The sequence below is a fragment of the Salmo salar genome, chromosome 16 (assembly GCF_965601325.2).
Source record: "Salmo salar chromosome 16, fSalSal1, whole genome shotgun sequence".
NCBI lineage: Eukaryota > Metazoa > Chordata > Actinopteri > Salmoniformes > Salmonidae > Salmo > Salmo salar.
In genome coordinates this window covers 12,765,965-12,838,053 of record NC_138306.1, presented here as the reverse complement: position 1 = coordinate 12,838,053, position 72,089 = coordinate 12,765,965, and the positions used below count along the sequence as shown (strand labels likewise).

The following is a 72,089-nucleotide window of genomic DNA, read 5'->3' as shown; positions in this document are numbered from 1 at the left end:
GAGCGAGTGACGTTTGAAACACTATTAGCGCGCACCCCGCTAACTAGCTAGCCATTTCACATCAGTTACACCAGCCTAATCTTGAAGAATTGCGAAGAGCTGCTGGCAAAACGCACGAAGGTGCTGTTTGAATGAATCCTTACGAGCCTGCGGCTGCCTACCATCGCTCAGTCATACTGCTCTATCAAATATCAAATCATAGACTTAATTATAACATAATAACACACAGAAATACGAGCCTTTAGTCATTAATATGGTCGAATCCGGAAACTATCATTTCGAAAACGAAACCTTTATTATTTCAGTGAAATACGGAACCGTTCCGTATTTTATCTAACAAGTGGCATCCCTAAGTCTAAATATTCCTGTTACATTGCACAACCTTCAATGTTATGTCATAATTATGTAAAATTCTGGCAAATTAATTACGGCCTTTGTTAGGAATAAATGGACTTCACACAGTCCGCAATGAGCCAGGCGGCCCAAACTGCTGTATATACCCTGACTGCTTGCACGGAACGCTAGAGAAGTGACACAAATTCATGTTAGCAGGCAATATTAACTAAATATGCAGGTTTAAAAATATATACTTGTGTATTGATTTTAAAGAAAGGCATTGATGTTTATGGTTAGGTACATTGGTGCAACGACAGTGCTTTTTTCGCAAATGCACTTGTTAAATCATCACCCGTTTGTCGAAGTAGGCTATGATTCAATGAGAAATTAACAGGCACCGCATTGATTATTTGCAACGCAGGACACGCTAGATAAACTAGTAATATCATCGACCATGTGTAGTTAACTAGTGATTATGTTAAGATTGATCGTTTTTTATGAGGTAAGTTTAATGCTAGCTAGCAACTTACCTTGGCTTCTTGCTGCCCTCGCGTAACAGGTAGTCAGCCTGCCATGCAGGCTCCTTGTGGAGTGCAATGTAAGGCAGGTGGTTAGAGCGTTGCAAAAATGAATCCCCGAATCCCCCCTGAACAAGGCAGTTAACCCCCGTTCCTAGGCCGTCATTGAAAATAAGAATGTGATCTTAAGCTGATTTGCCTAGTTAAATAAAGGTGTAAAAAAAACATCTGCAAATCGGTGGCCAAAAATACCGATTACCGATTGTTATGAAAACGTGCAATCGGCCCTAATTAATCGGCCATTCCGATGAATCGGTCGACCTCTAGTCTGGACCTCAGGCCCAAGCTCTTCATATACTCACAAAGATAAGATGTCGAAATGGTAATGTCAGAATACTGTACACCAAAAAGACTGTTCAAAGATTGCTTCAGATTGCTTTGATTTTTGACTTGGGGAAAGGGGAATACCGATTTGCACCTTTTAGCAGAGAATCACAACTTCTAACACTTTAACACTACACTTATAGCAACTCTTTCTTTGTTGTGAGAAGTTGTAGCTTTTTTTGTCAGCTCGTGAAATTCATTTGGATTTCAGAGAATCCACATGGACATATGGGGCAGCCATTGGTGAACAGATTATTAGGAGTGCAGACAGGTGATGAAAGCCCACTCCGGAGTGATTCTAATTACAGTGCTAGCGAGGCGTGGACTGCATTTGTTACCAGCTAATTAAGATTCCCTTCAGTGAATGTGCTCGTCCTCAGTGTTTTGACAGAGGTTGTTGGACTCCTAATCTTTTATTGCATGCATGTCTTGTGTAAGTGTCTTTTCAAACACAGCCTATCACCTCCGCAGGAAAAAAAACATGATATGTCGTATTGATTTGTGGGGGAATTTTCACTTGAGCTCATCTCTCTTTGCTGTCATTTGACCAGAGGTTCTGTAAGCATCCACAATGATATGATTATAGCCAATTGCCTGCGTCTCTTCTCCAGTGAAGTAAATAAAAGGAATATTGACAGAGGGCTAAAATGCCACAACAGCATCATCACCCGGCCAGGTACGGGGTTATTTTCTCCCCCTCCTTCGCCACTCCCATCCCGGGAGTGTGTGCTACTGCACTCATACAGTAGCACACATTAGGATCAAGAGGCCGTAAGTCAGAGGCCACTGATTGAGCCCGTCTCCCAAAGAAAGGCTCGCCGACAGCAGAATCAATCCAGTGTTGTGTATTGATTTGGCAATATCACAGCTGCTTTCTAATGAAAGGGTAGAGAGAGCGAAGGGCAGAGAAAGCGAGAGATAGAGAGGGGAGAGAAGAGCTGAGTTGTACCAAGGCTGGAATTACCTTTCGATTCGCAGAGGTCCACTGTGTTGGGACTCTCATTTTGCCTGGGCACCTTTTCACCTGATCAATACAGCATCAGCCCAAAGCCCAGTAATTATCTCCATTCTCTCTCTCTCTCTCTCTCTCTCTCTCTCTCTCTCTCTCTCTCTCTCTCTCTCTCTCTCTCTCTCTCTCTCTCTCTCTCTCTCTCTCTCTCTCTCTCTCTCTCTCTCTCTCTCTCTCTCTCTGTCTCTCTCTCTCTCTCTATAGACACAGACAAACATCCAGTGCCCGCCAGCGCCAGGGGATAGGAAGGTCATGCAAAATCAACCGCCCAAGCTGAAGGTGATGGGCGAAGAAAGGATTCCCTGGCTGCCAGGCCCGGCTGCAGTACTTAGCTGCAATTTTAATTACTGTAATTTTCCCTAGAAGTCGGAGAGGGAGCTGATGAAGTGAGGCACTCTCCTCCCCGCTGTTCCTGATGAGGCTCGATAGGCATTCAAATTACGCGTTGACTCCGCCATTTGATTTCCCTCCGTGTTTAGTGCTAATAACCTGTAGAGTAGAGCCCACTTTTCCTTCCCCCCCCCCACACCTCTCAGTCCCTGGTGTCAGTGTGGTAATTACACTGTGTGAAATCTCTACCGCAATCACAGCTGTCTGGACCTCACAGAGCAAGCCAGGTCAGCCGGGCCAACGCTAAGTCGAGAAGCTGGCCCAGGCCGGGCCATCCATGACAGGAAACCAAATGTCTGTTGTAGGCCTATTCACTTTTTACATTTTTAATTCAGATTGCATAACAGTAGCATGATTTCATAACTGATTTTGTTTTACCTATAAGCTATACACAAAATGGAATAGGGAGAAGAGATTTATAGGACTCATAAGACATTTTCTGTGTCTATTGTGACAGGATTTTATACAGCAAAACACAGACCAATTGTTTGAGTTCTAAAGAGTCTGAATCCATCTATTTATGACTTTGTATCCCATATAATGAATAATTTCAGAAACACCATTATTGGTCCAACTCATCCCAAACCATCTCAATTGGGTTAAGGTTGGGTAATTATGGAGGCCAGGTGATCTGATGCAGCACGCCATCACTCTCCTTGGTCAAATTGCCCTTACACAGCCTGGAGGTGTGTTGGGTCATTGTCCTGTTGAAAACCAATGATAGTCCTACTAAGCGCAAACCAGATGGGATGGTGTATTGCTGCAGAATGCTGTGGTAGTCATGCTTGTTAAGTGTGCCTTAAATTCTAAATAAATCACAGACAGTGTCATCAGCAAAGCAGCCCCACACCATCACATCTCCTCCTCCATGCTTCACGGAGGAAACCACACATGCGGAGATCATCTGTTCACCTACTCTGCTTCTTACAAAGACACGATGGTTGGAACCAAAGACCAACTCATCAGACCAAAGGACAGATTTCCAAAGGTCTAATGTCCATTGTTCGTGTTTCTTGGCCTTAGTAAGTCTCTTCTTATTATTGGTGTCCTTTAGTAGTGGTTTCTTAGCAGCAATTCGAACATGAAGGCCTGATTCACGCAGTCTCCTCTGAACAGTTGATATTGAGATGTGTCTGTTACTAGAAACATTTATTTGGGCTGCAATTTCTGAGGCTGGTAACTCTAATGAACTTATCCTCTGCAGCAGAGGTAACTCTGGGTCTTTCTTTCTTGTGGCGGTCCTCATGAGAACCAGTTTCATCATAGAGCTTGATGGTTTTTGCGATTGCACTTGAAGAAACTTCAAATTCTTGACATTTTCTGTGTTTACTGACCTTCATGTCTTAAAGTAATGATGGACTGTCATTTCTCTTTGCTTATTTGAACTGTTCTTGCCATAATATGGACTTGGCCTTTTACCAAATAGGGCTATCTTCTGTATACCACCCCTACCTTGTCACAACACAACTGATTGTCTCAAACACATTAAGAAGGAAATACATTCCATAAATTAACTTTTAACAAGGCACACCTGTTAATTGAAATGCATTCCAGGTGACTACCTCATGAAGCTAGTTGAGATAATTCCAAGAGTGTGCAAAGATGTCATCAAGGCAAAGGGTGGCTGCTTTGAAAAATCGCAAATATAAAATATATTTTGATTTGTTTAACACTTTTTTGGTTACTACATGATTCCATATGTGTTATTTCACAGTTTTGATGTCTTTACTATTATTCTACAATGTAGAAAATAGTTAAAATAAAGAAAAACCCTGAAGGAGTAGGTGTGTTCAAACTTTTGACTCGTACTGTATATATATATATATATATATATATATATATATATATATATATATATATATATATATATATATATATATATATATATACAGTGCCTTCGGAAAGTATTCAGACCCCTTGACTTTTTCCACATTTTGTTACGTTACAACCTTATTCTACAAACAATATCCCATAATGACAAAGTAAAAACAGGTCTTTAGATTTTTTTGCAAATGTATAAAATTAAATAACTGACATATCACATTTACATAAGTATTCAGACCCTTTACTCAGTACTTTGTTGAATCACCTTTGGCAGCAATTATAGCCTCAACAATTCTTGGGTATGTTGCTACAAGCTTCGCACACCTGTATTTGGGGAGTTTCTCCCATTCCTCTCAAGCTCTGTCAGGTTGGATGGGGAGCGTCACTGCACGGCTATTTTCAGGTCTTTCCAGAGATGTTAGATCAGGTTCAAGTCTGGGCTCTGGCTGGGCTACTCAAGGACATTCAGAGAACCGAAGTCCCGAAGCCACTCCTGCGTTGTCTTGGCTGTGTGCTTTGGGTCGTTGTCCTGTTGGAAGGTAAACCTTCGCCCCAGTCTGAGGTCCTGAGTGCTTTGGTGTCATGGTTCCACCTGTCACATCCTGACCATAGAAAGCTGTTATTTTCTATGGTAGAGTAGGTCAGGGCGTGACAGGTGGGTTTTCTAGTTTAGTTTTTCTATGTTGTTATGTTCTAGTTTTGTATTTCTATGTTGGGTTTTGTTTGGGATGATCTCCAATTAGAGGCAGCTGGTCATCATCTCTAATTGGAGATCATAATTAAGTAGGTGTTTTTCCCACATGGGTTTGTGGGAGATTGTTTTTGAGTTAGTGTATGTTTCACCGCTGCGTCACGGTTTGTTGTTTTTTGTTCTTTAGTTTATGTGTATGTATTGCATAGTTTCACAGTGAAAATAAAATATGGAATGACACACACGCTGCACTTTGGTCCGCTCCTTCCTACGACAACCGTGACACCACCTGTCACTAGAGGCCAGCAGAGACCGTCCTAGAGACATGAATGACACTCAGGTGTGTCCTCATTATGAATTTCCTGTTAAAATAGGTGTGTTTTCTGGTTTCCTTTGCAGAAGCTTGAATTTACAGTGTGCGTTTGTTTCTTGAGTGAGTTTTCGAGACTTGGTGTTTGTTGTTTTTTCCAGTGTACTGTGATCCTGCGGCTACTGTTTATCAGTAAAGTATTTATGTTTATCCTTAACCACTGATTCCTCGTCTGGTCTCTTCTCTGCACCTGGGTCCAACCTCACCACGTCACATTTGAAGCAGGTTTTCATCAAGGATCTCTCTGTACTTTGCTCCATTCATCTTTCCCTCGATCCTGACTAGTCTCCCAGTCCCTGCTGCTGAAAAACATCCCCACAGCATAATGCTGCCACTACCATGGTTCACCGTAGGGATGGTGCCAGGTTTCCTCCAGACGTGACGCTTGGCATTCAGGCCAAAGAGTTCATTCTTGGTTTCATCAGACCAGTGAATCTTTTGGCAAACTCCAAGCGGGCTGTCATGTGCCTTTTACTGAAGAGTGGCTTCCATCTGGCCACTCCACATAAAGGCCTGATTGGTGGAGTGCTGCAGAGTTGGTTGTCCTTTTGGAAGGGTTTCCCATCTCCACAGAGGAACTCTGGAGCTCTGTCAGAGTGACCATCGGGTTCTTTGTCACCTCCCTGACCAAGGCCCTCCCCCCCCAATTACTCAATTTGGCCAGGTAGCCAACTCTTGGAAGAATCTTGGTGGTTCCAATCTTCTTCTATTTAACAATGATAAAGGCCACTGTGTTCTTGGCGACCTTCAGTGCAGCAGACATTTTTTGGTATGCTTCCCCAGATCTGTGCCCCGACATAATCCTGTCTCGGAGTTCTGCGGACAATTACTTCGACCTCATGGCTTGGTTTTTGCTCTGACATGCACTATCAACTGTGGGACCTTACATAGACAGGTGTGTGCCTTTCCAAATTATGTCCAATCAATTGTATTTATCACAGGTGGACTCCAATCAAGTTGTAGAAACCTCTCAAGGATGATCCATGGAAACAGGTTGCACCTGAGCTCAATTTCGAGTCTCATAGCAAAGGGTCTGAATAATTATGTAAATAAGGTATTTCTGTTTCTAAAAACCTGTTTTCACTTTGTTATTATGGGGTATTGTGTGTCGATTGATGAGGAACATTTGTAATTTAACACGTTTTAGAATAAGGTTGTAACGTAACAAATTGTGGAAAAAGTCAAGGGGTCTGAATACTTTCCAAATGCACTGTATATATCAATTTTTTTATTTCTCAGAAAACTTGGGGGACCAAATAAAATTGCCTGTAGGCTGCTAGTTGGGGAACCCTGCTGTACAGTAATACAATAGCACACACACAGAACCAGTTTTTGCACTCAGTCAGAGTTGGGCATTGATTCTCCTCTCCTCTTCTTCTCTGCTTGCTCTGAAATTGGAATGTTATGCATCAGTGCCCACCACACTAGTCTCCCACTGCTCTTTGGTGTTTTATGGAGTCATAGGAACAAGTGTGTAACCTGTTAAACAGAGGGTGTGACTTCACTGTTTGAGTGAGAAGTTAAGGCTAAGAGATTGTGGAGTGCCTCTCGCTGCCATAAGAGAGCTTTGTTTTGCCTGAAAGAACAAAGAGATAGCTGACTGCATCTACTGTGGTTTCTTCTCATTGTGCTGTGGGTGAGACGGTGACCTACGAGCAGCCGCTTTACCTTTCAAGAACAACATTTACTTACAGTACAGTGCAATAGTTTTCAAACTACTAGCATACAGAGCACATTGAGTCATTTGTTATACTATAGTGCTTCAGGGAGTGGGAAAAAGTTCTGCAATTTCACTCTCTCGCCTCTCTCTCTCTTTTGCTCTCTCCCTCTGTTAGAGTGGGGATTGTGTAAGCGGGTATGTCTTGTCCTCTGAATACTGTGTGTCGGTCTGAGGGCAGCCTTTCACTGAGCATTCTCTGATTCTTACCTCCCACAACAATGGGCCTGCAATGAGTTATTGACTTGTGTGTGTGTATCACCCTCTTCATGAAACAACACAACGCCGACTGTCTCCAACTTCAATAGCTGGATGAATAATTGATTTCACTGCGATGACCGAGATGAGAGAAGTAGCAAATAGAGGAGTGCCAGAGAGAACAACAGAGGAAGAGAAAGGGCCCTTGTGAACGTGACAAACCTCAGTCACTTCTTCTTTCTGTCCATGGGTTGAAGGGTTGTTTTACTACTGAATTGCTGTTGTTATTAAATGTAATTACTACGGTATTGTGGCAGTTTAGTTATATCTTCATCCTTATCTTCTTGGTTTTCTTTACATTACAGCTGAACTGGGCTCTGACACAGCACAAGGAGAAAGTTACCAAGAAGGAGAATCTCAGTCTTACGGTGAAACAGCTGCACGGTACCCAAAAAAAAAGGTGGGTTTAGCAAACACCACACCGAGTTTTGTTGACTCATCTACCCCCATTGTGTGAGAGCATTAGGTCCTGAAATATTCTGTTTTGTCTGTGTTCTGTTGTGTTGTGGGTGAAGTGAAGCAGGGGATGGGCCATTGAGAGGAGAGGCCCTGTTGGTCCTAGACGGCCTGGGACCTCAAAGCAGCCCTGGTCATTAGCACTGGACTTCTATATGCCTCACTGACTCCATACACACAGTAATAACAACACTCCACCACAGCCCTGCGGAACGGGATGGGCAGACCTGTAGCTTCTCATTACATAATAAAGCCACATCGAGGATAGTTCACCCACATTACAAATTTATTGAATGTACTGTATCATTGTTTGGATACCAAGGGATTGGACACAGAGTTCAATATAAACTAAAATATAAAAATGTAATTAAATGTTGTCACATACGCCGAATACAACAGGTATAGACTTTACCGGGAAATGCTTACTTATTAGCCCTTTCCCTACAATGCAGAGTTAAAAAGTTAGCAACATTTGCTAAAAAAATAAAAAAGGAAATAGTAACACAATAAAATGACATTAACAAGACTATATACAAGGAGTACCAGTACAGAGTCAATGTGCAGGGGTACAAGGTAATTGAGGTAATATATACATGTATGTTGGGGTAAAAGTAACTAGGCTCAGGTACATAATAAACAGAGTAGCAGCAACATATCTGAAGAGTGTGGAAGTATGTCTATGTATGAGTAGGTGTGTCGTCAATATGCGTGTGTGTGTGTTTTGCATGTGTGAGCTAATGTTGTGTGTGGGCCATACCAAGCGGTGATGCAGCCAGTCAAGGTACAGCTGTAGAACGTTTATTCAATACAGAAATATGTATATGAATGGAATAACTGACCAGGAAAACATTATTTCAATACAACATGATTGAAATGTTAAAGTATAGCTACTTGGCTGGAATCATTCATATGAGAGTAGAATGTGTTAGTGCTCCAGCCTACAGTAGCAGCCAATGTGTGGTGTTCAATGTAGTGTAGGCCTACATTCCATGAGACTTTTGAAAAAAAACATGCAGGGCTTGACATTAACCTGTTTATCCACTTGTCCTTCAGACAAGGAGGTGACTGAAAATGTTGTGGTGTTTGATGTAAGAAACCACTTTACAAAATAAAATGCATTATTATTCCCATACCATTATTAATCAGACAAATTTTGCTACCCTCTGCCTATTGGCTACTTAGCTTAGTCAAGCGTGTCTCAAAATACAACACCATCCCTTTAAGACAAAAAAAGCTCTTTACCTTTCTTTTCAAAGATGTCTAGAAATGTACACGCTTTGTGCTCTTGTAGGAAGCAATCACCCCTATTGCTGACTACAAATGATCTATAACTGGGCTAATAACTCACTAACTAGCAAAGGAAATGAACAAAATGTGCACACCGTGGCTACATGCAGCTCCTGCTTTGATCTCAAAACAAGCGCATCTACTCATGACCACAGCTGTAAACACAGTCTAGTTCAAAGTAAATGGCACGGATCTATATATGGCAATGGTTTATTTGCATATAGGCCTACTGCAGCGCTGATTGGTTTTGTAGGACTACTGCAGCTCTAATTTGTTATGGCACACCGGTCTCTGTAGAGTACGGGCTGAGTCATGCACAATAAAATCATCTGTTGCATTGAAAGTTCTAATATTGTGTTGATTCGATCACAATTGCCACAGTAAAGGGAAACGTTGATAGTGTTAACTAACAGGGAAAACTCTAGAAAGCAGTGGTGGAAAGAGTACACAATTTTCATATTTGTAAAGTTCCATTAATAGAAAATGACTCAAGTAAAATTGAAAGTTACCCAGTAAAATACTACTTGAGTAAATGTCAAAAGTATTTGGTTTTAAATATACCTAAGTATAAAAAGTAAATAAAATTGCTAAAATATACTTAAGTATAAATTATCTAAAATTCCATATATTAAGAAAACCAGATAGCCAGGGGCACACAACACAAATTTACAAATGAAGCATATGTATTTAGTGAGTCCGCCAGATCAGATGCAGTAGAGATGACCAGGAATTTTCTCTCGAGTGTGTGAATTGGACCAGTTTCCTGTCCTGCTAAGTACTCAAAACATTACGAGTACTTTTGGGTGGAAAATGTATGGAGTAAAAAGTACATTATTTTCTTTAGGAATGTAGTGGAGTAAAAGTAAAAGTTGCCCAAAATCAATATCAATAGCAAAGTAAAGTAAAGATACCCCAAAAAACATTATTTCTCCTCCACCAAACTTTACAGTTGGCACTATGCATTCTGGGACGGTAGCGTTCTCCTGGCATACGCCAAACCCAGATTTGTCCGTTGGACTGTCAGATGGTGAAGCGGGATTCATTACTTCAGACAACGCATTTCCACTGCTCCAGATTCTAATGGCGGTGAGCTTTACACCACCCCAGCCAAAGCTTGGCATTGCGCATGGTGATCTTAGGCTTGTGTGCGTCTGCTCGACCATGGAAACCCATTTCATGAAGCTCCTGACGAGCAGTTCTTGTGTTGACATTGCTTCCAGAGGCACCTTGGAACTCGGTAGTGTGTTGCAACTGAGGCGATTTTTAAGCACTATGCACTTCAGCACATGGCGGTCCCGTTCTGTGAGCTTTTGTGGCCTACCACTTTGCAGCTGAGCCGTTGTTGCTCCTAGACTTTTATGCACCTGCCAGCAACGGGTGTGGCTGAAATAGCCAAATCCACTCTTTTGAAGGGGTGTCCACATACTTTTGTATACATATAGTGTATGATGCTTATGTGAATACATTACAGTCTGCGTTTAACATCGCTGTAGGGATTTTCTTTTGCTCTTGGCATTGCGCATGGTGATCTTAGGCTTGTGTGCGTCTGCTCGGCCATGGAAACCCATTTCATGAAGCTCCTGACGAGCAGTTCTTGTGTTGACATTGCTTCCAGAGGCACCTTGGAACTCGGTAGTGTGTTGCAACTGAGGCGATTTTTAAGCACTATACACTTCAGCACATGGCGGTTCCGTTCTGTGAGCTTGTGTGCCTAGCACTTTGCGGCTGAGCCGTTGTTGCTCCTAGACTTTTCCACTTCACAATATCAGCATTTACAGTTGACTGGGGCAGCTCTAGCAGGGCCAAAATTTGACTAACTGACTTGTTGGAAAGGTGGCATCCTATGACGGTGCCACGTTGAAAGTCACTGAGCTCTTCAGTAAGGCCATTCTACTGCCAATGTTTGTCTATGGAGATTGCATGGCTGTGTGCTCGATTTTATGCACCTGCCAGCAACGGGTGTGGCTGAAATAGCCAAATCCACTCTTTTGAAGGGGTGTCCACATACTTTTGTATATATATAGTGTATGATGCTTATGTGAATACATTACAGTCTGCGTTTCACATCGCTGTATGGATTTTGACTGACAGCTGTTCTGAACTTGAGCACCCCTGAACAGAATGAGCCTATGTTTGTCTATTGTGAAGAAAACTTTTCCGAGGCACACGCACCTGAATGCCCTCAGGAGTCATGACTCCTTTCTATGCGCACCAAAATGATGATCTGTTTCCCTGAATTGCATTGTGAAAGCCTAACACTGTAATGTCGTGTTTTATAACTTAGCTAGTCATGTTAGCAATAGAACAGGCTTTCAATCGATTCCCACCTGAACCAGATTGAGATTTATAATGGACTGTGTTTGGATTACGTGAACAACAGTAATTGTATGATGGCGGGGATGCAGGGTTGTGTTCCAAACAAAACAACTACAAGTGTGCTTGCTTTAGTTCCTCAACGGCACAGCTAGAAGAGCTAAATAAAATTACTTTATAGTTGAAGACTTCTCTGAGTCATAAAAGTGCATTCGGTTACTTAGGAACTGTGCACACATTGGAGAGGTGTGTGGCCACTTGTAAGTCCTCTTACTCTAACCCTTGTAGCGTTGCACCTACCCCACATTTCCCAGGAATATTATTTGAATGTTACTGAATGTATCCAGAGTGTTTTCAGATTTTGTTATCAACAAATGCGGTGAAAAGTACAGTAGATTTCAAATGCACATACAATCAACAGTGTGGTGTTCGGAGTTAGTCTCAAATGTTGTCACATACACGTGTTTAGCAGATGTTATTGTGGGTGTAGCGAAATATTTCTGTTTCCAGCTCCAACAGTGCAGTGATAGTACTCACTCCCACAGTCGGACACAATCGGTCTCTTCCCTAAGGGACCTCCAAAGGGACTGTCCAGGTATCTGGATCTTAGGGAGGAGATAGAGAAGTATCTGTCTGGGTGGGTCTGGTCCGTCTACATATTACTTTTTTCTATGCATAATGAATTTTCCTCCATAGAGTTGTGCTATTATCTGTCTGCTTTGTGTCTGTGTCTGGATCTGTGTAAAGCGGGGATAGGAGTGTAGTGTTGTGAGTCAGAGAGTTGCCAGTTGGCTTCAAAGAGGCATTGTTGGTTATCAATGATTACCATCTTTGAGCCTTTGTCTGCTGGTTTTATGGTTATGTATTTGTGTTTGTGGAATTTGGCTATGGCTTGTCTTCTTGTGTGATGTTCTGTGGTGAGGTTATGGTAGAGGTATGAAAGTCTAATCATTTGTGTGTTGGTCTTCCAATAGGTGCTGATATAGTCTACAGTTTTGGTTCCCATCTAGATGGGACAATGAAAGGTGGGGTCAGGTAGTCAGATGTATAGTCAAAAGAGTCTAGCAGTTTGAGAGTTCTATGGTATCTGTGGATGTTTCTTTGGCGGTCCCCATAGTGCAGCAGCGTGGGGATGAAAGTGAGCCCACTTTCCATCTGCTCAGTCTTAGGGTGTGATAGGTGAAAAGTGGATGAGAGACTGAGGATGTTTGTGTCTTGGTGGAGAGGCTATGGTGTAATCATACCCTCCCCCACTAGTTTAACTGTTCTACCCAATGTTTCAGGTTCTTTGCAGCCGTGGGCTGGTGTCCAGTGTATGTTGTCTTTTTCTGTGTGGAATTCTGAGCGATGGATTTGTAGTAGGGGGTTGTGGTGTGTGGCGATGTGTGAATGAATGTGTTTGAGCATGGCTTGTTGTTTCTCTGACAGGTAGGGTGAGTAGTTAATGATGGGGAAGTAGATGGTTGCATCGGGGTACATGGCTGTAGCTTTACTGTGGAGTGATTGCAGTTGTCCTATGGTTGTTTGTCTCTGTGTTTGGTCTTTGTTGTTGAGACCCAGAGACAGCACCATAACCCTGAGGCGGGTTCAACAAGGCTTCTGTTTGCGGCGAACATGTTGCCAGAGTAACAATTTTCAGTTGAAAGATTTGAATGAACATCAAATAGCTCCTTTTTGTAAGGATTACGGTGGCTTTTTAGCAGCAATATTCAAACTGAAAATGACTTAGCTATTTCTACTAAATATAGTAGAAATTCTACATGGCCACTTGATTATTTTTAATTGCAGTTTAGAACCGAAACAGACACTTACGTTCACTGCACACTACCTTCTCAGACTGTTTGCTTACACTAGAGAATAGTCGCGGCTAATACAAAACAAATGGAATATGTTAGCCAACGTTAGCCAACGTTCGCAAACTATCTCCCTTGTTAAATTCACCTCTGGTGTTGGGGTTTGTGGTAGATTTGGCCAAGACCCCAGTATGTAGTGGAACTGGGGAGGTATTCGGCTCAAGTTTGAGGCACCAAATGATGACAATTGTTTTGTGAGACCTTATTTGCCAATCATTACTTTTTTTATGTGTCATGTCGTGTCTGGTGGGCTGGTACAAGACTAGAGGGAAGACTGGGGATGTTGGGGTGGAGTGTCTGGGTGAAGGTAAGGGGTAGAGTCTCACAGTGGGCACTGGGAGAACCCTGTTTTTTGGTGTGTGTAGAGGTTAGTATTGGGGAGGGTTCAGAAGGGAAACTGTCGGGATTGGTTTTCACTTTGTTTTGTCACATCGTCACAACTTTCTCCACCTTAACCCCTTTATCCATAGTAACCACCTCAAAGTGGTATTGGGGTGTATTGGGTTGGGTCTCTGTGTTGGTAGTGGTGTGAAGTACTTAAGTAAAAATACTTTAAAGTACTACTTAAGTCGTTTTTGGGGGGTATCTGTACTTTACTGTATTATTTATATTTTTGACTACTTTTATTTTACTACATTCCTAAAGAAAATTATGTAGTTTTTACTCCATGCATTCTCCCTGACACCAAAAATTGGATTTTTGAAAATGGTCCAATTCACACACTTATCAAGAGAACATCCTTGGACATCCCTGTTGCCTCTGATCTGGCCGACTCACTAAACACACATGCTCTGTTTGTAAATTATCTGGAAAAGAGGAATACCTATTGTTAGGTTCTTATTTTTCAGAGTAAATAAGGGAGGAGATAGTTTAATTCTTCCCAAAGGTGCTGTACAGCTGTAATTCAGACGGCAAAACATTTCTCACCATCACAGTTATATACATCCCACTTAGACACTCCTCCTTCTTACATTTACATTTACGTCATTTAGCAGATGCTCTTATCCAGAGCGACTTAGAAATTGGTGCATTCACCTCATGATATCCAGTGGAACAACCACTTTACAATAGTACATCTATATCTTTTTTTTGGGGGGGGGGGGGGGTTAGAAGGATTACTTAGTCCTATCCCAGGTAGTTATTCCTTAAAGCGGTGGGATTTCAGGTGTCTCCGGAAGGAGGTGATTGACTCCGCTGTCCTGGCGTCGTGAGGGAGCTTGTTCCACCATTGGGGTGCCAGAGCAGCGAACAGTTTTGACTGGGCTGAGCGGGAACTGTGCTTCCGCAGAGGTAGGGAGGCGAGCAGGCCAGAGGTGGATGAACGCAGTATCCTTCTTTGGGTGTAGGGACTGATCAGAGCCTGAAGGTACGGAGATGCCATTCCCCTCACAGCTCCGTAGGCAAGCACCATGGTCTTGTAGCAGATGCGAGCTTCAACTGGAAGCCAGTGGAGTGTGCGGAGGAGCGGGGTGACGTGAGAGAACTTGGGAAGGTTGAACACCAGACGGGCTGCGGCATTCTGGATGAGTTGTAGGGGTTTAATGGCACAGGCAGGGAGCCCCGCCAACAGCGAGTTGCAGTAGTCCAGACGGTAGATGACAAGTGCCTGGATTAGGACATGCACCGCTTCCTGTGTGAGGCAGGGTCGTAGTCTGCGAATGTTGTAGAGCATGAACCTACAGGATCGGGTCACCGCCTTGATGTTAGCGGAGAACGGCAGGGTGTTGTCCAGGGTCACGCCAAGGCTCTTAGCACTCTGAGAGGAGGACACAATGGAGTTGTCAACCGTGATGGCGAGATCATGGAACGGGCAGTCCTTCCCCGGGAGGAAGAGCAGCTCCGTCTTGCCGAGGTTCAGCTTGAGGTGGTGATCCGTCATCCACACTGATATGTCTGCCAGACATGCAGATATGCGATTCGCCACCTGGTTATCAGAAGGGGGAAAGGAAAAGATGAATTGTGTGTCGTCTGCGTAGCAATGATAGGAGAGACCATGTGAGGATATGACAGAGCCAAGTGACTTGGTGTATAGCGAGAATAGGAGAGGGCCTAGAACTGAGCCCTGGGCGACACCAGTGGTGAGAGCACGCGGTGCGGAGACGGATTCTCGCCACGCCACCTGGTAGGAGCGACCTGTCAGGTAGGACGCAATCCAAGAGTGAGCCGCGCTGGAGATGCCCAACTCGGAGTGGGTGGAGAGGAGGATCTGATGGTTCACAGTATCAAAGGCAGCAGATAGGTCTAGAAGGATGAGAGCAGAGGAGAGAGAGTTAGCTTTAGCAGTGCGGAGAGCCTCCGTGACTTAGAGAAGAGCAGTCTCAGTTGAATGACCAGTCTTGAAACCTGACTGATTTGGATCAAGAAGGTCATTCTGAGAGAGATAGCAAGAGAGCTGGCCAAGGACGGCACGCTCAAGAGTTTTGGAGAGAAAAGAAAGAAGGGATACTAGTCTGTAGTTGTTGACATCAGAGGGATCGAGTGTAGGTTTTTTGAGAAGGGGTGCAACTCTCGCTCTTTTGAAGACGGAAGGGACGTAGCCAGCGGTCAAGGATGAGTTGATGAGCGAGGTGAGGTAGGGGAGAAGGTCTCCGGAAATGGTCTGGAGAAGAGAGGAGTCAAAGGTAGACGTAGGGAGGTTAAAGTCACCCAGAATTGTGAGGGGTGAGCCATCCTCAGGAAAGGAACTTATCAAGGCGTCAAGCTCATTGATGAACTCTCCAAGGGAACCTGGAGGGTGATAAATTATAAGGATGTTAAGCTTGAATGGGCTAGTGACTGTGACAGCATGGAATTCAAAGGAGGAGATAGACAGATGGGTCAGGGGAGAAAGAGAGAATGTCCACTTGGGAGAGATGAGGATTCCAGTGCCACCACCCCGCTGACCAGATGCTCTCGGGGTATGCGAGAACACGTGGTCAGATGAGGAGAGAGCAGTAGGAGTAGCAGTGTTTTCTGTGGTAATCCATGTTTCCGACAGCGCCAAGAAGTCGAGGGACTGGAGGGTAGCATAGGCTGAGATGAACTCTGCCTTGTTTGCTGCTGACCGGCAGTTCCAGAGGCTGCCGGAGACCTGGAATTCCACGTGGGTCGTGCGCACTGGGTCCACCAGGTTAGAGTGGCAGCGGCCATGCGGTGTGAAGCGTTTGTGTAGCCTGTGCAGAGAGGAGAGAACAGGGATAGACAGACACATAGTTGACAGGCTACAATCCTTACATTTTATGGAAAAGGGTAACAGGATACCAAACCCTTATTACTCCCTTAAGGGAATCTGTTCTCACCTTCTGACCTCAACCCCTCCTTCACCTAATCCACAGGTGTCCATCTGTCTTCCCTATATCAACACATTGCTCTCCTCTCATCCACCCAACACATTCCAAAGCCTTCTGTCTTTCTTCAGAGAAGCCTTAACTTCTGACATAAAACCCTTTCTCTTTTACTCCTTTGATTCTATGCTTCTTTCCTATCATTTATTTAATTTCTCAATGTTCAAAGTTTAGCCGATTCCAACACTATGTAAGAATGCTGTTCATCGATTACAGCTCAACATTTAACACCATAGTACCCTCCAAACTCGTCATTAAGCTGGAGACCCTGGGTCTCGACCCTGCCCTATGCAACTGGGTCCTGGACTTTCTGACGGGCCGCTCCCAGGTGGTGAGTGTAGAAAACAACATTTCCACCCCACTGATCCTCAACACTGGGGCCCCACAAGGGTGTGTTCTCAGCCCTCTCCTGTACTCCCTGTTCACCCATGACTGCGTGGCCATACACGCCTCCAACTCAATCATCAAGTTTGCAGATGACACTACAGTGGTAGGCTTGAATACCAACAACTACGAGACGACCTACAGGGAGGAGGTGAGGGCCCTCGGAGTGTGGTGTCAGGAAAATAACCTCACACTCAACGTCAACAAAACAAAGGAGATGATCGTGGACTTCAGGAAACAGCAGAGGGAGCACCCCCCTATCCACATCGACGGGACAGTAGTGGAGAAGGTGGAACGTTTTAAGTTCCTTGGCGTACACATCACGGACAAACTGAAATGGTCCACCCACACAGACAGTGTGGTGAAGAAGGCGCAACAGCGCCTCTTCAACCTCAGGAGGCTGAAGAAATTTGGCTTGTCACCAAAAACCCTCACAAACTTTTACAGATGCACAATCGAGAGCATCCTGTCGGGCTGTATCACCGCCTGGTACGGCAACTGCTCCGCCCACAACCCTAAGGCTCTCCAGAGGGTAGTGAGCTCTGCGCAACACATCACCGGGGGTAAACTACCTACCCTCCAGGACACCTAAACCACCCGATGTCACAGGAAGGCCAAAAAGATCATCAAGGACAACAACCACCCGAGCCACTGCCTGTTCAAACCGCTATCATCCAGATGACGAGGTCAGTACCGGTGCATCAAAGCTGAGACCGAGAGACTGAAAAACAACTTCTATCTCAAGGCCATCAGACTGTTAAACAACCATCACTAACATTGAGTGGCTGCTGCCAACATACTGACTCAAATCTCTAGCCACTCTAATAATAAAAAAATGGATGTAATAAATGTATCACTAGTCACTTTAAACAATGCCATTTTATATAATGTTTACATACCCTACATTACTCATCTCATATGTATATACTGTACTCTATACCATCTACTGCATCTTGTCTATGCCGTTCAGCCATCGCTCATCCATATATTTCTATGTACATATTCTTATTCATTCCTTTACACTTGTGTGTATAAGGTAGTTGTTGTGAAATTGTCATATTACTTGTTAGATATTACTGCACGGTCAGAACTAGAAGCACAAGCATTTCGCTACACTGGCATTAACATCTGCTAAACATGTGTATGTGACCAATAAAATGTGTTTTGATTTGATTTGATTTGAGGGCACTATGGTGTTGAACGCTGAGCTGTAGTCAATGAATAGCATTCTCACATAGATGTTCCTTTTGTCCAGGTGTGAAAGGGCAGTGTGGAGTGCAATAGAGATTGCATCATCTGTGGATCTGTTGGTGCAGTATGCAAATTGGAGTGGGTCTAGGGTTTCTGGGATAATGGTGTTGATGTGAGCCATGACCAGCCTTTCAAAGCATTTCATGGCTACAGACGTGAGTGCTACAGGTCGGTAGCCATTTAGGCAGGTTACCTTAGTGTTCTTGGGAACAGATACGATGGTGGTCTGCTTTAAACATGTTTGTATTACAGACTCAGACAGGAAGAGGTTGAAATTGTCAGTGAAGACACTTGCCAGTTGGTCAGCGCATGCTCGGTGTACACGTCCTGGTAATCCGTCTGGCCCTGCGGCCTTGTGAATGTTGACTTGTTTAAAGGTCTTACTCGCATCGGCTGCGGAGAGCGTGATCACACTGTCACCCGGAACAGCTGATGCTCTCATGCATGTTTCAGTGTTACTTGCCTCGAAGTGAGCATGGAAGTTATTTAGCTCGTCTGGTAGGCTTGTGTCACTGAGCAGGTCTCAGCTGTGGTTCCCTTTGTAGTCTGTAATAGTTTGCAAGCCCTGCCACATCCGATGAGCGTCGGAGCCGGTGTAATACGATTCGATCTTAGTCCTGTATTGACGCTTTGCCTGTTTGATGGTTCGTCAGAGGGCATAGCGGGATTTCTTATAAGCTTCTGGGTTAGAGTCCCGCTCCTTGAAAATTGCAGCTCTACCCTTTAGCTCAGTGCGAATGTTGCCTGTAATCCATGGCTTCTGGTTGGGGTATGAACGTACAGTCACTGTGGGGACGACTTCCTCGATACACTTATTGATAAAGCCAGTGACTGATGTGGTGTAGTCCTCAATGCCATCGGAAGAATCCCGGGAACATATTCCAGTTTGTGCTAGCAAAACAGTCCTGTAGTTTAGCATCTGCTTCATCTGACCAGTTCAGTATTGAACGAGTCACTGGTACTTCCTGCTTTAATTTTTGCTTGTAAGCAGGAATCAGGAGGATAGAATTATGGTCAGATTTTCCAAATGGAGGGCGAGGGAGAGCTTTGTATGGCTCTGTGTGTGGAGTAAAGGTGGTCTAGAATTCTTTTCCCTCTGGTTGCACATTTAACATGCTGATAGAAATTAGGTAAAACTGATTTAAGTTTCTCTGCGTTAAAGTCCCTGGCCACTAGGAGCGCCGCCTCTGGATGAGCAGCAGAGTCTCACAACACAATCGTTGGTTGAAAACTGTTTTCTGCCCCTCCCAAAAGATAGAATTTGTAGATAATTGGCCCTCTTTCTGGGACTCACCCACAAACAGGACCAAGCCTGGCCTGTTGAGGAGTGATGGGCTCCATCCTAGCTGGAAGGATGCTCTCATCTTATCTACAAACATAGACAGGGCTCTAACTCCCCTAGCTCCGCAATGAAATAGGGTGCAGGCCACGCAGCAGGCAGTTAGCCAGCCTGCCAGCTTAGTGGAGTCAGTGTAGTCAGCTCAGCTATCCCCATTGAGACCGTCCGTGTCTGGGCCTCGACCTAGGTTGGGCAAAACTAAACATGGCGGTGTTCGCCTTAGCAATCTCACTGGAATAAAGACCTCCTCCATTCCTGCCATTATTGAAAGAGATTGTGACACCTCACATCTCCTAATAGGGCTACTTAATGTTAGATCCCTCACTTCCAAGGCAGTTATAGTCATTGAACTAATCACTGATCATAATCTTGATGTGATTGGCCTGACTAAAACATGGCTTAAGCCTGATGAATTTACTATGTTAAATGAGGCCTCACCTCCTGGTTACACTAGTGACCATATCCCCCGCGCATCCCGCAAAGGCTGAGGTGTTGCTAACATTTACGATAGCAAATTTCAATTTACAAAAAAACCCTATGTTTTTGTCTTTCGAGCTTCTAGTCATGAAATCTATGCAGCCTACTCACTTTTTATAGCTACTGTTTACAGGCCTCCTGGGCCATATACAGTGTTCCTCACTGAGTTCCCTGAATTCCTATCGGACCTTGAAGTCATAGCAGATAATATTCAAATTTTTGGTGACTTTAATATTCACATGGAAAAGTCCACAGACCCACTCCAAAAGGCTTTCGGAGCCATCATCGACTCAGTGTATTTTGTCCAACATGTCTCCGGACCTACTCACTGCCACAGTCATACTCTGGACCTAGTTTTGTCCCATGGAATAAATGTTGTGGATCTTAATGTTTTTCCTCATAATCCTGGACTATCGGACCACCATTTTATTAAATTTGCAATCGCAACAAATAATCTGCTCAGACCCCAACCAAGGATCATCAAAAGTTGTGCTTTTAATTCTCAGACAACCCAAAGATTCCTTGATGCCCTTCCAGACTCCCTCTGCCTACCCAAGGACGTCAGAGGACAGAAATCAGTTAACCACCTAACTGAGGAACTCAATTTAACCTTGCGCAATACCCTAGATGCAGTCGCACCCCGAAAAACTAAAAACATTTGTCATAAGAAACTAGCTCCCTGGTATACAGAAAATACACGAGCTCTGAAGCAATCTTCCAGAAAATTGGAACGGAAATGGCGCCACACCAAACTGGAAGTCTTCCGACTAGCTTGGAAAGACAGCACTGTGCAGTATCGAAGAGCCCTCACTGCTGCTCGATCATCCTATTTTTCCAACTTAATTGAGGAAAAAAAGAACAATCCCAAATGTATTTTTGATACTGTCGCAAAGCTAACTAAAAAGCAGCATTCCCCAAGAGAGGATGGCTTTCACTTCAGCAGTAATAAATTCATGAACTTCTTTGAGGAAAAGATCATGATCATTAGAAAGCAAATTACGTACTCCTCTTTAAATCTGAGTATTCTTCCAAAGCTCAGTTGTCCTGAGTCTGCACAACTCTGCCAGGACCTAGGATCAAGGGAGACACTCAAGTGTTTTAGTACTATATCTCTTGACACAATGATGAAAATAATCATGGCCTCTAAACCTTCAAGCTGCATACTGGACCCTATTCCAACTAAACTACTGAAAGAGCTGCTTCCTGTGCTTGGCCCTCCTATGTTGAACATAATAAACGGCTCTCTATCCACTGGATGTGTACCAAACTCACTAAAAGTGGCAGTAATAAAGCCTCTCTTGAAAAAGCCAAACCTTGACCCAGAAAATATAAAAAACTATCGGCCTATATCGAATCTCCCATTCCTCTCAAACATTTTAGAAAAAGCTGTTCTCACTGTCTTCCTGAAAACAAACAATGTATACGAAATGCTTCAGTCTGGTTTTAGACCCCATCATAGCACTGAGACTGCACTTGTGAAGGTTTTAAATTACCTTTTAATGGCGTCAGACCGAGGCTCTGCAGCTGTCCTCGTGCTCCTAGACCTTAGTGCTGCTTTTGATACCATCGATCACCACATTTTTTTGGGAGAGATTGGAAACCCAAATTGGTCTACACGGACAAGTTCTGGCCTGGTTTAGATCTTATCTGTCGGAAAGTTATCAGTTTGTCTCTGTGGATGGTTTGTCCTCTGACAAATCAACTGTAAATTTCGGTGTTCCTCAAGGTCCCGTTTTAGGACCACTATTGTTTTCACTATATATTTTACCTCTTGGGAATGTCATTCGGAAACATAATGTTAACTTTCACTGCTATGCAGATGACACACAGCTGTACATTTCGATGAAACATGGTGAAGCCTGAAAATTGTCCTCACTGGAAGCCTGTGTTTCAGACATAAGGAAGTGGATGGCTGCAAATTTCTACTTTTGAACTCAGACAAAACAGAGATGCCTGTTCTAGGTCCCAAAAAACAAAGAGATCTTCTGTTGATTCTGACAATTAATCTTGACGGTTGTACAGTCGTCTCAAATAAAACTGTGAAGGACCTTGGCGTTACTCTGGACCCTGATCTCTCTTTTGACGAACATATCAAGACTGTTTCAAGGACAGTTTTTTTCCATCTATGTAACATTGCAAAAATCTGACATTTTCTGTCCAAAAATGATGCAGAAAAATGTATCCATGCTTTTTTCACTTCTAGGTTGGACTACTGCAATGCTCTACTTTCCGGCTACCCGGATAAAGCACTAAATAAACTTCAGTTAGTGCTAAATACAGCTGCTAGAATCCTGACTAGAACCCCCCAAAAATATCATATTACTCCACTGCTAGCCTCCCTACACTGGCTTCCTGTTAAGGCAAGGGCTGATTTCAAGGTTTTACTGCTAACCTACAAAGCATTACATGGGCTTGCTCTTACCTATCTGTCTGATTTGGTCCTGCCGTACATACCTACACGTACGCTACGGTCACAAGACACAGGCCTCCTTAGTGTCCCTAGAATTTCTAAGCAAACAGCTGGAGGTAGGGCTTTCTCCTATAGAGCTCCATTTTTATGGAATGGTCTGCCTACCATGTGAGAGACGCAGACTCGGTTCAACCTTTAACTCTTTATTGAAGACTCATCTCTTCAGTAGGTCCTATGATTGAGTGTAGTCTGGCCCAGGAGTGTGAAGGTGAACAGAAAGGCTCTGGAGCAACGAACCACCCTTGCTGTCTCTGCCTGGCTGGTTCCCCACGCTCCACTGGAATTCTCTGCCTCTAACCCTATTACAGGGGCTGAGTCAATGGCCTACTGGTGCTCTTCCATGCCGTCCCTATGAGGGGTGTGTCACTTGAGTGGGTTGAGTCACTGACGTGGTCATCCTGTCTGGGTTGGCGCCCCCCCTTGGGTTGTGCCGTGGCGGAGATCTTTGTGGGCTGTACTCGGCCTTGTCTCAGGATGGTAAGTTGGTGGTTGAAGATATCCCTCTAGTGGTGTGGGGGCTGTGCTTTGGCAAAGTGGGTGGGGTTATATCCTGTCTTTTTGGCCCTGTCTGGGGGTACCATCGGATGGGGCCACAGTGTCTCCTGACCCCTCCTGTCTCAGCCTCCAGTATTTATGCTGCAGTAGTTTGTGTCGGGGGGCTAGGGTCAGTCTGTTATATCTGGAATATTTCTCCTTTCTTATCCGGTGTCCTGTGTGAAGTAAGTATGCTCTCTCTAATTCTTTCTTTCTTTCTTTCTTTCTTTCTTTCTTTCTTTCTTTCTTTCTTTCTTTCTTTCTTTCTTTCTCTCTCTCAGTGGACCTGAGCCCTAGGACCATGCCTCAGGACTACCTGGCATGATGACTCCTTGCTGTCCCCAGTCCACCTGGCCGTGCTGACCTGTTGCACCCTCGACAACCACTGTGATTACTATTTTTTGACCATGCAGGTCATTTATGAACATTTGAACGTCTTGGCCATGTTCTGTTATAATCTCCACCCGGCACAGCCAGAAGAGGACTGGCCACCCCTCATAGCCTGGTTCCTCTCTAGGTTTCTTCCTAGGTTTTGGCCTTTCTAGGGAGTTTTTCCTAGCCGCCGTGCTTCTACACCTGCATTGCTTGCTGTTTGGGGTTTTAGGCTGGGTTTCTGTACAGCACTTTGAGATATCGGCTGATGTAAGAAGGGCTATATAAATACATTTGATTTGATATGATTTGATGAGTGTTTTCCTTTTTGCTTATGGCGGTATACAGCTCATTGAGTGTGGTTTTAGTGCCAGCATCGGTCTGTGGTGGTATGTACGAAAAATACAGATGAAAACTCTCTAGGTAGATAGTGTGGTCTACAGCTTGTCATTAAATACTCTACCTCAGGCGAGCAAAACCTCGAGACTTCCTTAGATATCGTGCACCAGCTGTTGTTTACATATATGCATAGGCCCCCGCCCCGTGTCTTACCCGAGGCTGCTGTTCTATCCTGCCAATAGAGTGTATAACTCGCCAGCTGTATGTTCTTAATGTTGTCGTTCAGCCACGACTCTGTGAAACCTAAGATATTACAGTTTTTAATGTCCCGTTGGTAGGATAAACTTGCTTTCAGTTTGTCCCATTTCTTTTCCAGCGATTGAACATTAGCTAGCAGGACGGATGGCAAAGGCAAATTAGCCACTCGTCGCCTGATCCTCACAAGGCACCATGATCTTTTTCCGCTAAATCTCAGTTTCCTTCTCCAGCGAATGCCGGGGATCTGGGCCTGGTCGGCTGTCTGTAGGAGTCCCTCCCATCCGACTCATTGAAGATAAACTCTTTGTCTAATCTGAGGTGAGTAATCACAGTTCTGATGTCCAGAAGCTCTTTTCGGTCATAAGAGACGGTAGCAGCAACACTATGTACAAAACAAGTTATGAACAACGCTAAAAAACAAACAAAATAGCATGGTTGGTTAAGAGCTGATAAGACAGCAGCCATCCTCTCCAGTGCCATCTTCATCCCAGCTCAACCCTAGGTTTAGGGTTGAGCTGGGATGTGGACATTAAGCTGGGTTAGGGTTAAAATTGAGCTGTGTGTGGATATGAAAGTAGGGTTAGGGTTAAGGTTGAGCCAGGAGTGGATATGAACCTAGGGTTAGAGTTTGGGCCTCAACCCTACAAAAAACCTAACCTTAATCCAATTAACAATTAACCTCTATGGGCTACTCAACAGCCAGTGTAATCCCGTGGCGCGATATTCAAATACCTCAAAAATGCTAAAACTTCAATTTTTCAAACATATGACTATTTTACACCATTTTAAAGACAAGACTCTCGTTAATCTAACCACACTGTCCGATTTCAAAAAGGCTTTACAACGAAAGCAAAACATTAGATTATGTCAGCAGAGTACCCAGCCAGAAATAATCAGACACCCATTTTTCAAGCTAGCATATAATGTCACATAAACCCAAACCACAGCTAAATGCAGCACTAACCTTTGATGATCTTCATCAGATGAAAACCCTAGGACATTATGTTATACAATACATGCATGTTTTGTTCAATCAAGTTCATATTTATATCAAAAACCAGCTTTTTACATTAGCAGGTGACTAGCATGTGACTAGCATTCCCACCGAACACTGCCGGTGAATTTACTAAATTACTCACGATAAACGTTCACAAAAAACATAACAATTATTTTAAGAATTATAGATACAGAACTCCTCTATGCACTCGCTATGTCCGATTTTAAAATAGCTTTTCGGTGAAAGCACATTTTGCAATATTCTCAGTAGATAGCCCGGCATCACAGGGCTAGCTATTTAGACACCCAGCAAGTTTAGCACTCACCAAAGTCAGATTTACTATAAGAAAAATGTTATTACCTTTGCTGTTCTTCGTCAGAATGCACTCCCAGGACTTCTACTTCAATAACAAATGTTGGTTTGGTCCCAAATAATCCATTGTTATATCCAAATAGCGGCGTTTTGTTCGTGCGTTCAAGACACTATCCGAAAGGGTAAATAAGGGTGACGAGCACGGCGCATTTCGTGACAAAAAAATTCTAAATATTCCATTACCGTACTTCGAAGCATGTCAACCGCTGTTTAAAATAAATTTTTATGCAATTTTTCTCGTAAAAAAGCAATACTATTCCGACCGGGAAAGCGTGTATACGTACAAAGAGAGAGAAAATAAAACATCTCGTCTCAGAGTACTCTGACCGCCCACTATCCAAACGCGATAATGTGTTTCAGCCTGGGGCTGCCTCGATATCATTCAGCTTTTTCCCAGGTTCTGAGAGCCTATGGAAGCCGTAGGAAGTGTCACGTTACAGCAAAGATCCTCAGTCTTCAATAAAAAGAGCCAAGATGAACAACAACTTGTCAGACAGGCCACTTCCTGTTCAGAATCTTCTCAGGTTTTTGCCTGCCATATGAGTTCTGTTATACTCACAGACACCATTCAAACAGTTTTAGAAACTTTAGGGTGTTTTCTATCCAAAGCCAATAATTATATGCATATTCTAGTTACTGGGCAGGAGTAGTAACCAGATTAAATCGGGTACGTTTTTTATCCGGCCGTGTAAATACTGCCCCCTATCCCCAACAGGTTAATGTGCCCCTCTCCCCCACTATATGGCAGGAAGGTATTGTAGTCTTTAATTGAAGCCTGACCTGGAGTTAATGTGCTTTTGAGTGACATCGGCAGAACAGTTGAGGCTACAAACAAAATTCACATATGAGATCGTTCAACAGACGCTCCTGATGAACGCAAGCCTACACCTGAGCATGTGAAATTAACTCTTCACAGTGAAAACTTGGTCCCACAGAGAACAAGGCCTTTCTTCCATATAAAATCATTACCTACAGGCCTCACATAACCATGGACTGCAACTGAGCTAGCTAACCGTCCTTCCAAACAACCCATTGTGACCTTATAGGGATGCTCTCCTGTGTTGAGGTTCAGCTTACTGTGGCAACAGGAAATGGCTTAATTCATCCTCGACATGGTGCTTCATTCTCTATTCCACATCCTGTCTGTGGAGGAGGGAGAGAGAGATGACAAGAGGGGGAGGGAGAGATAATGGAGGGGGGAGGAGGGAGGGAGAGAAGGGGATAGTGAGGGAGGGGAGAGGGTGAAGGAGAGAGGAGGGAGCGGTAGAGAGAGAGGAGCGAGAATGTGGGAGAGAGCAAAGGAGGGAGAGAGAGGGGGAGGGGGCGAAAGATGGGGGATGGCTAAGAGAAGAGGGGGATAAAGAGGAGGAAGAGAGAGATAGGAAGGCAAAGGGAGGGAGAGAGAGAGGGAGAGGATTGATTAGAGAATAGAGAGAGTGAGAGACATGTCTGTCTATCTGTCGGTCTAAGTCCTTCACCAGAATACCCGTTGCAGCTTTATCATCATCCCTTCCCATTGACTGCAATGTATTTCACATAAGCATCAAACGCATACACCTACACACACACAACACACACATGCAAGCTCATTCGCATGAACACACACACATACACTACCTTTGTAACTATGAAAGCCTCTCACAGTCTGTTGTGTGCTGTGGGACGACTAATAGGTATGAGAGGTGTGCTTCTCCTCATCCTCTGTATCCTCTAGTAGGTGCTGAGCCAGGCTAAGGAGCTGAGAGTCACGATGAAGAAGTACCAGGCCCAGCTCTCCCTGCCTGCTTTCCGGCCTCACACAAAGGACACCCGGCCAGCCCTATATGGCCACTGTCCCATGGCCCTCCTCTACCCCAGGGCCTGCAACTAAAGGTGAGAGGACCCCCCACCAACACACATTCACACAATTACCACCATGCCTTTACCTCGTCGATAGCTGAAAACAGATCCGTCACCACCTTTGTGTTTCTATCAATAGTTATCAAAGAACACCTCTCCATTTTTCTCTGGTTTACAAAGGAAGACCAATCTCGAACCTTTTACTTTTTAATCAAACACTCACGTTGCCTACTACACTGCACCAGCAGTGACTCAAAGTGAAGTAGTCTTTCACTGTTGTGTTGTGATGAAGCTGGACTATAAATCAAGGGGAACATATTGGACAACAGCACTGCACTCACGCTGCGCACTGCCATTTTCCTGGGGCCGCGTTCTCCCACTGCTCCCCTCACACTGTCTTCAAACACTTTGCTGTGTCAGCCCCTGTGGGTAGGGCATGGGGGCCTGTGTCGACTCGGCGGTGGTGCCCACCTCAAAGCCGGGCTCAGCTGCACCGGGGAGCATCATGGGACGTAATACTACCGCTGGCAGCAACCAGTAGCCCAGCAGAGAGAGACACACTCCAACAGCGTCAATGGCCTCAGAGGAAGAACAGTATTGGGGTTCACAGTTTTTTTTTAGGTATCAGCCCTGCAATGAATGTAGTTCTCTTGTTGATGTTGCTGTTGTTTTCTATTGAAGATGTCTGTTTTGTCAATGGGAAAGTGGCTTCAAGCACAGTGCTAGTGAATCTGACTCATGCATTATCACTGACAATATGACTGGGTGAAAATAGCCCCGGCCACTTCACTGCCAACTGTGTTGTGTATCATTGTGTCACCTCCCAGCTCCCGGGGGCCTCTCAAACACCCATAATCCTCCCCGACTCCTCAGAGAACCAAGGTCACGTCTAGTCAGTTACATTGTGAGCCCGGGTGACAAAGAAACAGTAGTGTTAATCTGGGGGATGGATTTACCCAGTGTCTCCTACCATCCATGCACCTTAGCCTTGCCACCCTGGCCCTGACAGGGAGCCCCTCCCCAGTCCTCTCTCACCCCACCGGGCTACTCTGGGCCCTCAGAGCAGCCAGCTGGGTCGGCAGTGGGGAGCACATAAAAGCAAGGATCATCAACTAGATTCAGCCGCAGGCCAATTTGTTTCTGGAGCGGATGGTCACTGGACCGGAACATAATTCCAAATCATTTGTAGACTGCAAATTGACCGCAAGAAGCCCCAACAGATATAATTTTTTACTAAAACACAATAATGTAAAACCTTGCTTACATTCGTATACGATCACATATATCTCTTTATTATGCGTGGGAAGATTTCCTAAATGAAAATCACTTGGAGCTCATTTGCTTGTGTTTTAACAGTGTTTTATGTCCAAAAACAAAAATAATTCAGCTGCCATTTGGGGAAACCTGACATATAGCTTAGTCCATGCCAAGCGCCTCTCTCTGTCACTGGACACGGGAAGATGCAAAACGTGGGCGGTGAACCCTGCCTCTGGCTCCCTAGGGAAACTGTCCCTCTGTGTACAGCTTCATTTGGTTCCAACCTTGCAATTAGTGGCACTTTGAGGGAGAACTCACTGTCTTGATGTGTCTAACTTAGCCCTGTCGCATCTGCCACCAGGCCTAATGTGTGACACTCTCTCTCCCTCAGACCTAATGGACAGGTGCTTGGGCAATTATTGTAGTTGAGCAAGGCTGAATCGATTAGCAAAGATGTAGTGGAGTGTTTGTGGGTGTCTGCATGTGTGCGTGTGTGTGTGTGTACGTGTGTACAGTACGTGTGTATGTGCGTACCAGGTGAATAAGATCCCCGTCACCTAAGATCTGTTTTTTAATTTGCTGTAATGGCTGTCTTTAGCAGGAGGGCAGGATATGAGGTTATGGTAATGCAAATGAATTGTTTATGAATTGACTTTTTTATTTGTTGTTTGCTGAGAATGGGAAGGACACGGACGGCCCACTGGTGCTCATCAACAGAACCGAGCTGGAGAAAGGCTGTGAGGACGACGACACAGTCATGATGGACTGGGTGAGTACCTCCCTGCTACATCCACTAAACAGTTGGGAAAGGCTCCATGCACGTTTCCATTTCTCACCTATTTTATATGTAAAATATTTCATCTAGACATAGATACTTTACATTCTGTCAAAAGATGGGTTGTTACTCAAAAATACGTATAAAGTTGGGTGATAGAGCTTTGATTGAGTGATTGTGTTGAGTGAGAGATCAGTTTGACAGTGTATTAGTTAGTATTCAGTATAGAAACAGGTCAGAGCCCTAATGTCAATCCTCTGTCGCCCCCTACTGGTGTAAAACCTACACTCTCATCTGCCCTCTAAAGCACAACACACCTCCTTGTCATTTCGCACTGCCGCGACACTCACTGTTTCGTTTCTCTATTCCAAGTGTCACCATCCTCACAGCTCTAAACAGCTACAGGTTTGAGACAGGTTATTTCTGAAAGTATTACTCTTTGTAATAAATCATGTGGTCTTCCCAGCTTCTGCAGATAATCCATCAAAGGCTGGGGTCTGGGGTCTGGGGTGGGCTACCGCCCCTCTGGTCCCTGCCTCGTCCCCACCGGCTTGTTTGATGAGCAGGGTGGGGTGGTAGCCAGCCTCCGTCACCTCCACACTGACCAGAGGGTTTGGCCTGTCGTATGGCGAACGCTACCGGTAAGCCCTGGTTCATGTTCTGTTCCCAGCGTGAATCTCCTCTATCGTTCCCCTTTCCCCACTTCCAGCCTCTTAGTCGGAGCTCTTTGCTTCTGAATCATCATATGGACCAGTGACAGTCGTCTCCCCATCACACCTGCTGCACTAAGAGCACAGACACTGTTTCTATCTGATAACAACCCTGATTGCGTAGTATGTCTTATGAGGAGGAGTGTTGTGGTGGGCACTCTGGTTGAGTGGGACATGACATCTTTCGGTCTTCTTTTCTCTCCCGCTAACGTGCGGTGTGAGTGTGCGTGGTGCCTGATGGGCACATGTCAGCGTGGTGCGCGGCGGGAGCGCGGGGCTTTTCATGTCTCAGTAGTCACTGTAATGATTGCAGATGGGAGCACTGTGGGGGGGCCTGGAGCCCAGAGCTCTGTCATTGTTGCAGGCTGGCAGGGCTGCCCTGACCCGTTACACTGGCTCTATCCTCAGCCTCATCTCATCTGCCTCTCTCCCTCCCTCCCACATGGGAGTGTAATTGAAAAGTGTATTTGGCAAATTACACATGTCTGGGTCTGGGAAAAACTCTTTCAGTATGCAGCTATAGTCTACCTTCTTGTGCAGAGAAATTGACATTTCAAAAACACTCTAGGAAAAGTTGCGTCGCTGTTTCAGTGTGGTGGATCAGATTTATGTATGTATGCGCCTGCACGGGTTTGATTGCGTCTAATTTGGTAGCGAGGGGAAATCATTTATCCGTGGTGATAGCCCTCCCTGGGGAAGACTCCAATTGGACAGGGATTAATGATGACATGGCCACTGACTGGAAGTAATACCTCTCGGAGATTTACAACATGGAGTTTTGATAAACAGTAGACGGTTGCAGGTCCGTATCGCATCAAACTGCATTCACGATAACATGGAGATTAGAAATAGGATTAACTTCTAACAGCTATAATAGCATTATCAACTGTCACTCCCTTTGAAATGAAAGGATTCGTCTAGAATGGGAGAGAAGCCAGATCAAAACAAATGGGATGATAAAAAAAGAATACCACATCATAAAATGTTAAGTTGACGTTCGTTCAAGAAAATGTTGTCGATACCACCTTGAAATATTTTAACCATCTATAATATATTTAGAATATCTATTGAAGTACTGGTCAGTGCTATGGCCGGTTGGTGTGTATCTGCCTCGTTCTCCGGTTGTCATTTGAGATATCTCTCTGAGACTGTCACAGACTGAAAACAGGCCATCATATCAAGTAGAATCCTGCGCTGGACTTGATAAATATCAGCGGTGCTAAGGTGCTGAGCGCAACAGAGCTGTTAGGTACTCCAGCTAGCCTATGAAACTTTGTTTCAGCAGGGTATTTCACTGGAAATGAACGATGATAGTAGACCTATGATATTAGCCATGCCCTGAGTCACCTATTCCTGTATAGTGACAACAAAATAAGATTCATTTGTGTCGTCATCATTGAGTGTCATAACACTACAAAAAAGCTATAAAACCAAATGTAAGTAAACATTCATTATATTGCATATTTTCTATGTTATTGTGGAAGCCCTTTGACTTACTCATTTGAGCTGAGTAGGGTAGAGAGGGTGTCTGCTGCCGGTCCCCTGTCTGCAGGACGTGCCCCCTGTCCCTGAAGGGTTGCTCCTAACCCCTGGGGCTCCTGCATGCGAGGAGGCCTTATTAGCCCCAGGTAAGCAGCTGCAAGGAGGCCTCCCCCAGCCTCAGCCTCTCTTAGCCCTAGCCTGTAACCCCCAGTGGGGCTGACCAGCCATCCAGAAAGCATTATATTAGCAAGTGTTTGTCCCGACATGCTACTTACCACATGGGCTTTGTATGCCTCTTTGACAGTCTCTTCTCATGAGGAACACTACAATAGGTAGACGTATGTTTCCTGGTTGTCAACGGTGTGGCACATAATATATCTGACATGTGTCTGTTTACAGAATTCTGAATCTGTAACTAATGGAGTAAAATGTGGGGTTTTGTTTCCTCGTTAGTCCTCATTTTCTAAGCCTGTAGTAGAGTAAGATGAGTAGGGGGAGGTTGGGACTGCTGTCCCCTGTCCCGTCATTGGTCTGAGCCGGAGGCCCGGCGCATTCCGTCACCCAACGACCTGTGATCTGTGAGGTGTGTTCTCCTGACCTTTGGTAGATAGCCGTGGCTTACTGTCACCCAGCAGTCAGGCTGGATCAGTCTAACAGGCTGGAGCTGGTGCAGAGCAGAGCTGGGTCTGTGCTACTAGAACCCGCTCCTAATCTCTCTAAGCGTCATTGTGCCGCCAGCGGCTTTGCTAGTCCTCCGACCGCAACCGGTTCACAAGGTTCAACTAATTTCTTGAGTTGAACGATGATCCGAATCTGGAAAACACAACGGAGCCCATGGCCCCGCGTTCACGGTGAAAATAAAGTCATATACTGTATATGTAAGGATCTGGGGCCTAGGATTCTGGGGTTAAACCATGCTCTTGTACACTCACTGTAGCCTGGGTGCCCTGTCCACCCCTTGCCCCAAAATAAGATATCTCACATCTCAGCCAGTGATACCCTTCAACAACTTTGTCAAGTACGATATTGTGTTGTGGAGTAAATCTTACAAATGAGGATGTAAGAAATTAGGAAAACTTGACACGACTGGTCAGTGTCATAATTCCCAGCCACGCGAAACCCTCAAAGGGATGGCAACAGCCAAACTTGTTAATAGTCTTAATGTGTAAATCTAATGCAATTACACCCACGACTTGGTGAGAATCCTGTCACCAGGGTAAAGGAGTTGTCTTGATGTGTGCTCAAGTACTGCAGCTGAGGAACTTGTCATTAGAGGCTCTGTAATTTTGTAGTGACAGTGAACAGTGTCAGGAAGGAGGAGATTGTTAGCACTGCTAATCTACTCCAATCTGATATTATCCTGCCAAGCTCCTCTGATAGGCTTTGAGAGTTTACGTGGCAAGAAGTTCAAGCTTGAGAGCACTGGGAGCACTGCTAACTGCTAATCTAGGACAGAGTTTCCACGTCTCTCCATCCAATTCATTCATCCAATACGGTGTCCGGTTTTGAGAAGAGAAAGGCGTGTTTTTTTTGTTTTTTTTGGTGTTTAGTTCATGTCTAAGCGTTTGACTAATTAGTCTCCTACACTAAGAAATAGTGTTTTAACTGAGTTCATGACAGTTTCATTGGACCTTTGGTAAATGTGATAAACACAGGGACAGACGAGCCGAATGCAAAGAGAACAGTCACGAGTGGTTCTGTGTTGCTTCAGGACATTTTCTGTTTAGACCTATTTTTTTTGCTTTTCTTTAGAATCGGATTTGAATCTCTACGATATAAGATTGTCAAATTAGACTCAATAAATTTCGCAACCTGTTTAGAAAACATCCCCTGCACCAGTGTTACAGTATTGTAAATATCATGTGAGTGACTACCATGTTGATGTTGAAGCCTGATCCTGTCTATTCTCCAGCAGTGTGCCTACTACAACTGCCCCTGTGTCAGTCAGTCCCTCTTGTCTAATGCAGTGTGTTTGTGCCCTGTATCCTGCAGGGCTCTTCAGGGTGCTGCACTGTCCCTGGGTGGTGGAGAAGGCTCTGGTGGCAGCGGCAGGGGATAGGGGTTACCACCATGCTGTGTACAGAGCGCCGCTGGATCCAGACACAGCACTACCTACAGGCTTCAAAAAGTAACGGACACACCCCTCCAACTACATGATATCAGCCCTCTCTCACTGACTGTTTCCACAGGCCTTATGTTTAAGGGTTAGTTCAGGATGTTGGTGTCCCTTCAATCAACTTCCCCGGAGTCAGATGAACTCGTGGATACCTTTTTATATGTCTCTGCGTCCAGTATGAAGGACGTTAGAGGTCGTTTCGTGAGCCAATGCTAACTAGCTTAGCACAAAGACTGGGAAGTCTTCGGTTACAGCTAGCATTCTCTGGGGAAGTAGATAAAGGGCCTCATTGCCAAAATCCCGAAGGATTAGTGATAACAAGAGGTGCTACTGGTAGAGATGTGGAGCTGCTAGCAACAGTATGTAACCCAGCTATGAACCATCCTGGTGTGTGTAGGTTTGAGGCAGGCAGTAAGACACCGTAAGGGAAAGAGCAATTATTAGCAGACAGTCAGGGTGTGAACTGTGAAATAATGGGCTCATAGACATGACTGACTGACTAGAGACCCTAATACATGTCTGAATGAGAGACTAGACTACTGTACACTATGTTAACTCCTGTTTGTACACAACACACACACACACACACACACACTCTCAAAGTCTGAGCTATCGCAGTGCCTTGTCCTCCACACAGAGGAAATCCATAACACCATGCTGTGATAGTGAAGGGGTAGCTCCTCAGTCATCAGATACTGTACTCTGTCTGTACTGCTGAAGAACATAGACTTGTTACAATGTAGACAGTGGTAAAATGGTGTTGATGAAACTGCTTGAATTGAACCAGTCATTGTATTCCTTTCTATGGGGGTTATGTTCTTGTGTAGACGGGAGGCTGTGGAAGGATTTCCGTTTGACAGAAGCCCATCAACTGAGACCACACGGGCCTTAAAGCCACGGTGGACTCTGACGCCCACTTCACACAGCTCAAGGTAACAGATCGCTCTTCCTTATGAGATGAGGATTCAGAGAGATAAAACTGTGATGATCAAGACAAGTTATCGGGGAAAGTTCATCAAAAGTGCTCAACTTGTACGTCTCTCTACAATCTGTAAAGAGTTGTAAAGCTTGTAGGTCTCTCTACAATCTGTAAAGGGTTGTAAAGCTTGTAGGTCTCTCTACAATCTGTAAAGGGTTGTAAAGCTTGTAGGTCTCTCTACAATCTGTAAAGGGTTGTAAAGCTTGTAGGTCTCTCTACAATCTGTAAAGGGTTGTAAAGCTTGTAGGTCTCTCTACAATCTGTAAAGGGTTGTAAAGCTTGTAGGTCTCTACAATCTGTAAAGGGTTGTGAAGCTTGTAAGGTCTCTCTACAATCTGTAAAGGGTTGTGAAGCTTGTAGGTCTACAATCTGTAAAGGGTTGTGAAGCTTGTAGGTCTCTCTAGAATCTGTAAAGGGTTGTGAAGCTTGTAGGTCTCTCTACAATCTGTAAAGGGTTGTGAAGCTTGTAGGTCTCTACAATCTGTAAAGGGTTGTGAAGCTTGTAGGTCTCTCTACAATCTATAAAGGGTTGTGAAGCTTGTAGGTCTCTCTACAATCTGTAAAGGGTTGTAAAGCTTGTAGGTCTCTCTACAATCTGTAAAGGGTTGTGAAGCTTGTAGGTCTCTCTACAATCTGTAAAGGGTTGTGAAGCTTGTAGGTCTCTCTACAATCTGTAAAGGGTTGTGAAGCTTGTAGGTCTCTCTACAATCTGTAAAGGGTTGTGAAGCTTGTAGGTCTCTCTACAATCTGTAAAGGGTTGTGAAGCTTGTAGGTCTCTACAATCTGTAAAAGGTTGTAAAGCTTGTAGGTCTCTACAATCTGTAAAGGGTTGTGAAGCTTGTAGGTCTCTCTACAATCTGTAAAGGGTTGTGAAGCTTGTAGGTCTCTCTACAATCTGTAAAGGGTTGTGAAGCTTGTAGGTATCTCTACAATCTGTAAAGGGTTGTGAAGCTTGTAGGTCTCTCTACAATCTGTAAAGGGTAGTAAAGCTTGTAGGTCTCTCTACAATCTGTAAAGGGTTGTAAAGCTTGTAGGTCTCTCTACAATCTGCAAAGGGTTGTAAAGCTTGTAGGTCTCTCTACAATCTGTAAAGGGTTGTAAAGCTTGTAGGTCTCTCTACAATCTGTAAAGGGTTGTAAAGCTTGTAGGTCTCTCTACAATCTGTAAAGGGTTGTAAAGCTTGTAGGTCTCTACAATCTGTAAAGGGTTGTGAAGCTTGTAGGTCTCTCTACAATCTGTAAAGGGTTGTGAAGCTTGTAGGTCTCTACAATCTGTAAAGGGTTATGAAGCTTGTAGGTCTCTCTACAATCTGTAAAGGGTTGTGAAGCTTGTAGGTCTCTCTACAATCTGTAAAGCGTTGTAAAGCTTGTAGGTCTCTACAATCTGTAAAGGGTTGTGAAGCTTGAAGGTCTCGCTACAATCTGTAAAGGGTTGTGAAGCTTGTAGGTCTCTCTACAATCTGTAAAGGGTTGTAAAGCTTGTAGGTCTCTCTACAATCTGTAAAGGGTTGTGAAGCTTGTAGGTCTCTCTACAATCTGTAAAGGGTTGTGAAGCTTGTAGGTCTCTCTACAATCTGTAAAGGGTTGTGAAGCTTGTAGGTCTCTACAATCTGTAAAGGGTTGTGAAGCTTGTAGGTCTCTCTACAATCTGTAAAGGGTTGTAAAGCTCGTAGGAGAGGACGGGTGCTTGAACTGTCTCCCCCGTTGGAACTCCTCACACACACACACATCTGGAAGAGACACACACACACACACACACATCTGGAAGAGACACACACACACACACACATCTGGAAGAGACACAAACATACACACTGCTGTATACCGTAGGCTTTCATGTGCTCTCTTACTGTAAGCTGTGTTTTCTACGTAATTCGGGAGAGACCAGAAGTGGTGCTGCTTCCTTCTGCTACGGTTGTGAAGCGGACCAAGTCAGCATCAGTACAGGGTCAGCAGCACATATATGGATCATAACCAAGGTACAGTATCTTAACTTAGGGGTTTGTTCAACTGAGCCACTTATAACCCCCTCAATAACCTGCAGAAAGTTGCACAATACACATTTCTACAGAAAATCTACAGATTTTAACCAACAGAATTGGCCCAGCTGCATTATCTCTCGGCTCTAGTGACTTATGGCAACAGCTAAGTTTGGTGGTTGTAGGAGTTAGGGAAAGGTTGACCGGGGTTCGCTAACCCTCCGCTCCGTGTGGAACCCAGTGGAGATCATCTGGTGAGGATGCCTCGGCTGTTCGCTGTTGATGTCGTCGGGGTTGTTGTTATTGTCTACTGGACGGTCCAGGTGAGTTCCAGTTCACCAGGCCTGGATCCACTCAGTGGGCCGGATGCAGTGCTTATTGTCCTGCACACCAGGCCGTGCTCTTATCCATGCGTAACACACGCAGAGGCGCAGGCAGGCAGCATCATTCTCATCTGGGTTTTCACACTTTCCCACCCTAATTTATCTACATTTCACTGTTCAGTGAGCCCCCAAATGAATGGTTCCTCCCCTCCTGCATGGGAGGTGAAATTGTATTAGGTTAGAGGAACCCTAATTGGTTGATACTATACGGTATGTATTGACTTGGTCACAGCAAAGGCAAAACAGAAAATACCGTATCAGTCACATCAGTATCACTCTGACTGCACCTGTCAGTTTTTCCATTAACCTCCTTTCTCTTTATGAGGCCATTTGACTGTAGCATGCTAATCATGCATGTTACATATCACAGAGGGCTACTCTGCCATGCTTTACAGAGGGTTGTCCCGAAGAACCGTCGTATCTTAATAGAAGCCGAACGGCAAAACAAGGGCCATCTATGGTGAGAGGAGCAGTTTGCGCGCGAAGTGGAACAGACACCACAGACAGGATATCCCTCAGTTCACTGATTAGCCTTGTCTTGTTCCTGCGTGCAGAAGACTGCATGAAAACGTCCCTAATCCTTCCCTCTCACCGCCTTGCCTGGAGGGCTTGAGAAGAGATCTGTCCGTGTGATCCACTGCTGTGTCTTCTTTATCGGCGTGGGTGACGCCATTTTACATAACGTGATGCAAGTTGAGTCCCTTAATATGTTCAAATTAGCCGTGATGTCGTGGACTTGACACACTCTAGACAGGAGGGATGGTAGAGTGGGAGGGATTCAGATGTAGCACTTAATAGCAGGCCTATAACTTCTGGTAGGATATCCACACCCTAGGCCATGCTAAGCTAATACATATGCACTGTTCTAATGCAGTCGGGCAAAGTAATGGTAGACTTCACAGAGTCGTCGTGTAAAACGTGGCTATCGGTTCATTACACAATGCCCTTTAATGGCGTTCTCCTCTTGCCTCCGACTGAAACGAGACCCTTTTGGGGGGGGATGAGGTGTTTCTCAGTGGTCGTGAGGTTATGGTCGCACCGCTGTAAACGTAAAAGGGAATAATAATAAGTCCAAATGGAACTTATCGGTGAACTGTGAAATCCCATTCTCCCTGGCTCAGGAGCTCAGTGACTCGGACAGCCGCCTGACGTGAGTGATCCATGGAGGGGAAGTGTCCCATTTATGACATCTTGTTTCATTTTCTGCCTCTTTTAACTCGCGTACCGAGGTCTCTCTCTCTCTCTCTCTATCCCTCCCTCCCCCTCTAGCCCCCTCTACCCCCTCCCATCCTCTTGCTGTGCTGTGCTAGACAGGGGAGATCCTGGGTAAAGCCCTGCCCCAGCTCTGCCTGGCTGTATCCTCCATGACAGTCTCTCCGGAGGACCAGGAGGGCTCCTCATACACGGAGGCCCACATGCTCAACATACGGAGAAGGTGCCCACTATACTTTCATCTGGTACATTTCATCTACATAAACATAGACCTAAATGAATACAAATAATAGACTTACTGATCACTCTGTCTGCCTTCATACTCTGCAAATGCACAGGATCAAAAGGCAGTCCATTTCAACGGTGCAGCTTTGGAAAAGATGGCAGCATTTCTCCAAAGGTTTGTTCTTTATTACCCAAGTGCAAATACAAAGGAGGAAAGGATTCTAAGGATACCAAGAAGAAATTCCTGTACTCCACATTCTCTCATTCTTGCAGAATTAATTTTGAAAACAGATCCTGGTATTTTGTAATGTTTTATGTGGTGGGATCACTACCATGTCTCTCTGTCTGGCCTCTGTTGTGTCATTGTTGTGGTTGCGTGGACATGTCCTGATGACACTACGTTGCCTTGTGACCTTTCCCACAGGCGTTCCCTGGGTTGGTCCTAACCTACCTGCAGGATGGGGTCGGCTGTGCAGAGGTGACCCCCCAGAGCCAGAGGGCGTGGGGGTGTCTGGATAGGGGGAAGCAGGCAGACACCAGTGGAACGCCAGAGGTGGACCACAGACAGGCAGACAGGCAGGCAGGCAGGCAGGCAGGCAGGCAGACAGACAGACAGACAGACAGACAGACAGACAGACAGACAGACAGACAGACAGACAGACAGACAGACAGACAGACAGACAGACAGACAGACAGACAGACAGACAGACAGACAGACAGACAGACAGACAGACAGACAGACAGACAGACAGACAGACAGACAGACAGACAGGACCATGGGCAGGTCACAGTACTGAGTATCAGTAAAGCACATTCAAAATGGGGTTGTGACCAAGTTATTGCATTCACGTGTCCGTGTTCTAGTGCTGCTTACGGGTTTGTAACTATATGTATGTTTTCTTAAGCTCTATGAAGCTGTTATTTTGTTTCATGAGGTCAACGTTCTCCTGTGAGAAATAGGAGAATTTGTTTTTGCAGAGAGACAGGTCATGAGAGAAAACCAGCTGCATTTTTTATGTAGTCTGATCTGACAAGATCACAGCACAACAGGAGCAACTTGATATTGTTTTGCAACATTTTTATTTTCTGGTCATAATGTAGAGAAGACATGTACAAGTACAGAATGAGAGAATATTCCCACAATTAAAGCTGCAATATGTCACTTTTTTGGGGCGACCTGACAAAATCCCCAAAGAAATGTGAGTTATAGATCTGTTATTCTCATCGAAACCAAGTCTAAGAAGCGGTAGATATGTTCTGTGTGCTCTATTTCTATCCTTCCCGTTTTCAAGTTTTGTTTTTGCATCTTGTACTTTCGGTTTTGTACACCAGCTTCAAACATTTGAAAATACGATATTTTTTATTAAGGAAAGTATATTTCACAGCGGTTTACATGGTACAATGATTCTATGCACTATACTTGCTTATTTTGTCACATAAACTGAAATTAGGCAAACTATTAGAATTTTAGCAATCAGGAAATGGCAGAGCGATTTCTGCATAGTGCATCTTTAATTTTATATGAAGAGAAATACCTCCTATGACTCTGTGAGTTATTCAGGGATTCCTTGTGGACATGCAGTATATCCCCAGCGAGCTCTCACTGAATGAAGTGTTTGTCTCTCTCCAGGTCTGTGGATGTGATGTCAGTGACACCAATCATGAAGCAGTCCCAGCAGAACCATGCGGCCTCCCTTCAGGACAAGGGCCAGGCAGGGGCCAAGCAGACAGGGTCCTCCAAGGCAGGGACCAAGCAGGCATTGGCCTACCAGGCAGGGGCCTGGGCCAGCAGGGAGAGAGCCCAGCTGGCAGTGGCCCTGCTGAGGAAACACAAAGACAAAACACCCTCAGACTTATGTCTCAAAGGTAGGCCACTGCCCGGGTGCCTGCTGCTGACATGGCTCACTGTTATTGTTCAATGACATTCAATGTTTTCCATCAGTTTTGTGTAAGATAGATTCATCAGATATTTTTTGAAATATCTAAAAAAAAAAGGCCTAGAGCTTGTTGACTGGCACAAATTTAGAGACACAGGGCAAAGAAAGAGTAGATATCAGGGGAACTGGAATTGAATTTTCTTTTGGCGCAAATAACTAAGACCTGATAAAATGTTTAACGCCCTTGCATTTTAATATGATGTACTTTTGCTGTCAGGGTCAGTCAACTAATGTTAATCCCCAATAAGGTGAATCAAAATAATAATGTATTGAAAGAGATAACTTAATGCTTTCTACTCTTTCTACTTCGTGAGGCTTGATTGAGACTTTTCGATAATATAGAGGCGTTGGCTTAGATAGTTCCTATCCCTATCAAGATACGGTACATTATATTACCCAACCACAGAAATATCTGTGTGCGCTGTGAGCATTAGCATCACAGAGCTCTAACATCCAAAGTATGGTTAGGCTAAATGATCATAATCAGAGAGAACTCTGTCTCTGTCTGAGTGGAGAGAGAGACACCGTGGTCCGTAGTGCATAAAGAGGCCTCACCGACACATGCGCTCTAACACACACACACACAACGCCTTGCTCAGTTTCAACACTGTGCTTCCCCCACACATCCCAGCCTCTTTAATGCAATTGAACAATATCCGATTAGTCGCTTCACGATTCATTTACGAGCCCGTGTTAAATCGTCGTCGCTCAGACGCTCAACAAGTAACGCAGCGCCAGCACTGCTGTGCCACTAGATTACCTCACACGGCCCCCAGATGTGGCCCCCAGATGTGGCCCCCAGATGAAGACGGATGTTTTTATCGTGTTAAATGGGTGTGTACCTGTATACCTCAGCCCACTGCTCACTGAGCGCGGAGTAGGGGGTTGGAGCAGGCTAGACGATGTCTCGTTTGCAACTGAAGCCAATTGCATTGTGTTTGATCCGCTCACCCAGGTCCCTCCATGTCCTCATGCTCCATTTGTCATTGTTGTCATTGTTGTGTGAAGGGAAACATCTCCGTTATAAAATACACCACACAACAGCTTTAATTGAGCCTCTCCTGAGAGGAATAATTAGATTCTTCTGATAAAGAAAAATCTATAAATATGATCAATCCCAATCCATTTTTAGATTAAAGACCAGGAAAATACAGTTATGCTATCTGCTCTAATTGACCTCATTAATATATGCACAAATCATTATTCTCATAGTGGATATTAAATGTAACATGAAATATCTAATGTTTATCAAACAAACAATTTCAGCGACATTTTTATGAATGCAATTTGCTATCCGAATGACCCTGTATGATTTTATTTAAACAATTACTGTAAATTAATTCTGCCAGGTTTATTTAAAAATCCATAACATGAGCTGCCTTTTTAATTGATGGTGTCGATATATTGTGAGAAGCACAAAATTTTTAAGAAGCAGTTCTTTTTTGTAAAATTTTTTTGGGCAACTTGTATTTCATTCGATTGAACCTTTATTTAACGAGGCAAGTCAGTTAAGAACAAAAACCTTTTTACAATGACGGCCTACCCCGGCCAAATCCGGACATCGCTGGGCCAATTGTGCTCCGCCCTATGGGACTCCCATTCACGGCCGGATGTGATTCAGCCTGGATTCGAACCAGGGGCGTCTCTTGCACTGAGATACAGTGCCTTAAACCGCTGCGCCACTGTGCGAGTTCAGCGTAACCTTTTATATTTCTGGTTCCGTCCTTTAAATGTGTGTTACTTTGGCTATATCACGATGAAGCAGAAGACTTTATTAAGTTAATATCGTAAGTTGAATCTCATAAATGCCTCTAAATGAATACAACCTCTCCCGTATAATGATATTACAAATAATATATGCAAACCATTATTCATGTACAAATGTTAATTACACTAGCGTAATAAAAAAAGTGACTGAGGTATAGTGTTGAGAATAGATGTTGTTGCTACAAGCTGATTAAATGCCGTGACACACTATTTCCCAAAAGGAAAAGGTGGGCCCTAATGAGAGATGGGTCTGTGGCCAGCGAGTCGCGCTGCCCCCCGCCTGTCACCCGCTGACCTGTGACAGAGACACAGAGAGCCACAGAGAGGGGTGAGTGGCTGTCACGATAAGTGCTTGTGACAGGCCCACTACAGGCACATCTGTGGAGGGCCCGAACATTGTTTTCCCACCGGTGACTCTCTGTGGCTGGAGCAGGGAGGCAGGCAGCGCTGAGGGGCTAACTGGCTGCACTGCCCCAAGACATGCCCCCACGCTCTGGGGAAGCAGCTGTCACTCGCCCAGCTGCCATTTGTTCTAATAATCCTGGTGTTTTCATTGTTTGACTTTCCTATCTGCTGTATAGGCCGGCCCCCTGTCTTCCCTCCTCATCTCCCGTCAACCATTTTTCATACAGAACAAAGATACATACTATACAACAGCACTGTGCTTTAGAGGCCAGTTAGACTTAGACATCATTAGTAGTGAAGCCAGCACATTTGGCTATCATGGACTGAGGCAGGCAGGGCAGCATGGGAAAGTGGCTGTTATGGGAGCGTTGACCCAGAGGGGTCAGCTAATCTCCATCAATGGCTTTGTCAGGGGCCGTATCAGGGGCCATGTCCAGGGTCTTGTCAGACTCATAGGCTCATTATTAAACCCTGACACAGGCTCACTACTCCCTGGCTCTCTGGGCTTAAACTAGTTTTGCCTCTCTCTCTGGGCTTAAACTAGTTTTGCCTCTCTCTCTGGGCTTAAACTAGTTTGGCCTCTCTCTCTGGGCTTAAACTAGTTTGGCCTCTCTCTCTGGGCTTAAACTAGTTTTGCCTCTCTCTCTGGGCTTAAACTACTTTGGCCTCTCTCTGGGCTTAAACTAGTTTGGCCTCTCTCTCTGGGCTTAAATTAGTATGGCCTCTCTCTGGGCTCCTGAAAGTTTTTAAGCACTGGCCTTACAGTATACTTGGCCATTTTCTGTTTTGGTATTGCCCATTGCAAAATATAGACTGGCTCTCTATTGCTTCCTGTATATTTTCAATATGGACTTACAGTACATCACCAGGTCTATTTATTTGTGGCAGAACCCCATTCACTTCTGTCATGAAACTCCACGCACACACAGACACACACAGTGCTCTTCTCTCTCTCTCTCTCTCTCTCTCTCTCTCTCTCTCTCTCTCTCTCTCTCTCTCTCTCTCTCTCTCTCCTCTCTCTCTCTCTCTCTCTCTCTCTTAGCAGTCTCTTGAAAGCCCACTCAGTCCCATGCACTATTTATTAGCCTGGCAGGCTGACTCTTCCCATCCTGACCCTTTCTCCTCTATTCTACATAATAATGCAGCCTCCATTATCACACAGCCTCATCACTTATTGAAGACGTCTGTGAGTGAAGACGCCCTGTCTTTGATTCCCTTGAAGGAACTTTGCATGGCCTACTCACGGATCCAATTCCGTCCCTTTGTAGCTCCTCTTACTTCCACGGGAGTGGCCACTGGCTTGCTTTGCATCATTGAATGGCAGTCCATGCTGAAGGAATTCACCTTTTGATGGATTATCTAGATGCCAGATATGTTGGACTTCTGAAGGTTGCAGAGTGGTAGAGGCAAGGGTGAGTTTTAGTCATGTGGTTCCGAACGGACGGATGCCTGCTTGAAGTCTGAAGAACCTTTCATGCGCTCATAGAATCATCAACCTTACTGTAATTGATCAGGATATGAGCAAACAGGGGTGAATATCATGTGGGTACAGACAGCCAGGTAGACAGATGGCAAGACAGGCATCTTCTGACTGACATCTACATCTGGATATTACAGTAATTCTGAATGATGAAGGGAATATCATTGTAGGATGTGCTATTGTAGTACCTACAGACAAGTAGACCGCATGGGCAGACCAACAGATGCTGCAATCATTATAGACAGACAGACAGACTGACAGACTGGTGTTTTCTCCCCAGAGCGGTGGGTGACTGTAGGCTATGTGCTTCATTACCCTGTGGAGCTGGAATCACCCAGAACACACCAGCATTTGTGGAGCCACGCCAGGTCACCCAGCTGACTGTACAGGACCCTGCACTGCATATGGCATGAGAGCCCCTCAGCAAACAGATACACATGCATGCACCACTCTGTGTGCGTGCGTGCGTGCGTGTGTGTGAGTGCGTGCGTGCGTGCGATCCTACTTTAAGCTACAGTGTTCTGTATTCCATTGGCTGTAATACATCTGGATTTGAGCTCTCGTATACAACAACAAAGCCCGTTCCAAGACTCACTGTTATTGTCAGTCCATTTAGCATGCCACTGTGTGCCAATATCCAGTCACAGACACACAAGTAATTGATGGGTTTCTCTCTGGCCCTAAACAAACAGTTTAGCCTTTTACCAGCTTAGCCTTTACCCCTGGCTCCATGGTGACTGTGGGCCATCCATTAAAGACTAGAAATGAACTGTTGTTTGATTGTCTGCAGACAGACACCCTGGGCCACGGCCCAGGGATGTGTCCTCACTACAGATGTAGCATTCAGTTACACACAATTGACCATGCATCCTAATTTAAACAGCCTGTCTCTTTATTAAAACTCAATTCTTCACTTTATCCAGCTATTTATTATGGATATAGTATTATTATTATGCACATCATACTGGTAAATCGAACAGGAATTCCCAGAGACATCACTAATAAATGAATAAATCCACATTTTATTCGTCACATACAGTTTACAGCAGGTATAAATGGTGCAATGCTTGAAAAATGCTTACTTGCAAGCTCCCTCAACAGTGCAGTACAATATCAATGGTATCAAAAGTCAAATCAAAAATACAAAAACAACAAGTAGAAGAAAGTGTTAAGCAAAGTAATAAAACTGAAATGTACACAATAGAAGGGTTGGTTGTTTAGCAACAAAACCAACGTGTGCGTAACTATGGGGAAAAACAGACGAGGTTGGCTTAGACTGTTGACAACATGTAAACTATATTTCTTCTCCAATGTTTATTGAAAACATAAGTACATTTTCACAATGAGCACTTGTTGTCTCTCAAATATACTGAACAATTTTTTTAACTAACGTGCAACAATTTCAAAGATTTTACTGAGTTACAGTTCATAAAAGGAATTCAGTTAATTGAAATAATTTCATTAGACCCTAATTTATGGATTTCACAAGACTGGGCAGGGGTGCAGCCATGGGTGGGCCTGGGAAGGCAGCTGTGCTGACATAATTGCAAAAGGGTTTTCTAATGATCAATTAGCCTTTATGATAAACTTGCAGAAATGTCTAAAAACCTGTTTTCCCTTTTTCATTATGGGGTATTGTGTGTAGATTGATGAGGACATTTAAAAAAAACAAAAAACATTTTGGAATAAGGCTGTAACGTAACAATTTTGAAAAACTAATTGGGTCTGAATATTTTCAGAATGCACTGTATGTTCTTTATCACACTCAAAATACACATGTAACCTCTCCATAAATGTTCCACTTGAGAGATGAAAATGTCAAGGCACACATCCGGAAAGTGAGAGGTTATTGAGCCAGGGTTGTGTGTGTGTGTGTGTGTGTGTGTGTGTGTGTGTGTGTGTGTGTGTGTGTGTGTGTGTGTGTGTGTGTGTGTGTGTGTGTGTTTTAAGGGTTGAATGTGTGGAGAGTCAGTGTAAATAGTCTCTTGGTGCAGGTCTGTGCAGGGAGACAGCTAGGGTTAGCTGTTCAACAGTCTGATGGCCTGGTGGTAGAAGCTGTCTCGGAACCCGATGCTCCGATACCGTTTCTAGATGGTACCAGAGTGAACAGACCATGGCTCAGGTGACTGGAGTCCTTGACGATATCCCGGGCTTTCCTCAGACACCGCCTGTTGTAAATGTCCTGGAGGGCAGGGAGCTCACCCCCAGGGGTGTATTGGGATGTCCTCACCAGCCTCTGTAAAACCTTGCCGTTGAGAGCGGTGCAGTTTCCATACCAGGCGGTGATGAAGCCAGACAAGATGCTCTCAATGGTGCATCTATCGAAGTTCTTGAGGATCTGAAGGGCCATGCCAAATGTATTCAGTCGCCTGAAGTTGAAGAGGCGCCTTCTTCACCACGGTGTCGGTGTGGTGGGACCATGTCAGGGCCTCTGTAATGTGCACGCCGAGGAACTTGAAGCTTTGACCCTCTCCACTGCAGCCCTGTCGATGCAGATGGGGGTGTGCTCCCCCCCTGTTTCCTGTAGTCCACGATCATATCCTTGATGACCATCTTAGAGGAGACTATGGTGTTGAAAGCTGAGCTGTAGTTAATAAACAGCATTTTCACATAGGTATTCCTCTTGTCCTGGTAGGATAGGGCAGTGTGCAGAGCAATGCTACCTTGTCCCAGACCTGCTGTTTTCAACTCTCTCTCTCTCTATACCGCAGCTGCGGTCTCGACCTCTGAATGCTTGGTTATGAAAAGCCAACTGACATTTACTCCTGAGGTGCTGACCTGTTGCACTCGCTACAACCACTGAGATTATTATTTGACCCTGTTGGTCATCTATGAACGTTTGAACATCTTGGAGAACAATCTGGCCTTAAAGGCCATGTACTCTTATAATCTCCACCCGGCACAGCCAGAAGAGGACTGACTGGCCACCCCTCAGAGCCTGGTTCCTCTCTAGCTATCTTCCTAGGTTCCAGCCATGGGAATTTTTCCTAGCCACCGTTCTTCTACGTCTGCATTCCTTGCTGTTTTGGGTTTTAGGCTGGATTTCTGTATAGCACTTTGTGACCTCTGCTGATGTAAGAAGGGCTTTATAAATACATTTGATTTGATTTGAATGGCGATTGAGTTGTCCGTGGATCTGCTGAGGCGGAATTGCAATTCTATTTTGTCCACTGCGCTGAATAATAACCTTCTCAATAAAACAGATCATTGTAGCTCACTTTGAAGTTAATGTAGAAGTTCAACAGTATAACACTACAGTGGCAGGGGAAGAGCTGACAGGTTTTCTGCTGGCCGGGTGGACCATCTGTATTGTGTGAGTTGGCCGTTGGCCGTGTCCTCTCCTCTGCTTTAGCTGTGGGCATAGCAGGCAGCATAGTCTGACCACTGACCGGCATAGTGTATTGTTCATCCACTGTGCGGCTTATTACGGCATATGTCGACTGGCCCGGTTGCTCTAACCACAGTATCTGTCTGTGGGACAGTTATGCATGCCACACTGTGTGTGCTGGGCGGAAAAGTCAAGTGCTCCGCAAACTGTTCTGTTCTAGAAACCTTGTCCACACTCCTTTGAGTCATGATCAAAATGTCAAGTATGGATGCAACTGATGACAAACACTCATCTTTCTTTTGTCCTGTATCACATACACAACAAACATGTAACCTCTCCTAAATCCACAGAACTGATCAGTGGGGCCATTTTCCACTTGAGAGAGGCAAGTGTCAAGGCATACATCCGGAAAGTGAGAGGTTATTGAGCCAGGGTAGATAGTGTGTGTGTGTGTGTGTGTGTGTGTGTGTGTGTGTGTGTGTGTGTGTGTGTGTGTGTGTGTGTGTGTGTGTGTGTGTGTGTGTGTGTGTGGTGTGTGTGTGTGTGTGTGGTGTGTGTGGTGTGTGTGTGTGTGTGTGTGTGGGGGGGTAAAGGTAGGAGCGAGTCTTGCCGCCGTCACCCTTTGGAACAGTATTCCCGACGGTGCATGGCTCCATACGATGCGCGAGCAGCCAAGCCTAGTGAAGCAAGCTGCCCATGCTCAGTGGCATTTCCCAAATGTGGCCCAGCTGGGGGCCTCTGCCTGGCTGCCTGAGTGGCACACACTGTCTCAGGGAGGGAGGGGGGCGAGGGGCTCTCAGGGCCAGGGATGGAGGATTCAGTGCCCCCCCTCACAACCCCACCACCGCAACCAGCACTGCCCCAGCCATTAGCCTGCGAGACGCTGGAGTTGATGCGCATTGCCGTCACAGTGGTATAGCTCCACTTTCAATGCAGAGCGAGAGGCGCTTCATTTCCATCAACCAACTGTGTGATGCCCTTTCTTTTAAGTAATGTCAGCGTCTCACTTTAATGGTATTTCTGTCACTCGTCTCTAAAGGGAATACATGAAGCTGATGGAGTGTGTGTGGGCAGACAGGGAGGAGGGAGATTAATTGACTTGGTAGAAAGCATCCTAAATTATCATCTGACTTCAATCATGCAGATAGACACATCTCAGACACACGCTCTCTCTTTCGTTCTCTCAGGTTATGCAAATAGTGGGCCTGGCCACTGTAACTGATGAGCAGCAGATCAACCATACAGTACATTGTATCTGCCACGTGCTTATCTTTGATTGTTCATGTGGATCAAATAGTCATCTGTAGAAAATAATGATGGGCATGTAACAGTTAGTATTTTGCACTCAGATTAGGCCGGGAAGAAAAGGAAAATATTGGTGTTCTATCCAATAGCGAGTCAGGCTCAACAAAGCTCTTTACCCCTGACTATATTAATTTATACCGCATGGCCATTCTGTTCCTGTTGAGAACTGTTCTCTAGTTTTGCTTGAATGGAGTCCGGCTTTTTTTCTAGCATTGTGTTGTATATACAGTACAGTAACTGGCGTCCATCTTTGATGGGGTCATTGGTGTGTCTCATTACAGAGTTGAGAGGTAAACGGCTCATCTCCATTGGTCAGGCTAAAACCGGGAAACAGTTCTGTCACTAATGTTACCTTCACTCAGTTAGGCATACATCCCATATAGAAGCAGCCTCGTTTAAACACGCTCCTCGTACACCGCATAGAAATAATAGAGCTGTCTAGGTAATTATTAGTCTCATTAAACCGTCTCTCAAAGCTGTGCATGTTAGTGTACGCAGGAGTAATCTCAGCCAGAAGAATGAGAATCCAAAAAAGATTCTGTTTCTGAAAGTCCAGTAAATATCGTAGTATTTTTAATCGTTTATTCAATTGCACTGGATAAATTAGAGATCTTTGCATGAATTAATGTCATTTTCAAAAAACATGATTTCATATTTGTTTAAACAATTTCAGTAGTAATCAAGCTACCAAAAATAAACATGGTAGAATATGTGTAGGTTTACATAATACAAACATACAGTAGTATTTTGTTCCTCACTGGTAATATTTTTCCTGACAAAAAATGTCTACGTATAAGTCAAATTAAGGCCACACTGTAAAACATATATTTTTTTATTAAGTAATGATTTTTAGCGTCTTTATGAGTATCTCCAACATGAAGTATTCTTATGTATAATAGACTTAACCTTTGGTGTTTGTAACGGTCGTCATATGTAATGGACCAAGGTGCAGCGGGAAAATGTATACTCATCTTCTTATTTATTATAAAAGAAGGAAACGACACTAAACAGTCCCGTCAGGTGCTACATACACTAAACAGGAAATAACTACCCACAATTCCCATTACCAAAACACCCCTATACATAGGACCTTCAGTCAGAGGCAACGAGGAACAGCTGCCTCCAATTGAAGGCCAAATCAATAAACTAAACATAGAACTAGAAAGACTAGACTAGAACATAGAAATATACTAACATAGAACATTAACCAAAACCCCGGAGCACTCTAAACAAACACCCCTCTACATAAACACATAGCCCAACAAACCCCGAACCACATAAAACAAACACCCCCTGCCACGTCCTGACCAAACTACAATAACCCCTTTACTGGTCAGGACGTGACAGTACCCCCCCCCCCCAAAGGTGCAGACCCGGATGCACCTCACACAAGAACACAAAAATAACCCCCCCAAAAAACAAAAATCCCAACTAAAGGGAGGGAAGGGAGGGTGGCCACCGTCACCGACGGTTCTTGTGCTACACCCCCCCCCCCTCCCCAACCCACCTACTATGGAGGTGGCTCAGGCTCCGGCCTTACTCCCCAACCTAACGTGTCCACCCCCGCTAAATATTTATTAATTGTTACCCTTCCCGAAGTCTCTGGGCTATGGCGCATCGCTGAAGACCTCGGGCTGATGTGCGTTGCTGTAGACCTCAGGCTGATGCGCGTCGCTGGAGACCTCGGGCTGAAGGGCGACTCTGGCTGCGCCGATTCCGGACTGTAGGGCGACTCTGGCTGCGCCGACTCCGGACTGTAGGGCGACTCTGGCTGCGCCGACTCCGGACTGTAGGGCGACTCTGGCTGCGCCGACTCCGGACTGTAGGGCGACTCTGGCTGCGCCGACTCCGGACTGTAGGGCGACTCTGGCTGCGCCGACTCCGGACTGTAGGGCGACTCTGGCTGCGCCGACTCCGGACTGTAGGGCGACTCTCGCTGCGCCGACTCCGGACTGTAGGGCGACTCTCGCTGCGCCGACTCCGGACTGTAGGGCGACTCTCTCGGCTCCTGACTGTGGGCCGTCTCTCTCGGCTCCGGACTGTGGGCCGTCTCGCTCGGCTCCGGACTGTGGGCCGTCTCGCTCGGCTCCGGACTGTGGGCCGTCTCGCTCGGCTCCGGACTGTGGGCCGTCTCGCTCGGCTCCGGACTGTGGGCCGTCTCGCTCGGCTCCGGACTGTGGGCCGTCTCTCTACGGGGCACTGTCGTCGGAAGCTCTGGACGGGGCACTGTCGCCGGACGCTCTGGACGGGGCACTGTCGTCGGACGCTCTGGACGGGGCACTGTCGTCGGAAGCTCTGGACGGGGCACTGTCGTCGGAAGCTCTGGACGGGGCACTGTCGTCGGAAGCTCTGGACGAGGCACTGTCGCCGGAAGCTCTGGACGAGGCACTGTCGTCGGAAGCTCTGGACGGGGACTGCGCACTGAAGGCCTGATGCATGGGGCTGGCTTAGGACGCGCAGGAGCAGGATGAGCTGGACTGGGCTGACGCACTGGAGGCCTGGTGCGTGGGGCTGGTACTGGAGGTATCAGACTGGAGACACGCACCTCAAGGCTAGTGCGAGGAGCAGGAACAGGACGTACTGGACTGGGCTGACGCACTGGAAGCCTAGTGCGTGGTGCTGGCTTTGGAGACGCCAGACTGGTGACACGCACCTCAGGGCTAGTGCGAGGAGCGGGAACTGGATACACCGGGCCATGGGTAAGCACTGGAGGTCTGGAGCGCACCTCCTGCACAACCCGTCCTGGCTGGATGGTCATAGTAGCCCTGTACGAGCGAAGTGCTGGCACAGGGCGAACTGGGCTGTGCAGAGGCCTGATGGTTGCCGTGCGTAGAGCAGGCGTAGGGTAGCCTGGGCCTAGGAGGCGCATTGGTAGCCAGATGTGCTGCTCAGGCATCCTCCTTCCAGGCTGGATGCCCACTCTAGCACGGCACTTGCGAGGGGCTGGGATCACTCGCACCGGACTGTGCGTGCACATGGACGAGATCGTGCGCACTTCCACATACACTGGCGCTCTCTTCTCCACACACTCCCCATAATAAGCACGGGGAGTTGGCTTAGGGCTCACCCTTGGCCCAGCCAAAAAATGTCTTGGGGGTGCCTCTCGTGCTTCCCAATCGGCGCGTATAACGCCTCATACCGGCGCCCCTCTGCCTTGGCTGCCTCTATCTCCTCCAGTGGGCGACGGTATTCACCAGCCTGGTGCCATGGTCCAGCCCCGTCCAGAATCTCCTCCCATGTCCACGATTCCCTGTAGTCCACATAATTCCTCTCCAGCTTCTTACCCCGCTGCTTGGTCCGTTTGTGGTGGGTAGTTCTGTATCGGTCGTCGTATGTAATGGACCAAGGTGCAGCGGGAAAATGTATACTCATCTTCTTATTTATTATAAAAGTAGGAAAAAACTAAAAGATACACGTATACAAAAACAAACAAACAAACAAACAAACAAACAAACAAACAAACGACACTAAACAGTCCCGTCAGGTGTTACATACACTAAACAGGAAATAACTACCCACAATTCCCATTACCAAAACTCCCCTATACATAGGACCTTCAATCAGAGGCAACGAGGAACAGCTGCCTCCAATTGAAGGCCAAATCAATAAACTAAACATGGAACTAGAAAGACTAGACTAGAACATAGAAATATACTAACATAGAACATTAACCAAAACCCCGGAACACTCTAAACAAACACCCCTCTACATAAACACATAGCCCAACAAACCCCGAACCACATAAAACAAACACACCCTGCCACGTCCTGACCAAACTACAATAACAAATAACCCCTTTACTGGTCAGGACGTGATAGTGTTTCACAAACACTAATATATTAAGTCCAGCATCTAAAAAATGGCTTAGATCCAACTTAATTTGATCAGTTCCAAAACTTATTTGTTAGATCAACTTCATATTTTTGATCAGTTACTTTCAGTGATCATGTCTTAAGGTAAAAAAAAATATTCTGTCTCCGATTATTTGCCATTTTAACTTACTTTAGCAGGCATTGCTGAAAACAGTGCTCATTCCACTAGCGGTCAATGGAAGTACAACTGTAAGCATGTGCCTCTAGCATTAAGGGTTGTGCACGGTTGTGTACATGCCCTTGTTGTTGTTCTTCTTCTTGTTCTTGTTCTTGTTCTTCTTCTCCTCTAAATTTGTATTGTCAGATCGCAAACCAACTCAAAGGTGGATATACCGCCACCTACTATACTGGCTGGAGTGTGAGGCCGGCCTCCATATTCATCTATTTCGCTTACATGTATCTCGCCCTGTGATTCTGCCTACTGCTCTGGAGTGTGAATTCATTTCAATTTGTGACACAAAAAGGGAAGGGAAAAAGGACGGGGAAAAGGGAAGAAAAATTTCCCAATCATTCAAATCTCCCCACTATTCCACTACTTGGCTCTATCGGATCCTACACCAGTCGATCAGCCTGGGAGGATGGGATACGCTGCAGTAAAATCTCATACATACCTTGTTGATGGTGGGAATCTCATCTTTGAACGTCAATTTGCCTGTCAGTCGGACAGGCAGACAGCAAGACTTATAATAAGCCACGCTGTACCAAAATAAATGCTAGGTTAGAAGCAAGGGGATATAATGTGCGAGTGAGATAAATACAAGAGATGATTCGGACAGCAACATGAACATGATATTGTTATGGTGGCACAGTGATCATTTTCAGATGGAACCGTTAAATGTATAGGTGTGTCTGTGATGGCCAGTACAGCACGGCTTTGAACGCTGCTTGTCCAATCAGCATCCAGGATCCAGACAACCAGTTTTATAAAAGTATCATAAAGTTTAAAAAAATGGAATTACCCACAATCCTCAGAAAACTGAGCCACATGGCAAGTTGTTGCAAAAAATTTAAATTCTTAAGTTGAGAGTAAGTATTATGAAAATGTATATTAAACTTAAAATTTTCGAATGTCATGCTTTTTGAACATAAAAATTAAGTAAGCTATTCAAATATTCAAGTAACAGTGCATTCTGAAAACCATTTTTTTTTTTTATCTGAATTTTTGGTATAATATTCCCCCCCCCCCCCCAGAATATTTTTTTTTACAGTACAGCCACCACAGGCAATTTAGAGATTTATCCATTTGTATTTGACAATTTAGAGATTTTTTGGTATTTTGGTCCATTAATATTAGTATTTAAACCCATTTAAATGTCAAAAAGTTGACACAAATGTTTAATTTTGTTAGTTTATTTTACTACCATCATCAAAATGTCATGAATTGTAACCACATTTAAATGGACATCCATAAAAAGCTCACTACATTGAATCACACATAGTTTAAAAGCACATTTGATAGAGAATGTTACAAACTGGACTATATGTAGTAACTTACTTTTTAGAGATTGGGTCTAAATAGGTGTTTGAAGGTTGATAGTCTAAATACAGTGTCCTTGTCTTTAACTCATTTCCCGAAAGTTAGACACTTCCCACACACAAACACATTTTTCTCACCCTCACAAGCATCTGCATTAACCAAATTGTGTGTGATTATCGTTAGACATATTCTCCAGACTTACACAGGGAATTGTTGATATCTTGAAAAAAATATATATATTCTAGAGGACATTGTCTTCTGAAAAATGCGCCAAAAATGTATTTTACTTAACGTTCTTTAGTATTTTACAGATAGAAAGATGAACAAAGTATGTGTAAGTCCAATTGTGGAGTGTCTTAATGAAATGAAACCTAAATATTTAGGCTGACATCATCCGTTGTCCAGAAAAAATGTTTTTGTGTGATATGCAAATGTGCACACATTTAATGAGATATCACCTAATTTGCATATTTTAATAAAAGATTTCAGAAAATGTTTCGTGCACAAAAGTATTATATTTGTGTCCACGACGGCATTCAATTGGTAAAAATGTATTGTGATATGATTAAGGTAAAAAATACTGTATTTTTGTGGTGCCTGGCCTATTTTTTACTTAACACTTGTTTTTTTTATTAAATCTTAACTTCTTAAAGCATTGTTGGTTTAAGGGCTTGTTAGTAAGCATTTCACTGCAAGGTCTACATCTGTTGTATTCGACGCATGTGACAAATACGATTTGATTTGATTGAAGTCCAATATTATAAACAACATTACTATGCGTCTCTAGCCAAACTTCCCAGCATGTCTTTTCCTCCTTCCAGTCGTTTACATTTTATTTCTCTATTGAGTGTGCCCTGTAATTAAGTTGCCAGCAGCAGTACCTCATTAGCGTTGGATTAAGCCCTCCGCCGTTGGGTTTTAGCATTAGGTAAACAACAGGAGTCTGTGTTTGCTGTGACCTCTCTGTCACTTTAGCAACACAGTGGCGTCCATTAAGCTACCTCCATCCACATGGTAAACACCCCAGACAGGGCTTTTACATCTACACCTTGTCTAGGTCACAACACTTAGTTACACTCAGCAACCGGCCCACGTTAATGAATGTAACTCTCCAAGTACGGAGAGCTGCTTAACATTTGCTTGTGGTCATTCATCCTCATGCCAAACAGTCTATGGTGAAAACTACTATCACAGCATGCAGTAGACACAAGCCATAAGATAATAACAACAAGAGTTTTTTAACAATGAGATTTTATGGCTCTACTTAAATGTCATATTTTTCTTTGATTGCTGTTTTGGTCCGGACATCTGAGGGGACAGATGTTCTCCCCCAGGACAGACCCAATGCTGACTCGTTCTTTCTTTCTTTCTTTCTTTCTTTCTTTCTTTCTTTCTTTCTTTCTTTCTTTCTTTCTTTCTTTCTTTCTTTCTTTCTTTCTTTCTTTCTTTCTTTCTTTAAGTTGAGATCTGTTGCAATTTTCGGTAGTTTTACTGAAGCATCTGTCTCCACCACGAGTGGTTGTTCAGATAGAGCTGTCCCTCTGAGACGGCTGTTTTCGCCCCAGCCCCCTAAGCATCCACGGACTCTACTGTCAGTGACATCTCCATCCCTCTGTCCTCCAGACCCCCCCCCCCCCCCCCGCCACGACTGATAGTGTTTAGTCACCCTGCAACGCGCCAACCCACAGAGGGACTTGTCATCCAGGATGTTTGCTTGACATTGTACACACACACACACACACACACACACACACACACACACACACACACACACACACACACACACAAAACTGCCTTTGATTACCCTGTTGGGACACAGACATATATCTAGTGTCAGGAACAATCTGTTGGGAGTTTGTCTGCTGCGTGGCGTTTGTGACCAGTCGTGGCGTGTGTGTCCAGTCGTGAGCGGCGGAGCAGAAGGTCTCCAGCCGTACATCTGACCCCAGGTGATGGGCTCCAGCACCCTGTCACATAGCATTTGGGCTGGGACCGCTAGGCCAGCGTGGGGCTGTTGGGGTAGGTTGGGGGGCTACAGGGGTGGAGTGAGGAGAGTGAGTCCCCTGTGGGCCCCATGGCCATAATGATCAATAGCACAGAGATGGTGGCAGGTTTCATACTGGAGAGAGGAGCGAGGAGGCTAGGTGACTGAATTGCACCCTGCCGTCATGGCCGAGGGAGTCAGGGTTAGGGGGGACAGGTTGTGAGTTCAACAGGATGTGTGTGAGTCTTGCTTAACATGCTTCTGATCACAAGCCTTCTCTAAGAGCAGCAGGTGCACTATTTCACTGTTACAAATGTGCATCTCGAATGGGTTACAGTTAGTAGACTGTAGGGGTAGTCAGAGGAGCCCAGTGTCACATGGTACTAAGGTCACACAGTGTCACTCAGCCATTGTGATGATGTCACTGGGGCCTACAGGAAAGACAGCTCAGCCTGACCTTGTGGAGGTCACGCAGGGCCAGTGGTGCCAGCTGCGCTCCTCAGGTTGGGGGTCTGTCCCGGGGCCCATTCTCTGTCCCGGTGTGTCTTTGCAGAGACGGGGGGAGCGCGGGTGGCAAAGTCATCTGTTCACTGACGAGGTGACCAGGACACCCGAGGGCCACAAGAGGAGAGGAGGGGAGCAACCTGCCCACTACATTCTACTGCCATCGCTCTCTCTCTCTCTCTCTCTCTCTCTCTCTCTCTCGGACTGTAGACATACTCTCTTATATATTTTCGATTGAAATTCTATTTATATTCTGTTGTAGTAGACTACATGTAGTACTATATGATATTGTAAATTATTTTGTATTTTTGATATGCTCTTGGAGAAAAGTTCGCTGGCAGACCCTCATGTGGGTTGCCATCTCTTTCTGTAATGCTGTGTTTGTGTGTCTGCATGTAGGGAGGGAGGTTCTTTATGGTGTATTTTCAGTTTGCATTTGATGATGCAGGTGAGATAGGAGCTGAGATCAGAACCCTCCTTTGCATAAAAGTTAATCACGGTGCTGGGAATGTAAATGGCCACCATTCTCTCTGTGTGTGTGCGTGTGTGTGTGTCCTTCGCCCCCCTCTCCGTGTCTGATTGAGGGAAACCAGGGGCCGGCGTTCAGCGGTAATCATCCCAGCAGGGGTCCCCATCGGATGCAGTCCTGTCATTACATTTGTGTTGAACACCGGCCCATTTAAATGTCAGCCTTGATGGGCTGCTAGGCCTGCAGAACGCCGACGAGGACGTAAACACCCGGCAGAGAGAGCGGAACAGCTCCCCGCCACCGAAAAAAGTGATCTGATGAGCAGAAATTAACTTTTAATTACCCAATTCTTTAGACTTTCATAATTGTTTTGGTCACACACACAACAAATGCGAGGCCTGTAATTTGAAAGCTATTTTCGAGATGAGAAAATCCTCTGCGAGGAGGTGCACGTAGATTGGAGGGTGGAGGGAAACAATCATGCCAGTGGATTTCCTTATAGAAAATCCAAATTGCTTATTAGAGTGTTGTGGAGTGTTTACAATATGTGGTTTAAGTGCACAACTGTCTAACAGAGGGGAAACAGTATCTGTGTGTCCTGGTATCAAACACTGGGATGGACATGTTAAAACGCATCTCTTCAAATGTATCAGAACATGCATATTTGGATGGTCCCATTAGATAAGACAGTATCCATGTGGCGATCAACATTATTCCACAGTGCTGCCGAGATTGTCCATAATGTGTCTCTCTATGTGTCCACCGAAGCATCCATATTCTCCCTAAATGTGACAGTCAGGAAACCAGTGACAGACAGACAGGAAACACAACTCTCTTAGCAAGCAGGAGACATTTAGAGAAAGGATGTCCCTGTTAAATAATTCACAGCTGGGAGTCATGGGGTGCAGAACCCCTATCCTTCTACTCACTCTCTCTCTCACACACACACACACACACACACACACACACACACACACACACACACACACACACACACACACACACACACCACACACACACACACACACACACACACACACATTCACAGACAAACAGAGACATGAGGGCCTGAGGAGTACAATGACATTTTTGTGATAACACCCTACTACTCACCAAAGAAAAAAAGATACATTCTCCCTCAAAAGACAACATCATATTCTGTCTCAAATCAAAAACACATCTTTCAGTCATATAGTCACATCATCATAGCTTTCCCATAGCTTTCCCCATGACAATTAGCACTGTCAGATGTTAGCCATTTCCTCATGGGTGAATCCATTTGAATTCAATCACTTTTTGATAACATCCTGTTCAATTAAAAAAGAAATATCCATACATGTTTGCCCATGGAAGAAGTGGTCATAAAGTGACTTTTTGGACATGAATGCCAAAATATTCTGGAGATGAAGGTGTTTATTTTACACCCCACCCTGCCATGAGACATCCAGGTCTTCATCACAGTCAAATATAAACGGTTGAGTTTGACAGCATTTCAAATCTTACAAATAGTGTTGTCAAACTATTTTGTTATTTCTTTAATAAAATGTAAATGATTGCAAAATGTGTAAACCTGAATACAGGGTGGGTGTCATTTCAATCATAGAAATATAATTCATAGAATGGACCTATCCCTTCAACCACTGCAATTTAGCTGGTACACCAATGATATTTAAATGTAATTGCAATTTTTATTTCTAATTACTACAACAAAGATGACCGCCGGTCCACCCACCGTCGAATGTTAACTTAAATGGACATGTATTTTCTATCATCTATCGTTCTAGGATTTCAATCGGTTTTCTATAGAAGATTGACAGTATAATTTAAAACAACAGATATTCCCATTCAAGTCAATATTCTCTGGTATGTGTGGACCTCCAACCATCTTTGTGGAACCATTTGAAAGTCAATTTTAGTACATTTATCAGCCAAGACATGACACCCACTATGCATTCAAGAACATGTTGTGTCTCAACCAATGGTGGGAACAACACAAAAACATTAGACTATGTAAAATAGGGACTAAGCTTCAACATAAGTGAATTTTAAGGAGTTTATGCGTTTTAAATAATTGACGTTAAAGGTTTAAAAAGAATGACCAAATTTTTATTTACAGAGTTCAAATGTACTCGCATTGAAACCATGAAAAGGAATCCAGAAATTAAAAAAAGAGTTTGACAACCATGTTTGTAAGCTTTTCAATTGTATCAGTCTCAACCGTCTATCTTTTCCAGTGATGAAGACATGGATGTCTCATAGTATGGTAGGGCAAAATGGGTCAACTTTGAGCATCTTCATCTCGTGAATGTTTTGGCAAAAACTTTCTGAGCACTTCGACAATGGGCAAATGTGTATGGAAGGTTTCATTCAAATCGAAAGGAGTGCTGTCAAAAAGTGATTGAATTCAAATGGCTTTACCCTGATGTAATTCGGTTCAGTGTTTTGTTCTACAGGATAGCAGAGACGTTTTGGGTGCATAGTGTCCCTCCCTGTTCAGTATAGATAGGCTGTCTGAATTGACAATGGTTAGAAGTATGATGTAGTAGATGCCACAATGTGTCAAGCCAGTTCAACATTGCAGGGCAATGGCCTTCGGAATACAATAGTACTTCTACGAGGAACTTTTCCCCTGAGGCAAAGTTTACAGATAAACAAAAAGGCCGAGCGCAAAAGAGGACACATGGAAAGATACACAGAGGAGGAGGAACAGATAGACATATATATTTGAGACAGATAAAAATAACTTTTGTTGAGGGAATGTAAGTGCCACATATTCCACAGAGTGTGGTCTCCACCTAGTGGACAATGAGAGAAATAGCTTTGTTTTGTTACAGCAAATGCACATCACGTTGTCTCAGGGCTCCGTAGTATTGTGCAACAGTATATAATCAGACACCAGAGCTTACGAATGCAGGTCTCATTCAAAGGAAGTGGGGGAAGCTGTCAAATCTGGACATGACCCTCCACCGCAGGCCTGTGTGTCAATGCCCGGGGTGGGAGGGGTTGGGGGGGTGGGTGGGGGGGTGGTCTGCCTGTCAATGTCAGTGAAATGAGCAGCCAGTGATGGCTCTGAGGTTAGAGGTCCCTTCCCTAAGGCTGCTATGGGCTATGGAATGCTGCTGGCCACCCAGTCCCATCTATCCTGTCTCCCAGCACCCCAGCCCCATGTACCCTGCACCCCAGCCCCAGGGTCCAGCTCGACCTCCCACCACCCCACCCACAGGGTCTAGCCCAAACCCCATCTGTTCACTGGTCTCATGACCAGTGGCCTCAATGTGTGGCTCTTTGCCACTCTAAAAATCTATTTCTTACATAAGGTTCTGTGAATATCCCTATGTGTGTTCCTCTCTGTCAGATGGGCCATCAAACAGGAGGGGCTGAGAAGAGCGGGCCAATGGAAGCCGTCCAAGGTAGAGAACCCAGAGTGGAACAAGCTGACCTACATGTGGCCCTCTCTGCCCAGTGGAGAGCTCAACCAGGTGAGCCCTCTTCTTGTATGGGCCAGTACGAGATCCATGGTACACCTGGAACTGGTCCAGGGTACATACATTCAGTCCAGTGAGTGCTAGTCTCTGAAGGGTCCAGAATAAAATGAAGGCCTATATCAAAGCAACCTATACAGCCATTGTCAATGGTCCACACACACAATGCAGTATGGATAATATGTGTGTGTATTGGCTGAGAAATCTCTCTCAAAGTACCCAGTCAGTTAGAGCGAGGAGCAACATGCTGACTGACTGTCAGAGTGGATCTGTGTTGTTATGCCATGGCATATCTCCTCTGTCTGTCTGTCTGAAGGATCAGATGAGGCAAGTCGGACAGGAGCATGACAGGCTTGTTAGGAATGAATCGGTCTACTGAGCACAACCACTGACTGACAGGTTCACATTTTACACTCATTGAATAGAGACTAACAAATGTTTAACAAGTTGTTTTATCATGAAATCGTATATAATGGAATAATCATAAGGTGTGTGTGTGTGTGCGCGTTTGTATGTGGGTGTCGTAGGCCCATTGTAGGGTAAGATATAAAAGATATCCTGTGCTTTTCAGCTTTTGTGCAACCTTAACTTGCCTTGGAAGTGTAGTTTGCTCATTCATTTGCACTGTTGTTGAGACACACACCAGAGGGAAGAATAACCAGGCTACTTTACACTTTTGAATGCCCCTGCAGGACCTGAGCTGGCCACTGGAGAGTGCCCTAGTCCCCTGTGCGCCACCACTGACTGACTCCAACAGGAAATGGCACTGTTTCAGACCTGCACCACTGAGATTGAGGGTACTGAGAAACAGACAGGGGGTAGAAAAGGCCAAGGCCATAACTGTTACAGTACCCAACCTTATACTGAACACTTGGTGAGGACAATATCCTCTCAGTTCTTCTACACCCTCCTCTCTGACACTGACAACTACATCTTAAGTATGTGGGTACATCTCATTCCACATCCACTATAGGCAACACAATATTGTCAATTACAGTTCCGTTTTAAATATTGCATAGTACACCAGTGGTATAGTAGCATCAGTCAAAAGCCTGAAGCATCTGTAAAGTAAGTCACTCTGGATAAGAGCATCTGCTAAATTACTAAAATGTACATGTAAATCATAGCGATAGCTGCACATTTAGTAGGGGGCACACTTATGGTTCTGGTTTAGGCCTGATGTTCTCACCGCAGGATTTTACACATCCTGAAAAAGATCCCTTAGTCTCAAATGAGATGATTTATGTAGATGTATTAATTTTGCTTCAGATCATATATGTATTAGCACATTAGGCCTGATTCAGAAGTAAGAGGACTCTCTACTGTTCACCAATCATTTGGAAAAGAATGCATAGCCTTCAACCCCCACACAACCCACCAATGAGTGTTCATTCACTCAAGGTAAAGTCAAGCCTGAAATTGGAGTTTCTGATCCAGGAATATAATTTGTACCTCCTAATTAACTCAATCAGTTCTCCGTCTTTGGAGCAAAGTAAATAAAGCTGCCCTGGGTTCCCGTTTACAGATGAGCACATGCAGCCTGCCTGACCTTTGACCTTTCAGTCTGTGTCAGCCTCTCCTTCATTATGGGCTCAGGCCTGGAATCTGGGGCATCATTTGCATAAGTTAATTCCTCGTTACGATCCCCCTCGCAGCCGTGTGAGGCCAGGGAATAGAACTGATTATGATTCTGTTTCCCTCCATTCATCTGTGCAGTAGGAAGCCTCTCGCCAGCACAGCACAGAGACTCAAAGCAGAAAGAGGCGCCAGCAGGGAGAGGGAAAACATTAACACGGCAGAAATCCACAGCCTTGAGTTTCAGCGGTTCCTTGAGAGGTAAAACCTCAAGTTGAATTGAAATATATTCATGACGAAAAAATATATTTATTTTCATTTCCCCTCGTGGTTGGGAAGGGTAGAACACTACAGTCAATCTATACTGTAATTCTTTCTTCTCAGGTGCACAGAAGCTCTTCATCTGCCCCACGCTGCTCTCAGGCTCTTCCTCACAGACGGCAGGGAGAGAACTCTACTCCAAGATCTGATTCCAGACCAGCTGGTATTGAAATCATACTTTTGAATCAACTTTTTAAACTTTTAAGTCAACTTTTTGGACAAAAGATTTAACTCATGTATTCTTTCCTCTCTGTGTCATTGAGGTGTATGTGTCCTGTGGGCAGCCGTGGGTTAACCCTCATCTCAGCCATGGTAGAGTGTCCAAACAGCGCCACCTTCTCCACCTGGAGCAGGACGTGTCCCAGATCTGCCACTACAGCACCCTCTGCCACCAGCATGGTTGGTACATCCCAGAAGACCAATCAGCACTCATAAAACGTGCATACGTCCATCAATGGCAATGCATTCTGAACTGTGGCATGTCATTAGGCCTACATATTGAAGAAATAGTATGAAAACAATTTTACCCTCTTTCTCTGCGTTTATGTGATGTGTGCAGTAGAGCCTTATGTTTCCTTGCTGTCTCCCCAGATATGATACTGGAGGTAAGAGGTGAGATACAGGAGGGCTCTCTGCTCACTGTGGCCCCCTGTGGTGTTTTCTATGAAGAGCAGAGCCAAAGAGTCAACGCCCCAGTAGGAGAGTGCTGATCATGATCGTGATCACCACAACAGTCTCATGTGAGTCTGTCAGTAACAACTAACAAGGCCATTCAGGTCCACTCTCTGATCCTGCATACTAAAACTGCATAATATGTCATTATGTCCTTCCGTTATTGTCTTGTAAATGTGTTTAGCTTCATGAAAAGAAGTCCCTCTTTCAATGTTATTTGCGTCTTGACATCATGTGTGCTTTTCTGTTTCGGAAGGGACTCGCACTCAAGAGCTCACCAGAAAATAAAGATGCACCCTACTTTCAAATACACATGGCAAGGGAACCACGAGGAAGATGTAATACAAAATGTTGTGGAAAATGGCTGCAGTAATACTGACCAACCTGCTAAGAACAGGTTAAGCTGATTTAAACAAACATACAGCCTTTGTTTCTGTGGGGTTGACAGGGTATTCTGTTTCACTAGCACCAGTGCTCCATTGTTCTAGATTTTCATGGCATTGTGTGTCAATTATTTCTGCTTTCTCTCTCTGTGTTGTTTCTCTATAGGTTGCAACAGTGCGGTAGGAGCATCACACAGGCCCACAGACAGCAGTTCGAGTTCAGTAAGGGCAAGATAGTAAGCTGCAGAAACCCCTGTCTGGCTGTTTGGGTCGCTGGCCATGGGGCAGTGGGGGAAGGTGGGGTAAAAGCAGGGTCACCCCTCCAGTTGGTACACAGTAACCCGTCTTACTCAAACCAACGTTGGACACTGAATGAGGGAGAGAGGTAGGAGAATGGACCCCATGTGAATTGATACTAATGTCAGAGCGTGACCCTGTCTGTCTATCCTCCCATATCACACTGATGTATTAGTTGACCCCCTTTGACCCTGTCTAGGGCACTGTACTGTGCCTATGAGATCCAAAATGACAGGGTCAAAGGTCTTTTCGTGTTTTGGGAAGCCATTGGGAAACGTTTATGAAAGTAGTTGTTATAAAGATACTCTTTGTTTTGATTATTGTTTGTCTCTTCACACAGGACTCTTCATCTGTTGGCCAACCCTGAGCTGGTATTGTCTGTTTCCATGACTACAATCCCCCCAGGAGACTCCTGCTCTGAACCCCCTCTCCTCACAAGCTGCTCTGTAGTCCTACAGGTAAGACTCACTGACACGCAAAGGAAGTCAACAACAACAACGAACAAGTACAACAACAAGTACATACTGAAAGTATCATGGTTTGATCTCTTTTATATACTGCCTTTTCAGAAATACAAGCCCTATAGTGACGGAGCAGCCAACCAGAAGTGGGGCTGGTTTCCAGATCTTACGGTTCTGAGTGCATTCTACACCTCATCTCTGGACCAGGAAGTGACTGCAGCCAATCAGGCCTCAGTGGGTACCGCCTGTGTGTCCCCAGAACCACTACACCAGCAGGTATACCAGAACCAGTCCAGAACAACTGCTGTAGCACACTGTACTTGACACAGTGCTAGGTATCCACACCCATTCTGTTCTGCTGTACACTTTTAGAGTATTCTGTGGTTTTATGCACTGGTTATGAGGATTATAGGAAGATTAGAAAGGAGTGGTACATTTTGGATACCAGCTGTACATCCTCCTTTGCTTAGGTCGTTCTTTGGGAATAATGCTGTGCCTATACAGTATTGCATACTCTCGGAATAATTATGTATGCACTATACCAGAGGAGGCTAGTTATACAAGGGGCTCATTGTAATGGCTGGAATGTAATTATGGAACGGAGTCAGATACGTTGTTTCCATGTGTTTGATGTGTTTGGTACCATTCCATTTATTCCATTCCAGCCATTACAATGAGCCTGTCCTCCTATATCTCCTACCACCAGCCTCCTCTGTACTCTACAGTATCTCATACTGTGCTATGTGGGGGCAGGGTTTCTCCTTCGCCAGGTCAGGTGTGAGTGGGAGCAGAGTGAAGGTGTGTCCTAGCTGTTCCACTGGGCTGAGAGGGAGAGGAGTTCTCCAGAAGCTTCCTCCAGGATCCTCCTCCCTCTGCTGTATGGCCAGTCACAACCACCAGCTCAGCCCAACTGGACACTTCAGGATCCTAAAGGTCCACCAGGTAGTGCAACCTGGACTTGGGGGTAGACGTAACATAGTAAACGTAAATCTGTCTCCCTCCATTTAGTATGACATGGTACGTTTCGTATGATATGTGTTCATTTGCGGATGTCCATCAACCGTTTCGTATGATATGTTACGAATTTCAATTAGTGGCGGCTAACTTTAGCTAGGGTTAGGGGAAGGGTTATCCAACACGCTAAGTCGTTGCAAAGTTGCTAATTAGCTCAAATGGGTTGCTAGACGTTCGCGTTACACCCCCACCCATCCTCCACAACCAAGTTGTTGGCTTATGTCACCTTCTCTCTTATGTAACCATACCCAACGTAACATATCATACTGATTTTATTGTCACACATTTACTGTGTTACATCTAGTCTTTGAGGCCAGGCTGGGTAGTGGAACATCCAATATCCCCCTACAGCATTCCCTGAAATCAAGTGGGTGTGAAGTTTATTATCCAAGGCGGTGCAGATGGCTGCACTGAAGTAAACATGTTCTCCTTATGAACCCCCAGGAGAGTGTGTGTATGTGTGTGTGTGTCCGTCTGTGTCCATATGTCTGCATATCTGTCTGTGAGGGACTAAGACTCCAGCTGTGTCCTCCTGCAGACGGAGCTCAGTGAGTCTGCGGCAGACGTCACTCTGCAGCGTCTAGACGAGTGTCTGGGAGTCACTGAGGACGGAGGCTGCGGTGCTGCAGAAGCAGACGCCGTCCCCAGAGGTGTGCAGCGCAGCCCGGACCAAGCCGAGCGTGAAGCTCTTGGCCCACAGGAATGGGCAGGGGGGCCTAGAGGAGGGCCAGCTGATCACGGCGGCAACAATGCCTCTGGTGAGATACCACAGGGGCCACTGAAACAGGCAAATAGACAGTGTATGACTTTGTTGTTTTCTAGGTGGACGGTATGAATTGAATGTATGCGTTTCTGTGTATCTGTAGTTGTTGTCAGAGTGCACCCGCCTGCTCCAGCTACCCAGAGCTCAGGTACTCACCCTGCATCAGCTCAAAGCCTGGGCCCTCAATGACTGTCTGCAGGATGACACAGACACACAGAGGTTAGATGACCTTTCTGATAACCAGTATCTGTTGACCTTTGACACTGACCTCTCCTCTAACCTCAGGTTCAGAGACAGTGTTCCAGGTAAGTGCTGAGGACATGAGCTCTGTAGATGACGGTCTGCTGGCGCTAATACTGAGGTCCCCCATCCATATCTGGGTGTCCTGTGGAGAGCCCTACCTCCCTTCAGATGGTGAGATACACACACACAATGGTGCTTGCATTTGCTAAGGGAATTTGATATTATGAAATTGGATGTAAATAAATGTAGAGTCATTTCCTTGCTCCTTTCTCTTACTACTACAGCACATTAGTCCATCCTGTTTATTCTTGTTCAGTTATTTTCTTGCCTGTGGGTGAATCTTGGCAGCATTGCCCTGGGGGGGAGGCCCAACCCAGACGAGACGCTTCTTCATTTAATAACACATTTCATGCATGGCCTGTAATGGCGAGATGCTAATGAGACGTGTGTTTTTCTGCCTGGATGATGATTTTGCAGATAATGTTCTCTTTGCTTAAGCCTTGTACGAACTCGGGCAGCAATTAGGGGGTTTGTAAAGCACTACACTTTTCTATACACATAATCCCGGCGTGTGCGTCATGTTGCCTCAGTTGTCAGGGGAAGAGGGAAGCTGCAGAGGGCTCTGTGGCTCCAGAAGGAGAGAGAGTACTGACTGATCTAGCGATCAAGAGACACAAGGTGAGGCACCTGAAAGGTTTGCTCTGCTTTCTATCCATCGTGGCTGCTGTGGCTTCATGAAATGCAGGGCGATAATGCATCCCAGTGAACATATTTCAATTCTGTGACATTTGAAAATCTAGTGTCGTGTGGCTAGCCTGATCTACCATCCCTGACCTAACCGTTGCGAATCCATGTGGCGAAACCGAATGTAAGCTGGCGAGAGCAGGATGGTGGAACCCGGCCATCCCGTGTCCTCGTCGTGTACTATGGGGGAGTAAACTAGATTTGCTCATTCAATGACATTACAGCTCCGTTAGTATAGGCAGTGTTCCTCCTTGTACGCATGGGTACAATCTTGGGTGTAGAATAGCCCCTAACAGTGTCCCCTCTATACCCCTGCGTTCACCCAGCCCGCCGTCTCTCCAGACCAGGTCCAGCCTCTCTGGTACCCACCCAGAGTCCTGCCAGGCCTGTGGTGGTTGAGCAAAGCTGGCTACAGCCCAGCCATGAGGAACTGACTCGGGACCAGGAGCTGCACAACACTGAGGTATGGATGTACTTGTTGCACAACAAAATAATAATACTTTCGCTTGTCTTTTCCTACTAGCTCTGACTTTACTGATAACGACTTTACTGGGGGAAAATGCACTTACTGCGACTGTGATATGTGGTTGTCTCACCCAGCTACCTTAAAATGAACACACTTCACTATAAGTCGCTCTGGATAAGAGCATCTGCTAAATGACTAACATGTCCAATGTCAAATGTGAAACTGCATCACTGGTAGAGACTCTGAGAGCACTCTTCTGATATAAGCACGGTACTGAGGAGCATGGTAGTGGCAGGGTTGTGATCCTTCAGAGGTTAGATAGTGAGCTTATAAGGGTTGTGATCCTTCAAAGGTTAGATAGTGACCTTATAAGGGTTTTGATCCTTCAGAGGTTAGATAGTGACCTTATAAGGGTGTTGATCCTTCAGAGGTTAGATAGTGACCTTATAAGGGTTTTGATCCTTCAGAGGTTAGATAGTGACCTTATAAGGGTTTTGATCCTTCAGAGGTTAGATAGTGACCTTATAAGGGTTTTGATCCTTCAGAGGTTAGATAGTGACCTTATAAGGGTGTTGATCCTTCAGAGGTTAGATAGTGACCATATAATCATGTGGCGTTGATAATCCCTTTTTTTCTTTTCAGACTCGACTTGGTGAGATGGAGGCCACTTCCAGAGAAAGGCCACAGGCCACTTCCACAGAAGAACTCCCAGGAACTGTACCATCAGCCTGATGTCAAAAGAGTTAAGGTGTACCACAGTGGAGACAGGCATGTATCTGTCCACGTCTGGGGCAAAGCATCGAAGAGGTACTTCCTCCAAATAGAGAGTCTGATATCATACTCCGGTCTAGGTTGTCTATGGGGCGCCGTTTGTAGCATGCTATATTTTGTGATAAAGAGAGAGGAGGCGCCAGGTAGCCTAGCAGTTAAGAACATTGGGCCAATAACTGGTTTGAATCCCCGAGCTGACTATGGGAAAAATCTGTCAATGTACCCTTGAGCAAAAGCACTTAACCCTAATTGCTCCTGTAAGTCACTCTGGATAAGAGAGTCTGCTAAATGACTCAAATGAATTTCATGCCGCAGAATTAATATTTTTCACAAAATATAGCTAGCACGTTACAAACAGCGCCCCCTATATCTCCTCGGTGACCGTGTGTTGCTATATGTTTCAGCTGCTGAGCTACAGTACTGTGAGGCTGGCCCTGTCCTGGTCCACCTCCAGGCTATGCGCTGCAGACGGCAGGCTTCTGAGCTCCTGGGAGGACATCCGCAGGGTGTGTCAACAGGACAGCCCTTCATCAGCCCTAAAGGTCAGCAGGCCCTGGTTCACCTCTAAACTCTGACCCCTCCTACTGACTGTCACACAGAGAGTAGGGGTTATTCTGATGTTTTGATTAATAGAAAGAAAGTGAAATACATTCCTGTGGATTGCTCATTTATACAGATCTATTTATATGAGCATTTGTGCTGTCTTTTCTCTCTGTCCAGATTGTGGGGAAAAGATTGAGATGAGAGCTATCTTCGCTCGAATGATGAGATCTCTAGACTCTGGTAATACCACAACAGACAGGGGACCAAAGGAGCACCTGACCACCACAGTAAGAGGAGAAGGGATAACTGTACCTGGGCATTATGCTACTAATGGTTATATAGATGATTACTGTCTTTTTTAGACTCCATGTGGCTGCCATTCTCTCCATTGGACTGCAGAAGCATAGAACTGTTACAAAACAACTGTACCATGCCTGATCAAGATTGGTGTTATCTACTGTTTTTGGACTGTCGCTATGTTCAAGCAATTCCCAATGGGACAGTAACTACCAGGAAGTGTGTGATGTTATATATTCACCACTAGTGGGAAGCAGTGGTATAAGCGAGTCATAAACTCAGCAAAAAAAGAAATGTCCCTTTGTCAGGACCCTGTCTTTCAAAGATAATTCGTAAAAATCCAAATACTGTTTCCCATGCTTGTTCAATGAACCATAAACAATTAATGAACATGCACCTGTGGAACGGTCGTTAAGACACAAACAGCTTACAGACGGTAGGCAATTAAGGTCACAGTTATGAAAACTTGTAAGGCAGGTCCTCACCAGACATCACCGGCAACAACGTCGCCTATGGGCACAAACCCACCGTCGCTGGACCAGACAGGACTGGCAAAAAGTGCTCTTCACTGACGAGTCGCGGTTTTGTCTCACCAGGGGTGATGGTCGGATTCGCGTTTATCGTCGAAGGAATGAGCGTTACACCTAGGCCTGTACTCTGGAGTACAGTCACAGCATCATCGGACTGAGCTTGTTGTCATTGCAGGCAATCTCAACGCTGTGCATTAAAGGGAAGACATCCTCCTCCCTCATGTGGTACCCTTCCTGCAGGCTCATCCTGACATGACCCTCCAGCATGACAATGCCACCAGCCATACTGCTCGTTCTGTGCGTGATTTCCTGCAAGACAGGAATGTCAGTGTTCTGCCATGGCCAGCGAAGAGCCCGGATCTCAATCCCATTGAGCACGTCTGGGACCTGTTGGATCGGAGGGTGAGGGCTAGGGCCATTCCCCCCAGAAATGTCCGGGAACTTGCAGGTGCCTTGGTGGAAGAGTGGGGTAACATCTCACAGCAAGAACTGGCAAATCTGGTGCAGTCCACGAGGAGGAGATGGCCACACAAGATACTGACCCCCCCCCCCCCCCCCCCTTTGTTCAGGGACACATTATTCAATTTCTGTTAGTCACATGTCTGTGGAACTTGTTCAGTTTATGTCTCAGTTGTTGAATCTTGTTATGTTCACACAAATATTTACACATGTTCAGTTTGCTGAAAATAAACGCAGTTGAAAGTGAGGACGTTGCTTGTTTTGCTGAGTTTATATGATGTGTACCAAGTCTGTGCTGAGTGTGTGAATCATTGATGTTGGTTTGTTGTCATCTATATGTATGATGATGATCATACTATTGAATTCGAACCATAATAAACACTATTCAGAACCAAAGAGGAATAATGTATGCTTTGTCTTTTCAGATTTGTCTGAAGGAATTTACTGTAAATGCTCCATACCCTTCTGTAAGCTCGAGTTGATTTCAAGTTTCAAAGTTGATTTGTCACATGCACAGGGTACAGCAGTTGTAAAACAGCACAGTGAAATGCTCTCTTGCGAGCTCTTTCCCAACGATACAGTAATAAAAGTAATAACATAGATACGGAAAACAAGAAGTACGAGAGAATACCGGGTGACGTGACTGTTGATTGCTGTATAATTGGATACTACTGTCTTAACTTGGCTCTAGGGGCGCTGTTATCTAATGAAGGAAGACAATTCGATACACCTCCATACTATGCAAAAAATGGGTTTGGCTTTTGATTGTAAAGTATCCCTGTCCTGAAGTATGTTCCAAAACATTTGTCAGCCAATGCTTCAAACGAACAGCAGATGGCACTAATGCACCAGATTTCCATTAGTGTACCACCCAAAGCAAAGCACACAGTAGGCTGGCTACCTTACTACCCCAGTACTCTTTATTGCTGCCCGTCTCTGTAAACTTCTTATTTCACGCAGAACGACAGCTGAGCTGTAACTGCTGCAGGCAGTGTTGTGGGTAATGGTGTGGAGATTTAGCGCTGGTAATTTGAGGATTACAGTGTTGAGCGAGAACAGAAGTGGACTGTTTACCCCAGCTTTACTCTGGGCTTATATGAATCGTCTGCCGTGTCTATTATTTATCAAACAGTCTCCCAGATAATTGGGAGCGTTCTCTAAAGTAATTCCTGATTTTATGATTCTCTCTATATATAATTACTTCTAAATCTCAAAGATTAAATGTTCTTTTCATGGCTTGCATTTATTAGATAGTGGTTCAATGAGAGTTACGTTTGAGATCTTAATCTGATGATATTGCAGACACATGGCTTTTTATTTCCGGCTCTTGGTACAGTATGATGTAATAGAAGGCATTTCAGTCGGACGATATGATGACCATTCAGTCCAGTTGTGTACCCTGTCCATCGCTAGCTCACCTACCACCAGCACGGCCTTGACCCCACAGTTGATACTCCTGACTTCCTGATCTGAGCATCTCACTTGCATTCGCACTGGGCACGCAACGGTCGAATCCACGTTGTTTCCACGTCGTTTCAATGAAATGATGTTGAACCGACGTGGAATAGACGTTGAATTGCCGTCTGTGCCCCGTGGGTTTGTGCTGTAATCACTTGGAGACAGTCGGTTAAAAAAACAAACAGCAGGCGGAGGCACGGTGACCTTGGTTTAGATTAATGCCAGCTCTGCTAGTCACATTCTGGACAACAGTTGCATGCTCTGGAAGAACCTCTAATCCCAGCAGACTACTGAAATAAGACAAGCTACACTCTTAGAAAAGTAAGGTGCTATCTAGAACCTAAAAGGGTTCTTAACAATGACCATAGGATTTACCAAGAAACCACAAACAGATCTGGGACCAGGCTAGGTGACAACACAGAGATGACTTTCCTCCATGTCCTGGTTCTGCACTGGGGAAATGCTCTACGTCTAAAATACACCTGTGTGATGTCAAGGAAGGCAACCGCTGGACTACACCTACATAGCCCCGCGCTTAATGAGACCAATTCTAATGAAGCTGGATGTTAATGGATAGGTCCAACCAGGAGAGGCCTGAGGAGAG

General features: G+C 45.0%; 1 protein-coding gene across 7 annotated transcripts; it reads left to right on the top strand.

Moving 5' to 3' along the window:
* Nucleotides 1-29,867: 29,867 nt before the first annotated feature.
* On the top strand, nucleotides 29,868-70,269 carry LOC106573235 (doublecortin domain-containing protein 1). 7 transcript variants are annotated; one of them, XM_082962527.1, is made up of 22 exons: nucleotides 29,868-30,034; nucleotides 33,578-33,713; nucleotides 34,529-34,633; nucleotides 38,311-38,476; nucleotides 38,592-38,653; nucleotides 40,109-40,344; nucleotides 60,362-60,485; nucleotides 61,181-62,324; nucleotides 62,448-62,547; nucleotides 62,648-62,783; nucleotides 62,976-63,124; nucleotides 63,606-63,824; nucleotides 64,077-64,194; nucleotides 64,306-64,473; nucleotides 64,951-65,139; nucleotides 65,750-65,969; nucleotides 66,078-66,388; nucleotides 66,808-66,895; nucleotides 67,018-67,424; nucleotides 68,070-68,234; nucleotides 68,603-68,740; nucleotides 68,919-70,269. In XM_082962527.1, coding segments are annotated over exons 11-17 (1,002 nt in total). In that variant the 5' UTR covers nucleotides 29,868-30,034; nucleotides 33,578-33,713; nucleotides 34,529-34,633; nucleotides 38,311-38,476; nucleotides 38,592-38,653; nucleotides 40,109-40,344; nucleotides 60,362-60,485; nucleotides 61,181-62,324; nucleotides 62,448-62,547; nucleotides 62,648-62,783; nucleotides 62,976-63,122; the 3' UTR covers nucleotides 66,164-66,388; nucleotides 66,808-66,895; nucleotides 67,018-67,424; nucleotides 68,070-68,234; nucleotides 68,603-68,740; nucleotides 68,919-70,269. The 7 variants fall into 7 exon arrangements, with proteins under 7 accessions (XP_082818653.1, XP_082818650.1, XP_082818652.1 ...); XM_082962524.1 differs by having other exon boundaries at nucleotides 66,078-66,193; nucleotides 66,260-67,424; XM_082962526.1 differs by having other exon boundaries at nucleotides 66,808-67,424.
* The last annotated feature ends 1,820 nt before the right edge of the window (nucleotides 70,270-72,089 follow it).

Bases quoted from the DNA above. Each gene is read 5' to 3' on its own strand.
- LOC106573235 (XM_082962524.1), top strand. The intron at 65,140-65,749 runs GTAGTGCAACCT...GTCCTCCTGCAG, and splicing joins GGATCCTAAAGGTCCACCAG to ACGGAGCTCAGTGAGTCTGC. The intron at 65,970-66,077 runs GTGAGATACCAC...GTGTATCTGTAG, and splicing joins CGGCGGCAACAATGCCTCTG to TTGTTGTCAGAGTGCACCCG.